This window comes from Copidosoma floridanum, unplaced genomic scaffold, assembly GCF_036245765.1.
Source record: "Copidosoma floridanum isolate Cflo_tuat_1 unplaced genomic scaffold, Cflo_Japanese_pri ptg000001l, whole genome shotgun sequence".
Lineage (NCBI taxonomy): Eukaryota > Metazoa > Arthropoda > Insecta > Hymenoptera > Encyrtidae > Copidosoma > Copidosoma floridanum.
Window position 1 is genome coordinate 3,462,639 of NW_028321878.1, and position 71,147 is coordinate 3,533,785.

The 71,147-nt window shown below is 44.8% G+C and overlaps 4 protein-coding genes across 4 annotated transcripts; 3 read left to right on the top strand and 1 right to left on the bottom strand.

The window, feature by feature from the left end:
• Positions 1-5,792: 5,792 nt before the first annotated feature.
• Positions 5,793-37,789, bottom strand: LOC106640385 (Chondroitin sulfate N-acetylgalactosaminyltransferase). Its single transcript, XM_089591244.1, has 8 exons — positions 37,743-37,789; positions 23,975-24,123; positions 15,626-15,751; positions 10,754-11,235; positions 10,241-10,686; positions 9,786-9,968; positions 9,256-9,403; positions 5,793-6,065 (listed from the first exon to the last, which is right to left on the bottom strand). The coding sequence occupies exons 1-8, from the start codon at positions 37,775-37,777 to the stop codon at positions 5,826-5,828; spliced, it is 1,809 nt and encodes a 602-aa protein (XP_089447370.1). The 5' UTR covers positions 37,778-37,789; the 3' UTR covers positions 5,793-5,825.
• LOC149375990 (ER lumen protein-retaining receptor 2-like) lies at positions 28,004-29,847 on the top strand. The gene is made up of 5 exons (XM_089592177.1): positions 28,004-28,146; positions 28,232-28,481; positions 28,644-28,768; positions 28,982-29,159; positions 29,414-29,847. Exons 3-5 carry the CDS (start codon positions 28,666-28,668, stop codon positions 29,772-29,774), a joined length of 642 nt encoding a protein of 213 aa, XP_089448303.1. The 5' UTR covers positions 28,004-28,146; positions 28,232-28,481; positions 28,644-28,665; the 3' UTR covers positions 29,775-29,847.
• On the top strand, positions 30,431-33,555 carry LOC149375991 (ER lumen protein-retaining receptor 1-B-like). The gene is made up of 4 exons (XM_089591970.1): positions 30,431-30,818; positions 31,785-31,965; positions 32,482-32,965; positions 33,311-33,555. Exons 1-4 carry the CDS (start codon positions 30,680-30,682, stop codon positions 33,335-33,337), a joined length of 831 nt encoding a protein of 276 aa, XP_089448096.1. The 5' UTR covers positions 30,431-30,679; the 3' UTR covers positions 33,338-33,555.
• A 26,534-nt stretch (positions 37,790-64,323) lies between the features above and the next one.
• LOC106640347 (ER lumen protein-retaining receptor 1-A) lies at positions 64,324-65,800 on the top strand. The gene is made up of 3 exons (XM_014354348.2): positions 64,324-64,658; positions 64,890-65,076; positions 65,261-65,800. The coding sequence occupies exons 1-3, from the start codon at positions 64,529-64,531 to the stop codon at positions 65,634-65,636; spliced, it is 693 nt and encodes a 230-aa protein (XP_014209834.2). The 5' UTR covers positions 64,324-64,528; the 3' UTR covers positions 65,637-65,800.
• The last annotated feature ends 5,347 nt before the right edge of the window (positions 65,801-71,147 follow it).

Sequence of the window (71,147 nt, forward strand, 5' to 3'; positions counted from 1 at the left end):
TCCAAAAGACCGAAAAAAAGCCCGAGACCAACGATCTTCACCGGTTCAACGTGGTTAAGAAGGAAGAAAAAAAAAAAAAAACTTTACAACGGAGCTGGCGTGGTCCATAAAGCCCCGGGGCGTAGCGCGTAATCTTACGCTTTACAGCGGCCCCGCCTTGCACCTTCGAGCTCCGAAAATACTAAATCAGGGAAACAGAGGTTGAGCTCCATTTATAGAGGCGACCGGAGGACTAAGATACCCCGAAACACGTGCAATCGCCTCATGAAACAGGAGTGATAATTTCCCTGATAAATGCATCGCTGTACGGTTCTGGCCGCCCAATGATGTTTTAATGATCGCCGTTCGTCCTTGCGAGATGAAAAAACTTTTTCACGGGTACAACGGTGCCACGAGCGAGTCTCTGTTTCAAAACGGAGTATACACCGAGACAATTTTCAATGAAAAATCGCGACAGCCGCCCCCTTCTTTTATAGAACTTTACTCGAGGGCAAAGGTCATGCGCGCGTTCTTGAGAACAGCCGTAAATTAGCAGCGGGATCTGCTGTTGTGAACCCTTGTACATATTTTCCCTTCGCACCCTGTACACCGTTTAAAAGAGAAGTACTTATTTCATATCAAAAGAGGACAAATTAACCGTCTACATGCTCGAGTTTCACACCTTTCCCGGTATCTATACGAGCACCTCCGATAAATCGTCAAAAGTACTACGCGTAAAGCTCCCCCCCCACCCCCTAGAGCTTTCGTTTAATTGCCCCTTCCAGCTAATTCTTCCTCGCAAAGTCGGCTAAATGGGGAGTACGGTTCTCTTTGCCAGAGGGAAAACAATTGCCGGTGCACTCACTTGTTGGCCCCATGTGTGTTATTAAATTACGCGAATCGAAACACAATTAAGCACCACCGTCGAGCTCGCGTTTTTTTTTTTTTTTTTTAGTACCTACACACCCATGCCCAGACTTTTAGCTTCCCGGGAGCCAACCAACCCCTCTGCCCGAGAGCTTTCTCTCCTTGCGCTTTTATGCCACTACGACGTACATTTTCAGGTACCATGTACGCGCAAATCCCCCCCTAGAGAGGAAGGGCCGTGAACTTTTTAGCTATTAGTCACGAATTTTCTTTTGCGAAACAACGAACGGGAGGGTGAAAAAAAAAGGCAAAGAAGGAAAAAGAAAAAAGGTGCATTGCCGATATTAATTTGTACTGGAGTGCGATATCGCTCGTGTGTGTTTTATTCGGTTGGACAAATATTCGTTGGAATGGAAATCGGGGATGGATGGAACACAACTAGCGAGCGAATGTTTTTTTACTCAGTGCAATGCGATATGAAACATCGGAAAATAAAAAATAAAGAAATGCACGATGTTTAATCAGAATTCCGGGGGTTCCCTGACCTTTCGACGTCCTCTCCGTGCCTCGTTCGCCGTGAAAGTTGTTGTGACATCGCGTCCGAAGCACCCCTTCCACCTCCCGAACCGTAAGCCAACGCCCTTATCTACGAAAAAACAGCTCTTAAGTAATTATCAGCCGGATTAACATCCCCTTTCCAAACTAAAAATGCAGAGCTGCAACTGTCTCGAGACCGGCTGCCTGCGCCTCGTAAGCTCCTGTAAATCCCTCCCGCCCTTCGCCTCCGCTTTCGGGAATCTCGGAATAATTAATGTAAATGCGGAACCCGGTGCCGCTCGCTGTCTCCCCTTGATCCCTAATCCGTCCCTCCCCCCCTCCGTCGTCGTGCGGCGCGATAAATTAGTCCCAATTTCCCATGGTTCTGGAAGCAGAGGGTATACGGGACCGAGAAGGAGTCGATCGATGGCATAAGCTGGGGTGCATCCACTCTGATTACACAGCCGGTGACTTGCAACTGAGTTTTTCCTGAATTGGGATATTGTGCAGCGTAGTAATATACATTGGCGTTTTCACGAGTTAGCTCCAACGTGTTGAATGTCAATGGTATATTTGAGTTGTGTGAAAAAAAAGGGCAAGGAGGAAATAGCCGTCTCGTCAATTGCGTCTCGTCAGATTGTAATTCATGCAAGCACGTACTCGAGGGAGAGCCTGTAGATGTGTATATACAGGCGGAAAGGGGGAAAGTAGCAGGTTTTTTTTTTTTTTCCTGCAGCACTCGTTTCTTTCTTCTCTCCGCTTGTTTCAGTTCTTATGTGTCACTGAGCCAAAAACCGCCCTTTCCCGCAAAGGTTCTCCAGTTACACTAAGCCCCCGAAAGTCGAGATGCCTCTTTCGCAAGAGTTTGTGTATATAATAGAATTATGTATTACATGTGCGTCCCATCACGTGATATATGTACTTTTCGATGAAGAGTTTTTTCGCGAAACAATATCCCGAGAAACTACAGTGACACCAAATTTTCAGTAGAAAAGTCAATGAATAGTCAGACGCGCCCTTTCGCCAACACGGTTAGCCTGTTCCCCCGGTTCAGATGATAAAGTACACACGGCGTAACAAGCGAACGAAGCCATAAGCACTCCATATCACACCGGGAAAAGTAATTAAAGTCCGAGACGTCCCTCCGTGTCGACGATTAATCTACAGCGGAGCTCGTCGCATCGAGGCATATATATATATACACATACGTATAGAGCCCGCACCTCTATTCACCCCCGTTTTCGCCAAAGTATTTGAAATGCGCCAAGTTTAACAAACTGCCGAACCTCCTTACGCATTAGCAGGGCCGTTTTCTTGCACCTCCCGAGAAAATGGACCGTCATTACTCGCCCACCCCCGTCGGACTGGCATGCCGAATGGCACTTTGCTGAGCTGCAGTTCCATAATTAACCTGATAACTCATGCGACTTGGCTTTCGGGAGATCCTTGGCCCTTCTCTATCATTCCCGTGGTCATTGGTTGGCGTTATCGTTACGTGCTCTGCTGTAAAAAAAAGACCAGAGGCCGAGCAATCAGAGCTCGGTCGAATCGAGACCCTTTTTAGTGGGATCGTTAAGTTTGCTAATTAAAATTGGCTCGTTTGTTCACTGCAATGACAGGTTTTTAAACCCTCCATGTTCGTTTGAGCACGTTCCAGGCACCGATGAGGACTGTAGGAGGGGAATAAAAGTATTTTATAGAAAAAGGGAAGAAAAACCATGAAGCGATTATGTCTCATTTTGGGGACAAACGAGATTTCCCATCAGGTAAACACTCGCGCGAGCTGTGTAAATCAAAAAGGGGGGAGGGAGTGGAGGAGAAAAGCGTAATGCAGGTATAGAGGAGTGCAGCGTGGTGATGAAAAATAATGAATGGAGATGGATGCAAGCACTTAATACCACCTGGTATGGCACTCGTGACATTCTTGTTCTTCTCTCTCTTCCGGTTTTCTTGTTGAAGAACAATCTGGTGATTGATGGGCGAGGCGTGAAACATTTGCTGAAAAGTATCGATTTTTTAATGGATATTCTCATTAGAGACTCGAGGATTAACGTGGCTCGGGTATTAAAGCGTGAATTTTAACGGGAAGATTTATGGGAAAAACACTGCGGGGGTGAAAAACAGAAAAAAAACAACCAAGCGCAATTTTACGTTATACTCGTGTATTTTTATTAAGCATAACTTGTTTACAGTTTTGTTTTCTTTTTTTTTTTTTTCTTCTTTTTTTTTCTTTATAATACAAACGCCGGTAGACTCATTGCTTTCGTCGGTTTTATTATTTCATTGGCACTTGACCCTACGCATACAAATTATAGTGAACACACGTAACAATCTCGTAAACTCTTTCATTTGATGTAGAAATAACAAAAACGTCTAATGTACAAACGCTGTTGCGGTGTCCGCCAGAAAATTGGACGAAAAGGGAACTCGAAAAACGCTTCTTGCATCACGTGTGGTAAAAAAACGATGTATTTTTCCGTGGACCCGCAGCATCCCGTGTTTAAGTACAAAAATGTTTAAAAACGTCTCGTTGCTGATTTATACGTTGGCTAAAACTAACAGCTCGCGCGCCCTGTTGATGTATAAAGAGGGAGATAGAGAAGCAAAAAGAGCACCGAAAAAATTGTTCGATACGAAATTTTCCTATAGAAAACGCGTACGCTGTACTTTACAGCAACATTTGCCCCCGGTGTAGTCGATTGTTTCTCATACCCTCGAACCTTGCACGCGCGTGTACGTAATGGACAGGTGGTTTTCTTTTATCCTCGAACTTGCAAGGGAACTTGTCGGGAGCAAAAATGCAATTTTCCACCCTCTCGGCGGGTTATATGGTGGTACAGGTATCGAGTCGCGAACGAGGGAAGCATTTTCATAACGCTCGGCTCTCCCTTTTCTACACCATACGCCCCGTCGAACGAGGTCGGGTGGTGGTGCTTTCACCATAATACAAGCCCTCTCAAAGATGGGGAGGGGCGCGAGATTCTGTTATTCGAGTTTTCTTCTCCTTTTTTCTCCTCGAGCTTTTTCTCTTTCGTTGAAATGCAAAGGGCATATTTTTCGATTTGGAAGTAACGCGGAATTTCAATGACAAAGGAATGTCAGTCGTGGCTTGCATGAAGCGTCAACATTTTTACGGGCTTGAAAATTGTTTCCTTTGGTGAAAATTGGTCGTAAAAACGGTACTTATCATTTACGAAAGTTTATTATCCATTTTTTTTTTTTGGTTATCGATTTTGTAAAAGTCTCACAAAGGTTAAAGCAGAACAATTAAATCCAACATCGTCAAAAAGGAACGGATACAAAGTGTTTTTTAATCCTCTTTATTGTACATGGTACAGTTTGCCTCTTAACTCGTGCCTTTTTTTTAATCGAGATTAAGTAATAACGTAGCCTCTGCCGAAGCTCGATCGAAAAGTTCTATAATATTTTTATTTTTTTTTATTTAGTTATTTGTGTATAATACCGATGTGTATGTAATCTTTGGTCTGTACATGATATCTTGATAATTGGACACACGATGGAATGATTACCTCGTAAATAGTGTACGCGAGGGCTTCTCCGTCTTTATCTTTTATTATTCTAATTGACCTAGATCGTTAGATCGATGCCATACACATTTTTCCACTTTTCTTAAGTTTTTTTTTTTTTTTTTTTTTTTTAACGTGCATAAATATTACGATGAATTTTAGCTAGGAATTTTCTATACAAATATAATACCCCTCGGTAGAGAGGAAAATGATCACAAATTCTTGCAGTATCGTCCAAAGTATAACACTTTGGATTTTTCGGTTTTATTTTCTCCTTCGCCCAACGACTTAATAATTTTCACTAAAAACGATAATAATCATCATCTACTCGATACTCAACAGCAACGTAAATAAATACATCTGATAACAAAAATCGTCCTCCTGATGCATTTCTTCCATCAGTATCAATAGCAACACTCAACAATCGAAATACAAATGAAAAAACAAAATTTACGCGCATCACGGTATGTGTATTTCGCACAAACACAACTGACGAGAAAAAAAAAAAAAAAAAAAAAAATTTGTGCGTTTGCCGAATATTCGTTGTCACGGCTATACATGTGGCTTACCAATTCTCTAAAAAAGAGCGGAAATTGGCAGCTCAACCGATTTATCGAACAACCAGCAGTCCACAGTCGCTCGGCAATAATTATATTAGGATCTATCTACCTTAAACACATTGTCACTTAAAGATGCACGCACCATTTTTTTTTGTCACAGGCTCCAAAAAAACGAAAAAAAAAAAAAAAAACAAAAACGCCGAGCCATAAACACCGCGTAGATAAGTACGTATAATATTATTTTCATACTAGTCGCGCAGGAGTGTACCCATACACCGCTGCGTGTTATATATATAATAGGTATGGTCGTGTATGTACATTATTCACATGTAGGCACGTGGACGAGATGCGCCGATCAGGTGCGCCCCTTGATGGTCCGAGCCACCGCGGGCTTGGTCGGTTTGGGGCGCTTGAGGGCGGGCCTCTTCTTCTTGCTCACCGCCGAGGAGCCCTTGGCACCCGCTTGGCTGGCTATGTCCTCGCGGAAGGCAAGGAAACCCAATTGGGCGTGCGACGCCTCGTTCAGCGCCCGCGACCTGATGCACGCTCTGTACTGATCGGCCGACAGCCGCTGGCCGGGACCACCCGAGCACACCTGCGAATCAGAATCGGGGGTGGTTTCGCCTGTGATTAAACAACTCGAAACCGGTGGGAAAAAAAAAAACAACAACAAAGAATAACATTTAATCTGGGGGCTTCTCCCTAGAGCATACGCACGTATTCCCACTCGACGCGGATCATTAAAATTATCGTGTGGTTCAAACGCGAGGGAAGAAAAAAAAACTTGTTGAATTATGAACGGGATGAGGAGCGCGGGGAGGGCAAATAGAGCGAAACGAAGGAGCGGAAGGGGGTGGGGGTAAAGGGATCGACCGACATGCGGAGCCGGATGAAGGGGTGGAGACGAGTCCGTGTTTACGGTGCGTGTCGGTAATATTTGCCCTAGCTCGCCCCCTCCTCCTTTCCGACTGTGCGTGCACGCTTTGAAAGTTCGAGCGAACGGAGCACACGAGCCTGGCAACGGCCGAACCTTTGCTGTACCCCGATTCCCCTCTCTCGAGGCTCATCCACGAGGATTAGTACATGTATTTGCGGGGTAGATTATTGCCCAGTGCCTTTCCCTTTTTTTTTTTGCTCTTCACTTGCGCTGTACATCTCGAAGCTCATAAGCCAGCCCCTGCCCCTGATATAACTTGGTTACTCGAGCAAACACACGAGAATGATTTTTCGCGTTCCTGCATTCAATATCCTCGGACCAGACGTACGTTTTAATTACCAGCTGTGCATACTTGACCAACAGGGAAGGCTTAGGTGAATGAGCTTTGCGTTTTTCAGGAAAAAGAACTCCCCTCGAGCACCGATAACTTTAGCCCTGCTTTCTCGAAACTTATGGCGTCTCCGGGCGCGGGCAAATTCCGGGTGGTTCGGAGTGCTTCGATTATTAACTGCTGCGTCTTGCATAGCGGTTACCAGCCGAGAAGAAGAGGATAAATTTCACGGAGTCTTCGAAGTACCGGCAAACTATGCAACTGTATACTCCAAAGGGCACCTATCGAGCCACCGTTTCCGGTACATTCTCGCGGGAGGGGGCCAGAGACGCTGCACGCACATTCTCGAGCAGAATTTTCGGACCAGAGGGTGATTATTTTCGAGCTCCGTACGCTCCCAGACCCCATACCGCATAGAACTACAAAAAACTCAATTACCGATCGATCGCCACAGGCACCCCTCCTTCCGATACACTGCAGCACAGTCTCTCGCTTCTTAACTCGATCGCCGGCCGTCTTACGAACTTTCGGCCAATCGCATTATACTTTGAAATACGTGACGGGGCTTCCGTAGCGTCGCGTTAGTTGGCTGACACTCCATCCACCCCTCCTCTCCCCAGTGAGCGCGCGATCGCGTCAAGTTTTCCGGAAGACCGATGCGCGTATAGCTTTTGATTTTTCTCGAGCTCGCGGTTGACAAGTTGCTCTCGCGCTGCTTCATAAGTACTCTTTGGTGCAGTTACACGTAATTTGAATGGTGGTTCATCCAAAATTAACACGAAACTGCTTCTTAATTGTTTTTATTTTTCCTCAAAGGACTCGATTCGTGAAAAGCACTTCCATCGTTGCTCCGCTACAGGGGAGGGGTATTTATTTTCAAGTGCCCAGCGTGATCCAACGTTTGAATTAAAGCCCATTAAAGGTGAAGCGAGGGGCAATGAAAAAGCACTTCCGTCATCGGGAATGTGTGTGTGTGTGTACCCGCAATGCGGGAGATTAGCCCTCGGTCCGTATATGGTATCCCTCGCGACGCCCGTCAGCTATACACGGGAGCTGTGGAGTTACATCCAATAACGAGCGAAAATCAAGTGCCAGTACTCGCGTCGCGAGATGGAGCGAGAGGGACAGATTTAGGTCGGGCAAAAATGTTCGTATGCGCGCATTACAGTGGTACCGTATAACCAACGCGTGCTCAGCCATTTTCCGAGTCATCGCATCGCGCGCGTGTCGACTCGAACGTCATTTCGCCCCTTCCCTCCCTTCTCCGTGTGTCGATATCGCGCAATTTCGTCGCGTTAATTAAAATCCTTGCCAGTGACGCGTGGCGTCTGCACGAAGCGTTTTTATGACGGGAAAAATTGCAAAGTATTGGAAAATTGCTTCCTGTGCTTCTCTCTTTTTTTTTTTTTTTTCATTTCATTCGACCAAATAAAAGCAGTGCGTTTTGAAGCTGCACTGTCTTTGGGATGGTTGATTGAAAATTTTGCGATCGAGCTGTAACTATTAATATCCGTTGGCGGTAAATCGACTGGAAATTTCTGATTTTTCGTATATACGGTTCGGGAATCTGGGAATAAAGTTCCACCTTGAGGGGGTTGCTATACGAAATTTTATTTGGTCGAGTAATTACTGATAATTACGCGAATTTATTGTAGCACGCGTAAAATGTAATTGTGATTCACGGTACGCGTGCTTTCATGTATAATTAGTCGTAAATTGTGTTTTTTTTTTTTTTTTTTTTTTTTTTTTTAGTCACGATTGGAATGTTTTTGTCATGTTTTCGGAAAATCCAGTGTGAGTGTATACGCGATAAATCAAAATTGAAATTTCCACGCTAATTTGTCATGAAAGTATTGCTTTTTTTCAAAATTTATCTCTTGAATCTTCTGTAGTACGAAATAAAATAATTCACCCGTGAAGGAAAATAAACCATTTACTTTTTACAAGTAACCAAAGTGTGCATCACGTAAAAGGTGCCCCTCAAAAATCACGCGTCAGACATACCCCTGTGTGCACGTGCGCTGCACGTAAGCAAAGCACAAAAGCCAGAAAAAGGGTTGACATCCGCGAATTCGGCAGTGCCTCATTAAACATGGAAATCCGAGCACATAAAAGAAGCGGAGCCGGAATCCAGGAGCGGGGGTAGGTGGTCTTCGTGCCCGGCGCAATATAACCCAGAAACGCGATGTCGCCGAGAACTCACGCGCGATAAAGTAGGCTTATACCTCGAAAATAAGGACACATGCACACAGGTCCCACTCCCCCGCGGCGTCTGACATCGTGCCAGGCGCTCCCTCGGACGGGGAAATAATAATAACACTAAACACGAAATTCAGCCGCGGAAACTCCCAACTTCCGTACTCGCGGAAGGCCAGGCTCGTCGGGACCCTAATGGTTATCGTTGTTTTATCGTACCCTCTATTTTCTAGTTTCTTTTCTTTTTTTTTTTTTTTTTTTTTTTTTTTTTGTTTCGCCTCCAAAGAGATCGGGCAACACCCAGGCTTTTCCAAAACGTACCTTGGGATGCCAGATGTGGAAAATACCCGGGTCGGTGGCGCGGATGACCTTGATGTTGCTCTTGACGTATTTGCGGTAGAGGGTGACGTCCTCGCCTCCCCAGCCGACAATGTTCTCGTCGAAGCCCCGCACCCGCAAGAAATCGGACCTAAACGCGTCGGACGAAACATATACTTACCTATGTAATCATATGTATCAACTACTCGAAGAAGAAAAAGCGCCGGGAATCTTATTTTCCAGCCTCACCCACGCTGTTCCTCCTTCGGGAAAATTTCTTAAATTAAACATCGAAAAAGTACAGGGCTGCCTCTCTCTCTCTCTCTCTCGTAAAACAGTGCAAATGACGCTTATCATTGACTCCGATTGTATAACGGAGAGAGAGAGAGGTGCGCAAGCACAGTCGTCGATCACTCAAAGTGGAGTCAAGTGTGCGTACAAGCAAACAGCACAGCGACTCGTCTGAGACGTCGTTGTCGGGCAAACAGCCATTAGTGGTTGTTTGTACGTCACGCCCGTTGAGTGAATCTCACCTGTACTGGCAAGTCATCCCGTAACCAAAATCCCGCCAGAAGCCGGTGTCCCTCGAGATGACGAGCTGATCCGTTTCCGCGGGCACTTCCCTTCCCTGCAGGGTGTAAACGACGTGCGGGTTGTACAGACTGAAGACGATCGGGTAGTACACTTTCCGCCCCGGAGCTGTGTTCCACCGACACCTGAGGACACACGCAAACATCTTGTCATACCGTCTTGTGAATTAACAAAAGGTGCTACTACCTAATAAAAAAAAAAAAAAAAAAAAAAAACGAATCGTGGCGGCAGAAAGTGTTATGCGTGCGAACGGTTGGTACATGTCAGGCTGTATCGTTGGAGATAACAAATAAAGTTCCGCCAATAGTTGATGTAATATCCTTGTTTGTAATGTATTCGCGCGAATGAAATAGATGTGTGCCGGGTGTATAGAGTATATAGGACAACTCGTATGTACCTGTCGAGGAACCTCGCGCTGAAGACAATGTCGACGTCGCACATGAACAGCAGCACGTCCTTCTCGCCCGCGTTCCAGGCCCTCTCGGCGCCGACCCTCAGCCCCTTGCCCCTCGAGAAGGTCTCGTTGAGGGCGAGCAGCCTGAGATTCTGATTGGTGCCACCGCTACCCCGGGTCATGAGCACCCTCGACATGATGGCCCTCGCCTCGCTGAGGCCCTCCGTGCCAAAGTACACGACCGTCAAGTGGACCCTCCTATCGTTCCTCAGCGCTATCTTGACGAACTTGTCCATGAACGACTGGAAGGTGCCCGTCCTCCCCGACAGGGGCAGTATCACGTGCACGAGCTCCTTCTCGCGGTTGGGCTGCTGCTGCTGGCGCTCCGTTCCCACGTACTGAAGGGGCGCGTACGGCCGCATCAGCGTTATCTTTGTGTAGCTGCTCTGCTGCGAATACCCAGGAAACAGGCTGTTGTAGCTCTCGCGTTGCAACGGGTATACATGCATCTCTCACCTGGGGACCCATGCCGCTGCCGTACTGGCCCGTTTGGACGGCGCTGCTCTTGTTGAGGTTCTTCGTCCTGAAGTACATCTCGTACTGGGTGCCGGTGGTCGGCTCCACCCTGTACAGACCCTCGAGAAAGTCGTCCTCCGTGTACCTCGAGGACGAAGGCGACAAGGTGTTTGAGGTAGGGGCGAGTCCCGTGGCGTTTCTGTTGAGCGTCTCGATGGCCTTGAGCACGGCCTCGTTAAAGTCCTTGCGCTTGAAGCCGATCGGCTTCTCGACGACCCGCTTGCCCAAGCCCAGCTCGACGGGGTACAGACGCGCGAGGGTAAAGTGACTGAACGGTATGAGCTCGTACTCGTTGTTCAGGGGCAGGCCCTGGCTTATCTCGGCTTGGTCGACCTTGCGCCGGGCGGCCAGGCAATCACCGATGTCGCTGCTGTTTATCACAGGTGACGAGTCCTGGAGCCCATGCCCCGGTGGTGGACCGCCTGAAACCATTTTGCCCTCGTTTTATTAATGAGAACAAGATAATTTCATCAGATGTACTCGTTTTTACAGACCAGCTAACTGTTTTCTCCATCCCCCACCCCCTGAATCCCACACCCGCATTGGTATCCCCAAGAAAAACAAACTGAAAGGAAAAACGTCACGCGGAGGGTAAGGGGTTACAACATATGGATAAACAGAGCCCCAACTTCCTTATGGTGGCCTTTCCATTTACGATGGTAGTCTTGTGCGTCGAATTGACCCGAGAGGGAGCTAGAGCAACTGCACGCTAACGCTTGTTAAGAAAAAACAAAGTCGCGATAGATATGCCCAATAAAAAAAAAGGCTCCCCTCGTTCCTTCCTTTGCCCTCGGATGCTCTCTGTAAAAGCTCCGGCGTAAGTGAGGAGTTACCCATCGAGCCTCATCATGGCCCGTCCTTTTACCATCTGTCCTGTCGAGATAACTTAGTCTCGCACCTATACAACGGGACAGCACACACGTCCACGAGGTGGGTATACGAGCACACACACGCGAGAAGGCATCGAAAGCCCCTTGGGAGGTACAGCGCTGCCCTGGAATTTTCACGAGCGATAAGAACTTCCTGTTACGGGCAGCCCGAAAAGGTGGGGGAGAGGGTGGTGGTACCATGACAAGCAACGTTCCTAAATAAATTTCAACCGGCACAGCTTTCTCCATACATAGCGACTCCTGCACGACTATATAATATATTACTACAGTGACTTTATCCTCCGGCACGAAAAAGTTTATTTTTCATTTCATCGATCGGCTATACGTACGAGAATGTATACATGGAGATATGGATAGCTTTATGCAGAAGTCAGAATCAGCATGACAAAATTGTTACATACAGAGTGCGAAGGGAAGCCTAGCCTCCATAAAACACGAGGGATACTAATCCTCCCCGCCCAAATTTGATGCAGCGAGTGAGTCTTTTTTCAAGATTCGTGAAATAAACCCTTACGATTATTTAGCTCGAGTCTCGTGGCGCTTTTTGCGATCCTCTTTTTTTTAAAAATATTTCATGACGAGGTAATCGAGTTCGTTAATGCACTTTCCGAAAGCTCTCGAGGTGGGGCACTTGAAAAATGTTTCCGCGAAAATATTTCTTTCAACGACGCAGCATAAGTAGCTTTTTAGTTTGCCGGTGCTCGTTAAGTCGTCAACCTTATTTATTTTTGTAAAAAAATTTTTTTCTGCGCATTACCGAGCGACCGCTTCGTCAAGTGGTGCGCTCTTCGCGACGATGAGCTGTAAAACCGAGTCCTGCGACGTACAGAAAGAGTCTCCGTCTCATCCAGTTATAAAGTATGCAACTTTGGGACTCCAACGCGCGACGAGATAGTAGAGCCTTTTCTTGGATCTATATATAAGAGAGAAGATTAACGGGCGGAGCTTTGCGTGCCGCACCTCATTGGTTTCGCTCCTCTCAATTGCCGTTTGCGCACGAGAAAAAAAAAAAAAAAAACAAAGTAACAAAGTAGCAAGTATAATCGTCGTGCGATTTCATTGCGATTCTCGCGATAAAAGGTACAATTAACCATGAATATATTCCATGAAAGTCGGAGTGAGCCGACGACAAGATTCATCATCATTTGCCTGCAGGGAGGGAAAGTTGAACATTTTCGAAGCTCTTAATTATAATAATCACAAACTGCTCGTAAAAGAAGCTTCGCTTCGAATACCATCACGGGCACGCGTGGCCCGAGGGTGGGTAAAATAATAAAAGCGCCAATCTAGCCGGGATATCCTGGAGACTGGCCGGAACATACACCCACACGCAAATGACCCTACAGCAACAAGGCCCGCGAAACGTCGAGCTGCTCAATCGTCCGGCAGCCTCTCCGGTGTTATGAATATTCATAGCGGCCCGAGGGGGTGTAATAATAATAAGCCGAGCACGCGCTCCCGGGATACAGTGGTGGTAGAGTGTACCATCCATCGTTGGCTCCTTCGGGGCACTGTTGTGCTTGGGAGCTGAACACACGTCCCGCCGATGACTCCTCGTGCACGTGTATATACACACATACCTGCCCTCCACCCTCTCGATCGATGGCTCGCACGTGCTGCGGAAGGGCGGCTGTTTGTTTTTCCTCCTTTTTCCGAGAGCATGGCCGGAGTTTTGGTCTTGTTTGACCCCCTGGTCTGCGTGGCCGGGCAATACGTCATTATTCAACTATGGCCTACACCGAGCGAGCAAAATATGACGGAGCTGTCGATAGAATTTGGACCACCACGTAGTTTATTCGCTCAACGGGGACTATTATTGCGTTTGTCCGCGAGCGCTAATGCGAAAGAACGGCATCCACTTTGCGAGTGAGCCCGTGGATGAAAAAACAAAAAAAATAGTTCCGGTGCCTCGCTCGTGAAAACAAGAAATGGCCCTAATCCCTCCAGTGACCGGTTTTCAAAGTCTATTAAGGAAACAAAAAAGCAAGCGCCACGAGGGAGAAGCAAACTTTTTGTTCATCCCCCTCCACGCCCCTTTCGCTCCGCGGCGACCCGACCTATATTATAATTGGCACTCGTTAGACGCCGGTGCTCGAAGTAACGTGCCAGCGGATGCATTGCTGTTGTGTTGTTGGAGATGCCCCTTGGAGTCCGGTTACCGGATCGTTAGCGCTTGGTTTTTTTAATTTTGTTTCTCAGTGTCTACTCCGTGTGGTGAGGTACATGGTACCTCTGTCTGACGCAGCCGTCACTCGTGATGATACAGGGACTGTTTTCGTCTGTATTATGGTTTACGACTTTCGACTCGCTCTCCAGCTGTACGCATATACGTCTCGCGAAATCTTGTTTTCTGGCTTCTCGGCCTAAACCCGATTCCTCCCTGAGCTCCAAATCCGTCGCGCACCGCACGGGAATATAGCCTCCGAGCGCATCGGCCCGGCTGCGTGAGCTCCTTACGGGAGATTGGCGTGCGCGGGAGGGGATGTCAATGGTACTTTTGTGGTCGTCGACTTTTCGATTCGCGTAAAAGTCCACCCTTTCGGAGGCCAGTTAGTAAGGATGGGGAAAGTGTGTGGTTGAAAAAATTAAAAAACTGGATCGGGCTTTCATCGGAAACTTTTAATTAAAAGTCGATGGTTACATCGAAGCTTCGTGGCTGATCGATCCGAGGTGAATTTGCGCAAACATTTGTACGGGTGTGCAACGCCTAGTTTATTAATTTTTTATTTCGTGCGCGAAAATTATACATGAATTTGAGAAATTCATTTGGAAGGTATAATGTTGTAGTGAAATATTCGAGTTTTTTCAACACTATACGAAATACTGCTGGTTTCGTGAATCAAAAACCACGTGAAATTACAAATTATTAATTATACAAGATGTTAAAGTATCGTATTGCCAGTCGCTATGTAACGATACAACTTTATTTTAGATTTTTAATAGCTTTTAATTTTTTAATTTCTGATGGCTCGTTGTGAAAAGAAGTACACTCAACCACTTTGATTGCAAGAAAAGATAAAAAGAGAAGCCGCAATCGCTTTATCAGAAATCCGCACAAATGACCATAGAAGTAAATAAAAAAAAAAAACCTGGTGAAATTTCCAATGGGCGCTACTTATAATGGTGCATCGCAAACGAGACAAATAAGAAAAAAACAACCGAGTACGGCTCGCGAGTGATGTATGTATATGTATACTCCCTCCCGGAAATGGTATAATCCATTTAGAGCGAGTATCGGGCCGAGAAGGGGGGGGGGCACAACTTCTTCACGAGCAAAAGAGAGCAAAAAACGAGCTAAAATCCCCAAAAAAGGAAGACCCGGCGAGTTTAGCTCCGAGAGTCTTTCTTTCGCTCGTGCAGCTAGATAAAGGCGGAGGGGGTGAAGGGTAGAAAGCTAAGGAAGACCGATAGCCCTGATGAGGCGCGGGCGCGCGAGGGACTCCGTAATTGCGCTCACCCCGGAGTTCCCATCTTCCATCCCAACGTATTTTCTTTTTTTTTTTTTTTTTTTTTTTTCTTGCTAGCACGCCACTCTTCGGCTGTCTGCAGGCTAAAAACGCGAGGGCAAAACAGGAGCAGACGGAGAAGAAGAAGAAAAAAGGGAAGCCTCCGAAATACCGGCAGCGGTACGTGGTTTCGCCATTACAAGTGCCCGCGCGTCGAGTAAAAAGCCCGGCCAAGTTACCGGAACAAAGAGAGAGAGAGAGAGAGGTCAGTTTTTGCCCCCTTTTTTTTCGTACCAGACCCGAGTGGGTTTTAAAATTAGCTTTTCGGGTCCACTCCAAAGGAGTTGGCAGAGGGAATACTTTTTCGTCACAAGTTACGGGACAAAAGTTAGCGCGCGATTCTCCGAGGGACCGATTTTTTCCATTTTCTCGGTGAAAGAGCCAATTGGTTTTTTCTCCGATGGGGCATTACTGACCCGTCAACTGCAGGATCTGTAGCTTGAGCGTGCGTATCTCCGCCGTGAGCCTCTCGACCTCCAGCCTCGTCTCCTCCTCGCGCTGGTTCGCCTCCAGCAAGCTGTTGCTCGCCAATGTTGCTGGACCTGCAAACACACCAACCAACAATACATACAATTTACATGCTTTCTTTCCCCTCACGAGGATATCGTTTCATCTAAAAATAACACTGCCCACGCACTCTCGTTTCTACTTTTAACATGAACGGATGGGACAGTTTTTTTTTTCCCCACCCACGAGCATTAGTTCCCTGGATCTTCATCAAGTTACTCCCTATTCCTCAACTTCACGAGCGTCGTTACTCTTCTTTATCGAATGACTAAGTTACACTCCGCTGCCAGCTCCTCCTCCATTTTTTCCCGCTTACATGTGGAAAAAAAACACGCTCTTTATACCCTCTCAAAAGCCGTATTTTTACAAGTTCTGCCGCTTTGGCTGAAAAAAAAAAAACATACACACAACGCTCTAGACTCGAGGCACTCGATGTACGCGAATTCGCTCGGGAACTCAAATGTTACGTTACACACACACACATGGTGCGTCTCCAAAAGTGAATTCACTTTGCGACATTTGCTGGGAGGGATGTGCCTACATTTTCGACGCATCACCTATATATGCTCTCGAGGCGTGCGTATGTACTTCCATTCGTTCTAGTTTCCAATATTCTCCCCCACAACGTTATCCTTTTTTCCTTCTTTTTTTTTTTCCCCTCCTCCGAAGTGAAAAATAAAATTCCCCTGAAATACGCGAGCGATCGAGCGATTTTCATTACCCCTCGTTCTACAACTCCAATGATCGCAGCACGCAGCAGCGCCCGTATAAAAATTCAGCACTTAATCGTACCAGTCGCTGGGGCGGAGGGGAAGGGGAGGGCTTTACGAGCTTGTAAAGAATCGAGCCGTTAAGCACAATAAATTGCGCCGGCGCGCGAGTTATTCCGAAGGGGTGCGCTGGGTGTAAGTGAAATAAATGTCCCTCCGGCTCCCCCCCGACTACCGGAGAAAGCTCCAGGGGAATCTGGTTTTGCGGCTCCCCCACGCGAAAACAAATTGCTGCTTCCTTTTTTTTTTTTTTTTAATTTCTTTTACTTCCAGATCATCGCAAACGCACGGCCACGACGAATGTTAATTTCACCCGCAACGGTTACCTCGCGGAATTTAATAAGGGTCGAATCGCGCGACAGCGCTCCCGGGGCAAGCTCGTGCGCCCGATTCGATCAAACTTAAAATTAGCCAAACTCGGGGGTGCAACAGTCGAAAGTGCAATTACGCGTACGAGAGGGGGAGAAAAAGCCACAGGCGCGAGTCGTCCCGGGAAGCAGGAGACAGCCACTGTACATGCAGTAGGCGAGCACACGACACAGGGTGGCTTGTCTCCGGCAAGTTGCGTAAAAAGCTCTCCTTCTGCACCACACCGGCTACAACTACTGCTCTCTCTCTCTCTCTCTGTCGAGTAGGTATTCCTGCGGTGGGGCTGCAAGTGTATATATATATATCTCTCTCTCTCTTTTGCGTTATATTACCTGCATTGTGGCGCACGCGAGCAACGGTAGAAACTCGCATCAAGAAGTAGGACGGGAGGAGGTGGGGTTGATATTTACGGGCCGAGAAGCGCTGGAAGTTGTCTGCGGGGCGCTCGAAATGGAATATAAGCGACGCGCTGCCTGCCAGCGCAATTGTATACATACACCCCACGTTGGCGTACACCTCCGGCTTATGCTCCTCGCTCCGGATGATTTACGCGCGAGGCTGGAAGAAGCTTTCCGCGAGTCTTGCGTACACACGACATGTAAGAAGCTCCGGGACGCGTGTCGTACACGTGGTTTGTTCAGCCGCTCGAGAGAGGCGTTTCGGTGCAACTCGAGTCTCGATGCGGGTGAGAGAAACGAGCAAATGATCCAACAAAACGCATATCCTCGATATAACGGGGGTAAGTGTACCCCTCGGTGGAACGAAAGGCGAAGTAGAAGCGGGGGTGAGAAAAAACAATTTAGCGACGCGATCAAAGCGAGAGAGAGTAGGTGTCGGGGCGTGTCGAGGGGCTTCTTTTTTTTTGGTCTTCGGTGGAGAGTCACAAAGGTTTAATTCCACGTCGAGGAAAAAGTGCTCGTTGCGAAACGTGACGCGAGAGAAGAGGAGGAACCAGAGCTCTCTTTTTTTTTTTCATCCCTCCGCGCCTCGGTAGATGTACAGTCGTGTATCCAGCAGAGGGGAACGAAGGAAAAATAAAAAGCGACGATTCGCCGTTTAAGCTCAGTGGCGCGTCTTACGGCGGAGACACGTCTCTCGTACGCGCGCACGTCGAGAATAAGGGCGGAATTATGCAAAAGGGCTGGAGGAGAAGAAAACTCGCGCTGGATCACCGCAGCTAGCTGAGCCGAGACGCTTCCACCCCGGTGGGCTCGAAAGAATTTCGGCGCTTTTTCTCAATTGTTTTTTTGCCTCTTCCGGAGGAATGGACGCATGTTATTTGCGATATTTTGTTTGACACGGGTGTAGTTCGCGCAGATAGGAGTAAGGTGGAGCGATTTATGCGCAAACAAGTGGATAGCTCGACGTATGGTCAAACACGGGCCGTCCAATAATTTAGCCGCTTGGCTGATGTACACGGGCTGGGAGCCACCCCTTTAAAAGCAATCAGCGAGCACCTCGCCCGCTCCCAGGTGTGCGATGCACCGGGCCATCATAAGCTCACCATATTCGGGTGTATTTCATCCCATCGTCGACGTTGGCTCGGCTGGCCCATCGACGTACGACCGTCGGAGATCTACGGGGGCGCACACGCACACACTCGATACCTGACGTGTAAGCTCGTGTAAGCGAAAGCTCGCGGCTGCAGTGATGATAGAATACGCCCGAAATTTGCTCAGCTCTCGATTCCTCCGATGTGCGAGGGGGTGTGTTCCAACCGGAGGGGGTGGCGGGCTAATGGATGTGCTGCCAGTTCGCGTGGAGCAAAGGGCCAGTGTGCAGCACCGATACACGCACACGAGCGTGGTGCAGCCACTCTGCTGATCCTCGGTAGCTCGAGAGGGCCACTGTTTGCGAAGCCAGGGCGCGTTTGCCTTTGGATGGCTCGATGCTTTCGGGAAATGAATCATCGTCGAGCCAAAGTCTCGAGTGCGCCCCCTTGGCGAGGCGACTTTTTCGAGCCTAGGGTGTGCGCGGTGTTTACTTTTAGCCAGTGTCACAAGACTCCGTTTCGTGACTCATGAAAAAAAAAAAAAAAAACATCAACGTAAGAGGGCAAGCGAGGGAGCTTCCGTCAGTTTAACCTACGACTTTTAGCCGTGAGCTCTATTAAACATACTTGCTCCGCTCGAAATCCTATTGCATGTACGGTGAAAATGATGTTTTTGGCAAATCGACGGTCCCCGGTATACGACATCATCACCCGCGTCGACGAATCGTATCATCAAGATTACACCCTCTCGAGCTCTCGCCTCTCCATAACATTCCATCACCGCGCGACTCCATCAAGGCGAGCGCTGATCGATGACTGCGCAGACTGTGCTTCCTTCGCAACTCTGCACTCTCTCTCTCTCTCTCTCGCGAGTTTGTCGCTTCCTGCTCGGTCGATCGCCCCCGAAACTCCCACGTGTCTGCCCAACTATTCAAGAACACCCCAGCGGAAACTCCGCGTTCAAGTTATACTCCCGGAACCGGACTTTCGGCGCTACAGGGCGGAAGACGCGTATCTCTCTCCCTCCTGCCCACTGCACCCCATCTCTCGACTTTGCCCACGTGCACTTACGTACATCCCACCTGTGATACACCCTGTACAAGGGGTGGTATCTCGGTGAGTCTCCAAGTATACCAAGTTGAGAGGCACTTGGGGGCGTCTAGCGCGCGTGTTCCGTCAAAGTGCGCAGTGTAATCGCGCTGGAGTGAATTTACAAGAACCACCAACGGACCGCGTGCAACTGTATTTATATTCTCGAGACAATTCGACTGATACTCGACCGATACGAGGGTTATTTGAGCGATGCGACGATCCGAGCCCAAAAATCCAAGACGCGATGTAGAGAGCGTCAGGGGGCATTAACGGCACGTATAGGCAATCAATTTCATAGAGGGTTGAGTGCACTATAATCGCCCGAAAGGCTCTTAGCGTCGAGGGAGGGAAGGAAGAGCCGCCCGGCTGACTCTGACCGGTACACCCTTAGTGCCCACACCGTAATATTCCCCTTTTATAACCTGTATCGAACGATAAAACACCGATGTACATACACACGGTAGCCCGCCGTTTATCAAAGTCCCTTCTTTGCCCGCGGAGGCTCGATCTTTCCCCTTGGCTCGCTCTTTACATCATTTCTCGCCGAAAAATGCAGCCGAGGGACTCGCGCAAGTAGTACGGAAAAGTTTTCGCGCGCCAAAAGTCCTTGCCTCGTCCCATTCCCCCGACCCCAAGAGTCGTCGTTGTCGTTGCTGGCGCGAAGTATACAGTGAAATGGAAGAGATACGGGCCGACGCGCGTGGAAGAAGATACCGCTTGTCTGGATGATTCACGCCTCGGCGCGATTCGAGGAGTTAGCGGAAGGCAAATGAATCGGTGTTTGGTAAAAAAAAAAAGCAGTGGAATAGCACAAACACTGCGTGTGTACAGACCAAGGGAGGATATTAATGAACTTTCGCGTTTTTCAGCTCGTTTGCTTACGCCGAGTGCATTCGAGATAAATGTACACGCGCTTTTTTTTCTTTCAAACGTAACCCCCTTACCCTACAGAGCTTCGTCCGGGGAAACGAGGCTATCCGTTCATCCTGCTCGTTTAATTTTTCTGGAATTAATTCTTTTTCTCCTCTTCACTTCGAATTCCTCGAGCAGCAGTGCGTTAATTAACCCTCATCGCACGCATGGCTTCATCGAGTCGAGGATGATTAAAACCTCCTTCGAACTCTACTTTCAATAACCCATTCCCGGCTAATTTAAAAGGGGGGAAAAAAAAGCCCTCGATAATTTCCAACTGCGTCAATCGGAGTGGAATCACGGGCGCACACGCTCTGTTTGCCCCCCAACCAATTGAGTTTGGATTCGTACGTGTACCTACCCTCTTGTCTCGCCCAGCCAGTCAGTTAATTTCTATATTTACCGGCCTCGTATCATACCTGCAGCCTATATATATGTACGTACACAGGGAGGATTGTCAAGAGCGGGGCGGCGGGGCACTGCGGTGGCACTCGAAAAACAGCTGAGCTCGTGTCTGGCAGGACTGCTTGGCTCCCTCGGTATGTATGTACTACAGAGGCACACACACCCATAACGAATAATACACACACGCGCGCGTATACCTAATATTCATGTGTTGCTCTCTCGAGTGCACTTTGTCTCACATATGTGTGTACGCGCTACTCCCACCAGAAAAGTGGAAATATCGACGGTGCTACACACTTGCTTTTCTTTGCTGTCTTTGTTTGTAAAGCTCGTTCGTTTGCTCGTGTACCCTTCCCCCGTGACTGTCCGTCTACCCGTTGGAATCGGCGTTTGTTCTTTTACTATTGAGCGCGCGTTGGTCCCGGGGTGCGCATAGTACCTAACTACAGAAAGCCTCTCGTTAAAGCTACCGACATCCAATCATCGACGGGTAGTAAAAGTTGGCAAGTGAATTTTTGCCGTTTAGTGTCACAAAAGGATCAACCGGTGAATTTACCAAAGCTTCAGACTGTCCCAGTTTCGTTTGTCCTAATGCAATAGACTTTGACTGCATTGTTGATGACGCGAGTGGGCACATACATCAGATAAGTAAAAAAAAGTGCCCTCGACCAATAGGCGACGCCACTCCCTTATTGTCAAAGTGAGTCACGCGCAACAAAAGTAAAAACAGCACGGCATATCCCGTGGAATCCGATGGTCGAACGCCACAAAGCGGCAGCTCTACCAACGTGATTGGATTTAATCCAAACAATTCCCGAATCCCTCCACGCGCAAGCTCGGGCCGTGCGCTCATTGTCAGCATCGCAACGCGAACCTACGGAGGGTCGGGCAGTCCATGAACGCCCGACAATCGAGTATACACCGCGAGCGTTTACGCGGGATCTGTCGGAGAGATTACAAACTCCCCTGCACTATAATGCTGTTTTAGTAATACGTTGGGCTCTCCTGCACAATGGAGATTATAAGTCAGCGGAATTTAACGAGACAACCGCATCAGCCCCTGCGCGATTATTAATTAATTACGGACGAGCATGCTTTTGTTGTCTCATCGAACGAGGGTGACGTACACACGGTGTGCGCACAATCACCCACCGTCACGGCCCGCTTTCCGCGACGATGGGACGTGCCGCACACACACACACAGCCCGGGACGTTAACGGGGCGATTAGGACGAGCTTTGGCCGCGTTCCGGATGTGTCTATTGAATTCGAGGGCTTTTGGACCCTATAGGCCCCGTCGTTTCCGTGTACACGTATACATGTACGAATGTATATATATATATACCTGCGTCCCCAAGCCGATGCAAAAGTTGTAACGTAAACATCGAGCACGTTCGGGTGGGGGTGTACCGGGAGGGGTGCGTTGTTTTCGATACGCGAGCGTAAATCAAGCTTTATTCGGGATCCCGACGCTACTACGGATGGGAAGGGGTGTAATTTCGCGACGTTAATCGAGGAATATGGCCCGCCGAATACCCAAACGTCGCGCGCACACCCCCGCAATTTGATTTACCACAACCGGTGATGTATATATATATATATATCTTCGCTCGGGCTGCACAAACACCCTCGAGGGTTATTATCATTCGATAATTATGTTTTACTGTCACCGCTTTTAACTCGGCTGACCCCCGGAGTGGGTGCCATCGACAAATGATTTTCAAAGCTGCCGCTTGGAAATTTGTTTGCTTGTACCTTGATTCGAGTGACTATTTTTCGTAACATGTGTAGTGTTTTTACGCCATCGGGGAGATATCTCTCTCTCTGGTGGCGTGTGTTACGCGCATCACGCAACCCCACCAAGCATCGAGACACTTAATGGAGAGAAACAAAGACGGCCGTGGGCACGCGAATTCACTATTTATTATCAACGCGCGCGCTCAGGTAAAGGTTGTGCACACGTCGTTTGCATTAGCGTCTAAACGCGAAGCGCTTGCCGTTGGCGTGTATTACCGTGCACGTCAGTCCCGAGCGCGTCTTGTATATAGGGGGGAGGAGGAATTTCGTCAAGGGCGTGCTTGATTCCGTGGCACTTGAAATTATGCTGTCGGGTGGATTGAGCAGCGCACGTTGCGAGTTAATATGGTGGATGAAAAATATTGAAAGGCCCAGGGTGCAATAGCTGCGAAGGTGATCGAGACGTATGATTTATTTAGTATATATTGTTTGATCGTCGAAAGATTCGCGAGACGGAATCGGCTGTGAGACAGTAGGGGATGGTTTGGTAGGTCACCCACGAGACTTGAAATGAAAATCGAGCGAAACCCACATTTAGCGCGAGAATCTCATTTCGTGCCGGAAACAGAGAGGAAAAAGAATTACAGCAGTCGCGCGAGAGAAAATAACGTTCATCACCATCACGGGACGGAAATAAAAAGAACAGTGTAGGGTACACGGTTCGCGGGGGGGCAATAACGAAACCCTCGTGGAAAATAAGGGAGCGGAGCCGTGGAAGTGAGTGCGTGCCGCAGTGCGTTTTTCGGAGGGGTTCCCCCGAACTCGGACCGGTGGGGTATTAATTAAAGCGCCGGGGAAGTTTAAATAATATGCTCCTAATCCGCGGGGTGATTTATCTCGGTGCCAGCTGCGCGCGGAGGGAGCCAGATGAACGGACACTGCGTGGGAGGGGTGCGATCGGAGGGTCTTCCCCCCCCCTTTTTTTTTTAATTTCCACTTGGCATCTCTTTTCTCGTTACTAGTGCGATTTATTTAAAAGGCCAGGGTGCAATTAAAAGCTTGTTTTTCTCCCTCGTTTAATTAAAAGCTAACGGAGCGAGTAGCAACGGCTTATGTTGTTCAAACGAATTAGGACTCGAATGATTTTTATGCAATTCAAAGCCAGAGTACCTACTTTGCTGCTGTTGAAACCGTGTGTCGTTCGTTCTTCCTTAACTGCTTCAATCAAGCAATTTAAAAAAGACATTTATCCAACAGCGGGTATATTATTATTTACCATACGTAAAGACTAAGGGGGTCCGTTATTTTTTAGTAAGCAGAATGTGAACCCCATCACCCCATTTGAAGTGAAAAATGCTCCATCAAAAATAGATTTCTCCGGCTCTGCCTGACCATACACTGACTCGTACTACTTACGGGCTCGCAATCGTGCTATATCGATAAAATATTTAAAAAAAATAGATTCATGCCAATAGGACTTACCGGAAGAATCGACGAGGTCGGCATCGAGGTTGTTGAATCCGCAGCGGCTGAGGAAGAGCAGCGAGAGCAGCGATAGGGAGCAAACGAGGACGAGGAGCCGCGACAGCAGCCGAACTCCCAGCAGGCGCAACATTATATCCCTGCGTCGCCTGCAATCAGTCCAAGAGCGCACAGCCCCTCCGTTAGTGTTGCTCGTCTCTCCCGACCCCCCTTCACCCCTGCCCCAGCTATGTTTAACACGATTCAATTTGCATTCGAGAGGCTGGTGCCGCCGCGCTCCCGCGTGACCTATAAACTCTCCGTGCACTCCGCTCGATTACTCCGGCTTTGAGATGTACCTGCAGATGAAGGTGTGTATCGATGAAGGGAAGGGTGAACCATCGGTGTGTATATGTGTGGGGACAATATTTGGGTTGGGATGTGCATGACCCAGTTATTATACTTTGGTTTGTTTTTAAAAAGCCTTTTAAGTCAACGCGAGACTGGAAAAACGAGTTGGTCGATTTAGTCAGCTCGAGATTAATTTTTTACCAAGAAATGAAACGAGTGAATGGGTAGATTTGAGAGACATAAATTAAACTGGCTACTTCCACGATGTAGAGAGATCTAAGGCAGTTTTTCGCCTAAAGTGGCTCGTAAGCGCAAGAAATAAATTTCATTTGATCTTGGCATAATAAACTGTCATGGCTTGCTTTTTCAGAAAAGACGGGGGGAAGGTAAATTAAAGTCTCCGACGAGAAATGGAGCAAATGAAAGATAGAACCGAGAAAATGAAGAGCAGGTACGAGATAAAGAGGCAACATTTGAGCCCCAGCGTCAAACGAGCGAATTAGCTTTAAAGCTCCCGCGAGGAGACAAAAGTCAAAGATCCTGGCTCCCTTTTCCCCTAATTACGAATGCAAAATTGAAAAGGAGAATCTGAAAGATACCGGACGACTGCGACGACAACTCCAAGGCGACGAATTTCTCCAAGACGGAAACTGTAGGTACACTCAAGTAGGGTCGACTACTGTTATACACTGCTGCTGCTGTCTCATTTTTTCTTTCTTTTATCTTTGTTCTTCCTCGTTTGCCTTTATCTCCATTATCTTGTGCAGTTCTTCGTCCAGAAATTATGGAACGTCGCGGACCGCCCAACTTTGAGAATAATGGAATACCCCGAGCTCGATGCGAAAAGTACACGAGGACTTTTCACTGCGAATTTTCCGCGTTACTCCCTTGTTACTGTAAATCTCGTGTCTGATTTTATTTACTGCACGAATAAATGCACGTAAAATTTTTTGCTCCTTCTCTATCGTCATAATTTAGCTTCTCACAAATACTCAGTTAAGTATACTTTATCGTTAAAGAAATGGAATATTGTAAAACTAGGTACCCAAAAAAAAAAAAACTTGTTCTAATTTGGAAGAAAAATCTACTCAAGAGCAACACAATGAAAGTCCCGAAAAAAAAAGCATCATCTCGGTAAAATGGTTGTCGAATACGGTGAGGCAGCGCGTCCCGCAAGCTCTGCTTTAAAAGCTCCATTCAATTTGCACGCGACTATACCTCGTCAGCCCGCGAGACTTTCCTTACACAGCCGTTCTATAGGAAATCCTTTATTAATTATTACCCGCCAGCGCCGCTAGTGCCGTCAGGCTTTTTTTCCCGTAAATTTCTCACTACCGCCCCCGTATTATTATCATCTTATTATCCCACTTATTTCCTCATTATGTTCTGTTTTGCTCCCAATTTTTTCTTTGCGGTTATAAATACGGTATTAAGGTACACCCCACGCTGAGAATCCACGCGTAGCAGTTTCCTATTAAATTAATAATTCCCCGAATACACGGTAGAGAACCAGGAGGGATATTTAGGGTGATTGAGTATATACGTTTGGAAATTTTTAACGAAAACGTTCTCTCGCAAAATCATACAAAACGCAAGCGTTTCTCATTAACACGCTCCATTTGTTCAGCTACTAGTGGTTATGTAATCAACTTCGGCAACACGTTAGTTTTGATAACCAAACGCAACTGATGCAATTTACAACCATCATCGAATTCATCGTTTTAGTTGAATTATTACAATTTCGTTACATGTGAAATAAAAGTAAAAATTTAAAGCAAATTTAATTTAACAGTTTCCAAAGCTATTAGTAAGTATTTAATAATTTTCTTACTCTACTGTACATGTTTAACGTGCAACTCTTCAGAGTCGAAATGAGAAAAAAAGAGAAAAGGACCCAGAAGTTAACGTTTCCGAACCAAATCCCGATATCTCTAAAAAAGCATCAATCAAATTGAAAGGATATTCAAACTCCATATCCCTACCATGTATATGTACAAAACACAGTGAAAAAAGGGGTAAGAAGGAAAAATAAAAGGCCGTCTCGTGTGATCGTGGATGAAAGCCCCGGGGAAATCTCGCCTACTCTTTGATACAGCTCCTCCCGTGAAATTGATATAACTCTCTGCTCGGCAGCTCAAACATCCGGCCCTTTGATTTACTCTAGACACACATATGCATTATCACCTAATCCCTGCCATAAATCAGTCGGTGCGTGTATATACGTTCTAGAAAAATCGTAATTTTTGTGCACGAGGACCATCGTACGGAAAAGTGGCCACGACACCACCGAACTTTTCAAATCGAAACAAAACGATCAAAGTGACAAACGATACCCGAACGAAAAAAACCATCCTATACCGACAAAGAGTCCACCTGCTCGGCTAACTTTTCACCGACCAGCTCACGTGCGCGAGCAAATGCAAATCCTCGAGCTTGCGAAAAAACGAAGACAAACACCAACGGCGAGTGTACAGATTGCAGCTAGCAAGTTATTCCGTTAAAACTTGAACGGTTGCGAGCATGATAAAAAAGCTCTCCCGAGGATACGGAAACAAAAAAAAAAAAGCACAAAGTATACGCGTGTATGCGCACGAGACTCCCGGAGCATTGATTTAAAACGAGCGCTGGCTCCAAAGTTTTTCCAGTTAACGTGTGCCCCGGGAAATTTCGAGGGCCATCGGAGACTCGATTTCGTACCACGTATTTTTTTTTTCCTTTTTCTTTTACTTTGCGCTCTTATCGGCCCATCCACGTAGTTTTAATGACCTTTTCGACTTATCGCGCGTGCACATCATTCATTTCAAGTTATACGGCAACGAGGGCTATCGAGTTTCGTTTTTCAGAAAGTTTCGTGATTCAGCTCGCACATCGGAGCAATAAGCTGATTCACACGCAGTTACAATCAACTGTAAATAATAGCAGTATAGGCAAGCGATACTGAGGTGTGACTATTGAAGAACGATTCTACCTGGAATTGTTGTCCGTACAATATTTCACGCTCGGTAACTTCTAGTTACGTCATATAACACACTGATACATAGATGAACAATGTAATATAAGTGGTTTGTTGTTAGGGTTTGCAAAAGTTTGGCTGCTCCAAAAATGTCCTAGTAATTGATATGTTTATGTAGACATCAGTATAATTATTGCGACAACGATCAAGATATGTTCGAGTTAACTTTTTTGTTGAATGAAAAGGACAACTTTAATGGCTGCTTATTAGAAAACAACCATTATGGTTATGATGTTTTTCTGACTTATCTGTGTAACCACCTAAATAATTTTTTTGCTAATATTGTGTCGACCCTATTACATTGCCTCGTGTGTATATTACATAATTACTTTGTTGTTAAATTAATTCGCGATATAGTAAGTGTTTTGCACATATCAACAAATATCAACAAATCATGTTGCATTTAAATTAGGGCATTAAAGTCCTTGAGCAGAGAGCTCAGTCTTTCAATAAAAGTTGGCTATGCAGTGCGTGAAATACAACGTGTGACTCTTCCAAATTTTTAGTCCTCTACAAACTCAGAGGTGTAGAAATTTGATAAAGTATAAAGTCACTCGGCCTATAAATAGAGTTGTAATGACTTGAGCATTAAATGGTCATTAGAAAAAAAGTTTTCAAAAACAAATATACCGTCTGATAATACTTATTTACTATTAGTTTTTAAAGGTTAGGTTCAGATAAGAGTTGCCAGTTTTTATCTTGTGGGTTTGTATATATATTTCCGTTTGGACATAATGAATTTCACTGGAGATGTGTGGAGCCTTCTAAAGTATGATAGTAAAAAGAAAGCAGACAGTTAGCTTATACTTGAAAAGACAAAGAGAATAATGTTATTAATATTCTTATAACTGCATTTCAATGCAATGAATGTCGATCAAACAGTATTATTAATTCGAACGCTTTAATTGTTGCAGCAACTCAACATAGGCCACTAACGAAAACTGGAAGACTCCATACTATTTTAATAAGATTCTATGCTGCTAGTAGTATTGTTACAGATTCAGCAAACTTGATGTAATAAAAGATGAGTGTAACTTTCTCCGTAATAGGTTTTTAGAACAATCAAAATGTATTCAGAGACAGTCAATGTTTGTCTTGACTATGCTATGACTTATTCGAGTTGTTAATTAAGCTTATGTAACTGAGGAAGGAGCATTTGTGTCGGTATGTTTCGTTGTTTGTTGTTGTGCTAGTTGTAGTTTCGTTACCTGCATTGTACAATATACATAAGCTTACTTAAACTTTTCTTATTTTTAGCTTTGCTTCATTTTTTTTGCATTAACTTGGCTAAAATAAAAAGTTCATGATTTTTTCAACATTTGACAGAGACAAGTTTACGATTTTCAAGATGGAAGATTATCTGATAGTACTGTATTACTCAGGATTTTTGCCCTTATTCGGTGCAAATGCCTTGCTACTTATAAAAATTATCAGCAGCCAAAATTGTACAGGTGAGTTTTTGTAAACTAGAGTTTATAAACTAACGTTAATTTGTTAAATAGTACGTTTTTTTAGCTAGTGTGATATTTAGGTTTTTTTTTTAGCTTATAAAATGAGTACTTTTTTCGAACACACAGTTAATATATTTTTGAATTTTAACCTTACTCTATCATATAAATTTACATAAAAAGGTGTCGAAATGAACAAATTAAATATTTTTTCAGGCATCAGTGGCAAAACACAATTCCTCCACACGATTGTTTTCGCAATAAGATGTTTTAGCTTTCTGTACTATGCTTTTTTCTCAATTTTTTATTTTGCCGTAATGTTGATAACATGCAGTATTACATTATTAATATACATAAAGTACAAATCATCTCAATGCAAATATGATAAATTTAAGTGAGTAATCAATAATCTTATGAAATACTTATTACTTTAATTTTCCTTAATTTTTTTTCAATCTATATCAATTGATGCATTTTTCAAAAAGTCTGATTTACGTTATAAACCTATTTAATTCAATGATTGATTTCTTCAAAGTCTTGTTATAGTTTCAAAAGTTCTAATACCTGATGTAAAAATCGAGTTATATTCATATACCATAGATTTTTAAACAATTTAATTAATCTAATTGTTTATTGTTTATTCCTTAGCAAACTAACTCTACTCGTTCTGGCAAGCTTTATACTGGGTCTACAAAGTACTAAAGGTATTGAAATAATTTGCACTCTCAGCATCTACCTGGAGGCAGTGGCCATCATTCCTCAACTCTACTTCTGCTCAAAAGCCCAAAAAATTGAAAGCTCCGTTGTCTACTACATCTTGTTGTTGGGACTCTATAAATTTTTACACGTAACATTCGAGACGTATCGCTACATCGAGGGTAGATATCATGGCGACGTAACCTCGTTGGTGGCTGGTTTAATTCAACTATTGCTCTATTTCGAACTCTTCTTTTTCAAGGAGAGTGATGATAAAGGGGCAGTGAGTAGAGATGTGGAAACTGGAAATTAGCAGCTAAAATAGCCTTGAATGACGAATGTCTTTTTCTATTTTAACTTAAATCTATCGGTTTTACATGTAATAAATTATGTAATAAAAATCAATTGATCATATTCGTATTTATTATTCTTTTCGTAATTTACTTTGAAGTAGCGTCTTTAGGACAAGTAATTGAACAGTATAAAATTGACGAGATTATGTACTGGTTATCAATAATTTTCTAAAGTTCATTAACTATTTAGAATAATCACTTTTCACAATATACAAGACATCCTGAACGTAATGTGCACGACTTTACTATACGTAAATATATTGAAAATAATCAAAGCTAGTACGAGCTACCAAGGTAAAAAAGTTTTGGTTAATCAACATTAAGACGTTTGAGCCACACGTGGTGTGTAAAGCAGGGGTAAATTCAGACCAGATTTGGCTGCCACAGATTACCCCAACCGGTAGTAGTTAGCTCAGAATTATATTATGTTGAATGACACTAGACCTGAATTTACGACACCCACTCACACACCAGATACGGACCCTTTCGGGACCGGATTCGGCCTGAATTTTCACCAAACGAAAAATTTCTAATTAAACTTTTGTAAGAGATATGTCGACACTGATGCATAGGCAAGAGCAGCGCCACTCACGGCCCACTCACAGTGCAGACTACAACCAAACACTGGTGCAATCAGTGCGGTATCAAAAATCAGTCCCACTCGTGGCGTAGTATATAACCTACATTTATAGATCATACGGCTTACGTTGTAGAGGAGTACATCAGCTCTCGCTCCTTGTAGCTCTTGCCAACAGTAGTTTTTTTCCCCTGATGAAAGTTTTAGTTCCAGCTCGTGTAGCTGACATCAAATATTCTTGAGTTTTTTTTTTTTATTTTATCTGACAGTGACGTGTTCACGATTCCTATGGCTATCGAAACAGACAAGGTTGAACATATCTTATTCAGACATGTACTGATGGGGATGGAATTTTTGCGCTTGTTCGCCTTAATGTGTGCAAACATGCAGCTTTTTGTGAGAATTTTTTGTAAACGCAGTTGTGTTGGTAAGTTATACACGAGAAACAAAGATTACGAATACATTTTTAATAACTCATTCATACAAAACGTAGACGTGCTATGCCACAACAGCGTTTTTACAAAACGCTTTCGAATCGGACTGACCAGAAATACGAGTCGTTAAAAGAATGCCAGTCGATGTGTTGCATACTCGTTGTAACGCATTTTATACGTTAAATGATTCGAATGGTTTTTTTTGCTATTTTAACAACTTCACGCTACAAATCGATTGTGTATCCCTGGTAGAAACGTTACTACATAAACTGGCTGGAAACTCGTCAACATGTTATAAGCCCATTGAGGCATGTACGTTGACGAGTTTCTAGCCAGTTTATGTAGTAATTTTCTACCAGAGATGCATTCGATATTTTGTTCCTTGATTATTCCATTAAGCATGTCACAACAGCTGTAAACAATCAATTAATATAAATAACGAAAAATAGCTTGATTAAATGGTTCTTATACTCAAAACTACTTAAATCTCTATTACAAACTGCGATTGGGGGTAAAAACACCATTTTAAAATACATAGCAACAGTTGTTGGATGAGCTGGCAGCTGAAAATTCAGTCTCGTACTCATAAATAATCGATACACACAATGAAAACAATTGAATAATCGTTGAATAAAATATCGATTGCGTACAAAATCGATTTGTATCGTGGAGTTGTTAAAATACAAATACAAGGATTCAAATCATTTAACGTATAAAATATGTTATAACGAATGTGCATCGCATCAACTGGCATTTTTTAACGACTCGTATTTCTGGTCAGTCTGATTAGAAAGCGTTTTGTAAATAAATTATTAAATTATTAAACAAATTTTACGACAATCATCAGTCGAGTTATTGTCGTCAATTTTATAATTTCATATAAATAATGTGTAAACTGAAACTAAAATTACAGTCAATGGGTGTGTAACTCAGTAAAAATATATATAATTATGTTCCAGGTATTAGCAGAAAAACACAAATTCTCTATGCAACAGCTTTTACATTGAGAATATGTTACCAGTTTTTTTTATATTCTTTTGTTCTAACACCTGAGATTATTACATCGCTAAATTTATATGCAATTATTATGTTAATAGTCATCTACAATAAGTTTTATCAGGCCCAGTATGATACGTTTAGGTAAGCAATTTATAAGTTTTATTTATCATTAATAATTTATAAGAAAATTTTTTTAAATAATTTCGGCTGTGTTAGATATTCTAAAAATATAACCCGTTGAAACTGACTACAATTAATTTTTTATATTCATTTAAACCAATTAAAAATTAAAAATTGTAAAGTGAAACAACTTGAAGTTCAAAATTGGTGCGCACGTAAATCATGTATTGATAAAATTTAATAGCATAAAAATATGTGATCAATTCGCTTTGAACATTGAAAGCTCTTTTTCTCCAAACTTATGACGATCAAAGGGAAATGTATATACATTGCGTTGATCCTTTGTATGACTATTAAATGACTTTTTTTTCACCCTTAAATTCAATTGGAAATAAGAAGCACATAATTTAAAAGTACTCATCTTCAGTATCGTTTAAAATTAAACTTGATGTAGCGATTATTACTTTGCTTCAATGCATGATGTGCAGTTATTTGTTTGGCACTTGCAGTTAATAAAAATTTTCTGTGATTTTTTAGTCAAGTCTACACACTGGTACTCTCAAGTTTAGTGCTGGGTCTGCAAAGTGACAAGGTCCTCTGGGCATCCAGTATGTATCTCGAAGCAGTCGCTATTGTTCCTCAGCTATACTTCTGCATCAAGGCCAGAAAAATCGAGACTCACATGTTTCATTACATCCTTTTGATGACACTTTACAAATGTTTAGACGTAGTAAGTGAGTTATACCGCTATAACTCCTATAGATATTATAACTTGAACACAATTCAAGTGGCTACTGGTTCGATTCAACTATTGCTCTACTTCCAATTTTTCTGCACGTATGAAAGTGATGATAAAAAGAAAGCGAGTAGCGATACTACCGATGTAGAAACTGGAGTCGAGCAGCTAGAAATCCATGATGTACATCCCAAGGAGTTCGAAGCTGCAAAGAGTGCCACTACTGCTGTAACTATAAGTGGCGGTGTTTTATTCCCTTCCACACCCAAACTAAATCCATACAACGTAAGTGTATTTGATATTTTAATTATTTTATCCGATGATTGCTTATTTAATTATTTTTCATTTCATTTGACAATTGGGGCTTTCAATCCTTCTTACATGAGAACGTATATGTATGTTTGAGACTATGACCTTCTGTCACTGAATTTCAAGTTCATCTCCCTATCATTCGGCTTAATGATTTATAGGTGGTGGTAGAAGCGTATACGTTTGTTTTATTTTTTACTAACCTAAAGTCATACGAATAGTTAATTCGTCCTATTAAAGCCAAATTTAATAATTTAAATGAAACATTGATATACCAATGCGTTGAAAATTTTAAAACAATGTATTAATAATAATTTTCAGGAGAGTCCAGTTCCAAGATCTGCATAATAAGAAGAAATGATGCATAAGAATTATATACAATACCATTAATGGTACCATTGCAAGTTCAATATTAATGAGGATGTCACACAACTTTCTATAATTTCGTGAAAGAAAGAGATTTCGAGAAAATATTACACAAAGTAAAAGTATTAAGTTAAATTGAGTTGATTATAATCTTAGACAAGGAGAAATTTCAAATACTTGCCATATAAATTTTATGTATTGATTTTACAACATTCAACATCAAATAAAATATTTTCATTATTGAATTATTCTACATTGTTTATAGTAATTAGACAGAAATTAATGTGACCTTCGATCGTATAAAAATATTATCTAATATAATGAAATTGAAAGAACTTGTCCATAACAAATTTCATACACAACCGTGCAGTACCTAAAACGCTAGGTATTTCCTTACAGGGCTACACTATAAACAAACCCTTTGTAAAAAAGCTTCTAATTTGTATGTACTATAAAGTAAACTGCGTAAAAACAAGGTCAACCGTGTTACCAATTTGTTAAAAAAAATGAGGGTTCAGCCGTTTGTTAGCAGTGAAAATTCGGCCTCTCAAAACAATAACACAGATAGTTCAAAATGAAAGGACCGTCTACAGTATAAGCACGGAAAATAGGTCGCGCCATGCAGCGAAAGGATCGTAGAATGGTATATGCATAGCCACACGAGCGGAAAAAATAGCTGAGGCGAAATACAGATGGGAACATAAACAAAAGACCACTTGTACCAGTGCCGCGACGTAAAGAATCGCTGGCCGTATTTTAAAACGACCGCGTATGTTCATCGGTAGGTGTATACAGGTAATATGTGTGTGCGTAAGAAACGATACGAGACTTTTGTTTTCACGTGCCGGGAAACAAACGTTCGGTTGCATTCCCAGCCGTACTCTCAATTTTTTGTCTCTCCTTGTTTGTTTCCGACCGCCACTGCTGTCTCTCGTTTTACAAATAAGTACTCCTTGGTTTTTTCTTCTTTTTTTTTTTCTTTTTTTTTTTAGTTTATTTATGGATTCACTTTTTATACCTTTCGCTTTCACACATAATATATTATGTAATATATATTTTTCCGCTAACATTGGTGCCGCTTCTGTTGCAGGAAATTCGTTTTCTACTTAAAAATTATTTCCGATGAAAAAAGAATATTTATTTTTAAGCTATTACCACTTTTTATGGGTTCTACTGAATCTACAAAATATTTTTATTTCAAACTCCTACTTCTATATCTTCAATACATGTGTTCTCGTCTAGTTGGAAAAAAAAAGTTTCCAGTGTTCAATTTACATAACATTCGGGATGAATTTGTTTTGATAGAAATTCGATTTTTCAATCCATATATCAAATTGGGTCGAATCAATTCCATACATACACTTGAAACTTCCTTCTTCAGTAGTTTTAAAATAAACCAGCATCAAGTCGTTAAGAAATAAGTAACTGAGTTATCCAAACCATGTTTTGCTTCAAACTTAGTAAGTGCTCACCTGTCCAATACACGTCAATTTATTACGTCTACATTTTCTCTTTTCCAATAATTATTTTATTCTCCTCTCCGTGAATACATACACACACGTCAGCCAATGACATCGACAAAAATAACATTGTTATGTTGTTTTATCACGTTCACGTGTTTTTAAAAACTATTTTTCTATACTTTTCGGCTATGGCAAATTTATTGATTAACATTCATTTTCGGACGCAGTATTATTGTTTCTCTCTCATTGCTTGCAAATCAATTCAGTGAAAACAAGTATAATTAACCCAAGCTATTTTCAACTGCATAAAAAAGTCAATTTAGAAGTACACGAGCTCAATAAAAAAAAAAAAAAAAAAAAAAAAAAAAAATCTCTGTCATACACCACAGCGCTCACGTCCCGCAGACAATTTCCCGTCATTTCTCAAACAAAAACAAACAAAAAAATCACGTCACATCCGACGAAAACTCGGAGCCTCGTAAATCCGATACGAGCCCGTCACTTCCACAATTAAACTCTTAACGAGCGCGCATAAATCTCAGCCGCGCTCCATTCGTGCCCCCGCGAAATCTCATTTTAAATTCCTCGCTCGACCCCTTGCCGCTGTTTTTATATTCACGTAAAATCGCGACCGCGTCTCCCGCAAAGTCCATCAGCCATCAATTACGCTGCTCACTCGGTTGCAAAAAAAAAAAAAAAAAAAAAAAATTCTATTCCCTTCATCCCCATCTCGAACAAACGATCGATTTCCGGTTTCGGATGGCGTACAGCTCTAGCGTATGGGGTCATCGTATTTTAGTTTTGTTCTCTGAAAAAAAAAAACAAAAAAAAAAAACATCGATTCCACTCTCGAGCTGCCAGCTAAGTTTTACTCGATTGAAAGGGAGAGACGGGAGAATTCCGGGCGGAGACGTGATCGGAATTTTTGCAAGGCCAGCCTCGTACACGAGAGCTCTAACTTCTGTTTCTTATATATGGACGTGTACTACCCGTACGCGCGGAAAGGACCGAAGCAGCTGATGGAAACTAACAACGGTGTCACCGTCGTATACGTCTTTTTGGCCGTAAAGCCGCACTTTCGAAATATCAATCCGCACCAAGAATTTCATCAAAAGTAAAAAAAAAAAAAGATTTTTGTTTAACCTTCTCCCGTACATTTGAAACACCCGCACCAAAGAGTGATACACACTTCGTGTACACCTGCAACCCTGAAATTTTCCTAGAGAATAATCCCACCACCCTATCCAATGCATGTCCGCGTTAATACGCCCTCGACTATCATGTATATGTATGTATGTATTTCTGCTGGTGGCCCCGATAAACGAGTAGTTTCGCACCAGCGATATCTTTGGCCGCAGTCCGCAGTTGATTTTCCCAAGGATGCTCTGTTTGCTCGCGGGTCAATAAAACTCCGGACAGCGCTGGTGCTTTTTTTTTTTTTTTTTTTTTCAAACGCGTTGGTGGCGATGCTCTGTTTGCTTTCGAGAGCTGGGCGCTCCGGGAGCGGAAAAAATTGATTGAATTTAAATGCGCGCTCCGGAGCAGGGGGAAAAATGGAGAATGGGCTGAAGCAATTTTTTTCTTTCTTTTTTTTCGAAGGATGGTCGATTTTTATCCTCCCTGTGATTCAAATGCGTTCAGAATAATATGGTAATTGTGATTTCAACGATGAGGCGCCTGTGCATCAACAACGAGCCAAGTTGGGCTTCCGTTTTGTGGTTTGCGCGCGAGTGTAATGAAAAAAAAAAAAAAAAAAAAAAAGGAAAGTAAGTGAAAAAGTGTCGCTTCATGTGGCTGTACTCAGCCAAAGTCACCGTAGGGACAAAAATCCACCGACACTCGCACGCGCGCTACAAAATGTATGGGCACAGCGTGGGTAGGTGGTATACGTAGCTGCGGAATTCAAGCTCCATACAAATCTGCGACTGTGGTCGTGTGTGTGTGTATATATGTTTAATGCGCGCGCGAACGTGCCGCAGTGCGGCCGCGGTATAAGCCTCCGTATCTCGGGCGGTGCTCGAGATTGCGGTCGCCGCGACTCGGCCAACCCCCCCTCCGCGAATCCACTTCTGTGTTAGGGGCGATCGCTAAAAAGCTCAGCTGGAATTTTCGAGTGACGGTTCGCGGCCGCTGCAGCGGGGATTAGGGACCGTATAAGGGATTGCGGATCCAGGGTGCGGTTATTGAATATTTCAGTGGATCGTGGGGTTTGTTTATTGTTGTTTCGTGTGGCTTTTGTTGGATTCAAAGATTATATTTTAGCTGTAAATATACGCAAACTATACGGAATGCCAATGAGAACAATTTTCCTTTTTTATTATTACACGTGCGAAAGTTCGGTAGGGGTGGCAAAGAGGTTTTAATACATTTTCCATACTCATTATATACTTACTTCGTCAAATGAAAAAGTTGATCGAGAAATTAATTGGAAAGCTTTTTGCTTCTACGGGTGCTTAATGCGTTTTCGATCAAGTGCGCAAAAATTTTAACGAATATTCATTGGGAACAAAAGGAAAAAAGTTTTTATTTTTAAGCTTCCTATGATATAGTTTTCGTACTTTTGATCTCGTTGTGAGCTTTTTGTTGAATCGAGAGCTTTTTAACGAGATCTTATTGAAATTAGAGAAAGTCGTTGACATTTCTTTATACTCCTGCTGCGTCGATACTTTACCAATTAGTACAGAAATACACTAATAGTCCCTATTTAATGTTTTTCTTGAAAAATTGAGAGAGTATGTAATCATAAACAGTTTGTTTTACGGTAAAATGGTTCGCTGATTATTCAAACAAAAGATGTGTGGTGAACTGAATTTTCAAACGGACTTGTAATTAATATTTTCAATTAAAGTATAAAAAAAAATTACAAAGAAGAAAAGCATTAAATGTTATGAAAAGTTAATTGTAACAGTCGAAACGTAACTTACGTGTATGTTAGTTTGGCGATGGAAAATGTTGGCATGAGGTTCTCGGGAAACCTGAAAGGATACAATTGTAAAATATGAGTAATCGTTTATTTGCCAAATAAATGGTTCAAACGAGATAAACATTGAATATGTATGAGCAAAGGTTATTTCAACGAGTGTATTTCAATTCGTGTTTCGTACACTGGTGGTGATATTTACATTTGCATAAGCAAACAACGGTGCCTTTAAAATGTAATGATAAACGATTAATTTAAAATCACATTTTTAATCCAATAATACGATGTTATTCGAGTCACACAAACCACACTGTTCTTGCTTTGCTCATCAATACCATACATGTATATAATGTATATACTCCCAACTCATCGACTCTTTTGAATTTCTAGCATAAATCGCCGAGTCAAGAGAGCCCCAAACCTTATCGATATAATTATTTCCTCACAAACTCGAGCCATAGCCGACCTCGCACCTCTCGCATCTCGCATAGCAGATACCCAACAGTGCCTTATTATCCTCCAGCTTCCCTCTCGTGGGGGTGATTTCGCTAAGCCAATCCAATCCTGTCACGCTTATGAATAATGTCCCGCTCCTTCGGATGACTTGCTGCAAGCGCGTTTAACCTATTGTACATACACATCGTGCAGCCTCTCAACAACAACAACAACAACGATGACGTCCCCCTCCCCACCCCCTAACTATATACACGAAGAGCGCCCGTACGTGCGCGGGTCGGGGCGTCGGGGCGTTGCTAACCGCTGTAATTAAGTCCCTCGGTGCTACGAATAAATTACGGGGACACGGAAAAAGCTCGTCCACCCCCCTCCCTACATAGACATGTATATATATACATGCTTCGTTCGACGGACGTAATTGCCTCTTTTCCCTCGCTCGGTCCAATGAGCCGGGATTCTTCTTTTCTCTACTAATAAACAGCAAAGCCTCCCTACCTCCCTCCCCTGGTATTTTCATCACTTGTTTATTTTGTTCGGAGCTAATTCAATTTACCTGTAACTATATACTTTGCCGTACAGGACACCCGCTCGGCAAAAACGTTTGCCAGTTGGATTGATATTAAAATTTATCCTCAAAGTGACGTTGTCCTTTTTTTTTCAATTTGCAAAAAAAAAAAAAAAAAAAAAAAAGCGAGCACGCGTATGTGAATATAGGTCGAGGCGCAGATACGAGTAGCTTGCAGAGTCGAGTTATCTCGAGGCTCCATTAAATAAATGATGCGCAACGCGGTAGGCTATAGGTACAGGTGCACGGAAAGATATAGACAGATGGATGGATGGAGAGTTATGTATCGAAGGTAAAGGGGCAAACTTTGCACTTGTGTATGATGCAGGGGTGGAGAGGCTGTGGCGAGGAGGCAAACTTGAAAAGTAATTCACGCCTGAGGTGGTCGGAGGCCGGCATCTTGGTATCTTTTATACCTGTGTACGTGTTTGCTCGTTGCCTGAATATTCATCGAGTCGTGCCTATATTTTCGCTCGATACGGAACTGCTTGCAGCTGCTGACGGTAGATTGGGTCGCGCCAATAGGGAAGAATGGCAAGCCAGATAAGCGACCGAAATACACAACTCGGCGGCGTACATAATATATCCCCCCTTTTCTTCCACTCCCTTTATTCGCGTCGAGAAGATGCCTTTCAGAGATCGAGGAGCCAACCCTCCCCCCCTCCCCCTTTTTTCCGAGTATCCGCGCGATTCGCCGTGATTGGGCGCCGCGAGCGATTTTTCCTCCGCTTTCGGGTCCATTGATTTCCTCGGAAGCGGAATTCATTCTCGACGATAGAGTCGCGAAACTAGGCGCTCCCCCTCTCCCGACTCTTGTTTTATTTTCATACCCAACGGCGACTCGATGGAGTTTTCGTGTTTTCGCGGGAATTCATAATCCACCGCGTGCTGTGTCGTACAAAGTGCACTCGGAGTATATATACATTTTTTTTTTTTTTTTTTCACTTCATCTGCCCACGTGCATTTCGACGGGATACAGAGCGTTGGGGAGCTAAAATTTGACGAATAAATTCCCCACCCCCTCCCCGGAGTATTTCAGACAAACTTGTGCTATAATGGGGGTTAAGTTAGACGTCGAGATATCCACTGTATGTACTTTTTTTTTACCATGAGACTCGTATTGTATGCAAATCGTAGGACGATTGTGCCCTCAAATGTGGAAAACGTCACAGAACTTAATTGAGATTTTTAAAAGTATTTTTTTTTTGCTCTTTATGATTATATCATTAACCGTACGATATTATGGTAGTTTAACTTACCGAAAAAGTATTCTTAACAATCGCGATAGCATGTACGGATCTCCCCCTCGAAGCGAGTTATTCGCGATGGGAGTAAACAAATATAATATAATACACACCCCTTTTCGAGCAGCAATAGCAGATGCAAGGGCAACTTTGCCGAGCAAAAATTATATATATATACCTACTGCAAACTCAACTAGTGGGCAACTCGTCCGTGAAACCTTTGCATACGCACGTCCACCGATGCCCGTACACGTATACAGATACACGGCGGACTCGAACTAAAGATACATCTCTGGAGTTTGAAAAGTGCCCCGAGGCAGGATAGATCACGTATTTTCGTCTACTCGATCGACTTGTATGGCATATGTATACCGTATACGCGAATACGTACGACTCTTCTGTGCCAAGTCCTCCATAGGAGCTCGTTCATACATGTATTGTATACCTATGGATGGATATGTGCGGCGACACGATGTACGAGCCAGCCCTGGGGCCACTTCTTCCACCACCTGCAACTCGGCTCTCTCTCTCTATCTTTCGCTCCACCGAAAATTTACGGCATCGAAACATACGGGCTGGCACGTGTTTTTCAACTCCCGCACCACCATAACCCGCTCCGAATGTACACCTATCGGTAAATTCTAAAACACCCTCGCTCCGCGTCGTGCGCGCAAAAGTTTTTCTGGAAATTTCAACGTTCCGAGGCGACGGAATTCTCGCTTTGGCTATTCACCGTGTCTCAATGCAACAACTTTCAAAAAGTACCTGTAAATCGTAGCGGTACATTGGATAACCATTACGTTGGACAACAAGCCATCATCAACCGTTTGATCGGCCAAAACATCCTATCACTTCATCCGAGACCAAAAATGTTTTTGCAGATGACAATATATACACTCACTCTTTAGATCTCAGGATGAAAGTTGATGGTAGTAATAATACTTTCAAAGATTCACGGTATATAATGTCGTCAACCATTGTATACAGACGTGTTCGCTCAGTCGCGTGTGCGTACACACGTACGCAATGGCCCTTTTTTACCCCGTTGCTAACTTTTCTCGGCGCGAGCGTAAATTCAATGCAGCCTCGGTCGCAGCTGGAGCTTTTACAATTGAAAAGCACTCGGCAACTTCCACGTTTTTTAATATTCGAAGCTTTCGCGTAAATTTATATACCAGTCTCCTCCCCTCCGGATCAACCGGTCGATCCGTCAATCCGAACGTCAGGGCACGTCGAGTTGACGTCGAGACACGCGTCTCCTTCAAATTAGCCAACGACGCGCGTATGTAAGTTCTGAAAATAGACACGAAGGATACGAAGGATGAACACTCGTGACCTCTGTTCATCCCCTACAGGGTGGCTCACAGCTTGTAATCACAGACAACACTCTCGATCCGACGTGGTTTTTCCACGGCTCGCTTTATTTTTTTTCTTCATTTTTTGTTTCTTACATCGTGCACGAGACGTGTACACCAATTCCTTCCTGCGACGCGACAATAATCCTTCGGCTGACTAATTGCCAAATTGTCTTCGGGGCATTGACGGAGTCGCAAGTGAAGCGACTGTACACTAGGCCAAAGAGCTGTATTAGAAGTCACCGCATAATAGTCACCCCCCCACCCCTTGGCGTACTTGGTAATCACGGATGACCCGCTTTGCTGCAAACACTCGGGGGCGCGTGTATTGACACACCGCAGCTAGGAAAGGATAGGGACGACGTCACACAGAGAGGTCGTTTGTTGTTATCGCGATATCTGGTGGCAGCGGTAATCCGAGATTTTTCGAGGAAAATTGAATAACTCGCGGCCGTAACGTTGGGGTGTCACTCGGGATCCCCGACGGCTGTAAAACCGCGGCGGAACGAGCATCGGTGAGCGCGCGCGTAAGGGAGAGAAAGATAACTCCCCGAGCGAAAATTCGAGCAAAATAAATCTTGTTCGTCCGACTCACCGAGACCCTCGAAGGCTCCCCGCTTTATTGTGCTCGTGTACATCCGGGTGCATCCCGTTTTTTTTTTTTTTTTTTTTTTTTTTTTTCTTTACCCGCGTAACCTCTATTCCCCGCTCACGCTGACTACCGGTGTACGACGGCATAAATGCATAGCTGCCCACAACCGCTCCCCGGGAAATACAAGGTAAAAAGATCGCTCTAGTAACCAGAGAAAAGGTGGATAGACGAAGAGGGGAGCCTTCGCGGTGTATTAATGTTTCAGCGCGGCTTGCCAAGATCCTTTGAAAAAACTTATCCCGCCTACCACGCGCTACGCGGGTTACAAGTTAGCTCTACCGTTATATGTATGTATATGATGTGCATGTTTATGAACTTGTCTGGGATATAGACGGGGGTGATGGCTGTCGAGTAGCGGAGCTATGCTCGCTTGGTTCCTGCGGGGGTGAAATATTTAGTAGTTCCACGTTTTTCTGCTTCGAAGCAAAGTTTTCTAAAGCACGTGATTTGTTTTTTGAATTTTTCGTTAACTTCTTTATTTTCGTGATACCATGATAAGACGTGAACTAATAATAATAGCATCCCCCTGTCCGTGTTGCTGATCGCCCATCCGTCTGGACGTACATTTTGTTATTGGACACTTGTACATCCATACTCGTTTTGACTACTCGCTCGATCGGTGGGTTGTGGAGTCATCGATACCAACGATCAACTTTGGAATGTCATCGAATTTCAAGTAAGCTTTCCACTACTGATTTTCTCAACTTGTGCACACATTAGATGATGCAGGTCGTCGAAATAGCGCAAGGAAAAATACGACCAGGTGTAAAACGACCTCTTAAAATCGTCCGAGTCACACCGACCTCAAGTAAGTAGAGCGCGCTCAAATTTCCGAGCAAGAACTCGACAAGTTTCATCCCCTGCGATCTCGAAATGGGTAAAGGGGGTGAGAGAGATAGAGAGAACAATCGCCTAAGCGACGGGCCATCTTCGCCTCCTCAGCGTCTCAAAGGTAGGCTCTCTTCGCGTCGCGATGTGGGTCCCGCATGTACACGGACAAAGGGGAGATCCTGGATTTTGGATGTAGTCCAAGGCCGCGGGTCTCCGTCGTCGGGGAAGAAAGGCAAGGATTGATTCCGCTTGATCCGTTCGTGTAGTGTGTGTGTGTGTGTGCGAGACGTGTTCTTTTCTTTCGCTTCGTATATGTACGTGTTCGGGCTCGCGGCAGTGGCGCGAAATCGGGGCCGTCGAATCAATCCGAGCGATTTCACGCGTTTTATTTCCGAAAAGACGAGTCACGCCGGCGCTGCTCCTCCGACGTCTTTATACTGTACTCCTTCGTTTTTGCTTTTTCATTCGAGTCGCTCGGAGCACCCCAGGGAAATGGGGGGAAAGCACGGCGTAATTTTCTTTTATTAGATGTGTATTCGTCTTTGCTTTTTCGGGTGATCGGTTTTCCGGGCGAGCGTACTGTTTCGAGGATTTTTGCGAACGGGTTTACGTCAAAATGTCGGCGGTGTAGTGTGTTTTTACGAGAGGAATAAATCGAAAAAGGTTTTGATTCTTTTTGCCGGAAAAAAGTGGATTCCCGGGCTTTGTTACCTCTACATATGTATATACCCTTGTTTCATGGGAAACGTAAATCCTGAATGGTGTTTTTAACAATTTGGTTTGGAAAAAAAAAAACATCGATTTTACGCTACTTCATTGTAAATTTTATTTTCATATGCAACGAAAGGGGTATAGTTTCAGCGTTGATTGAATTCAATAATAATGACTATCGATTTTCATACTTATTTTATTGCGCGAAAACAACGATCTCTGTGTTGCGAATAACCGTATATTGAATGACGTGTCGAGTTAAACGAGCGTTGAATATTGTATAGAAATATTAATTAGTACAAAATTTACAAACAAATTTGAGTAATTTGACGCAACGAAGCATCAAATTTCCCATTTCGCGCTCGAGCTCGTGCGTTTATTGGTGGCTGCGGGCTGTATTAAAAATAATTACAATACCCTAAAAGCAATCAATCGTTTGGTTGAAAGGTTTTGAGGTCGTGTAGGTTTATCAAGTATATTTTTTGCACGATAATTAATTCTTTCTTTTTTTTCAATTGTACTGGTGAACGCGAATTTTGACCTCTCATTATAATCAATCTATAACCCTAACAAAAAAAAAACAAAAAAAACAAAAACAGTTTTTAACTATGTTTTATTATTTTTTACACCAATTTCACAAAAAACCCCTTGTTAATTATACGATAACCGTGTTAAATTCCACTTTTCCTAATATCTGGACTATCCAGGTACCAAATGAGCTTCGAACTTTGCAAGAAAGTTATTTTCTTAAATTCGGAGCAGCAAAGCGCGTTTGATTGCATTTCTCGGTACGGCAAAACCAAAGTAAATATCGAATTGAATGTCCGTGATGATATGCAAATCCTATACAGTAAAGCGAAAGCAAAAGTTTAATAATTACATGAATTTCAAAACTATACGAAAACGTTTTACAACGAAGGAATTTATCCTTAAAATTGAGAAACTTGAGTAGAATAATAATTATATTATAGTTACCAGGGTCTCAAGCGCTCGAAAAGTTTAATCCTCGACAACGCGGTAATATTACAATTCTACAATAAACAACGCGATCGACGCACAGGTGAGGCGCGTATATTAAATATTCTTCGAAAAAAAAAAGGATTACGCGTACCCAAACTCTAGTTCCCGAAAAGAACTGTAGCTACAACGTGCCCTCCCTCCACGCCCCATGATTTATCCTCGGCCATTATTTCCGGACCCTGGCGTCCCTTTTTATTAGCTCCGGAAGTTTGATTTTCCGCGCACGTGCCCCCCCCCCCAAAAAGAAAAACTTGCCCCTCACCCCCCCCCTGGAGAACGAAAGGAGCCTCAGCGCCCCTCGGAACACGCGAACTCGAGGAATTTCCGGGCCCGTGCACCTCTCGCGACTTCCGATCGAAATTTCTTTTCTCACTCGCCCTGCGTCACCGCACACACTCCTCGGGTCAGCTCTGCGTGATTTTTTTTTTTTTTTTCCTCCTTCCCCCCCAAACTTTTGACTCTCCGAGGAAGGAACCAAGTTTCAGGTGATGGCGGGGGATCAGTCCCTCGAAGAGTGAAAGTAACTCGAGGCAAGGTACGTATATACCTCATTTTCCATTTTTCCCCCTCATTCGCTTGTGTCGGCTCTTTTTAGTTTTAGGACCGACTTGGCCGGCGAACGAAAAATACAAAGAACGGTCATTTTTCTCAGCCCCGCTCTCGACTTATCATCTCTGGTTGACAGAGAGCGCGGGAAAAACCTTGGGTTGAGGGGGGGGGGGGAGCAAAAAAATGAAGGGATGGAGCGCGACCATAACGCGCGGCATAATTCGGCGATACGTCAAAGTAGGAGAGGAGAGAAGCCGAGCTCCTCTGCATGCAAAGTCAGTTGTACGGGAAAGCTGCGCACTCCGTGCGTGTAATACTGGGGAAGTTGTCTTTGTGAAAAATAGAAATCTCACGAGAGAGGGGGCACACGCGGAAATGGCAAACAGCACGAGGATTACGCCGAGAGGGGCTTTTTATTCGGCATAAAAGGAAGAGAAAAGGCACGAGTGTATACACATCGTGTGCAGGTAGAGATGAAGGTGCAAAAAGCTGTTCCGTGGAGTATTGCGATCGATCGGCTGCGAGTAAAGGGTAAAAGATAGCGGAAGAGGAGAGGAGGGGGACAAAAATGCGCATGAATAACGCGCTTGTACACGCATCGATCTCTTTACATTTGAATTCTCGCTCTCGTCGAGGGCCCTCCGAGTTACCCACAAGTGCACAAATACACATCACCCGTGTGGAGAAAAGAGCCGTTTCTTTTTTTTTCCTCAAGAGCGGCTGGTTGACAGTCTAAATGCCCCCTCGCTCGTGTATTTTAACGAGCGCGTCAACGCCTTGTTGGATGGCAATTTTTTTTCTTTTTTTTTTTTCCCTCCCCCCCTTAAAGGTCGTTATTTTGGAGACGCTTTCCTCTCGAGAAATCGCGTTGACGATTGATGACGACGACTCGGGCAGAGGAAATTCAGGTAGCCCCGAGAGGAGAGGTGCATTTAAAAGCCCAAGGAGAGCACCGATGATTTATACACCGAGCGTCGCTCACAAAAGCCGAAACTCGCGCGTCTCGATAAATGAGCACTTTGACGTCGTGAATGGGTACAGGTATAGCATATACACACGAGCAGGCACTCCATCATCATTTCCGAGGCGGAAGGTATACGTGAAGCGCCACGGGCGACGCATCCAGCCATCAGCAATTCCCGGGACGCGTTTTCAAATTTTCTCGCTCGCAAGGAGTCGAGGGGGTGGGCGCGTTTTCGTCCTCCGGGAAAAAGGTCCGACAGACGTGGGAAGAAGCGCCCAAGGGTTTCTACAACTGATAGCAACACCGAGGTACAACGTATACGTTTAACATGCACATTGTTCAGGACCTCGGGAGAAGTAGATATTTTTGTCGCTGTGACATCCGAGGCGTGTCCGGTCTATAGGCGAGATTTCTCCCTGGGATCACGGGAGACGTCCCTCGGAGACGCGGTTCAAGTTTAGGAGCCGGCCCCGAGTGTATTTTAGAGACGAGCTGATTTCTCGGGCTATTGATTTCCGGGCGACGGAGCTGCCGGACCCCCGTTTACCGCTTCGGGGGCGAGTTACGTGATAGCCCATACTCGGGGGACTCGCGATGTTTATATATATACGCGGATCTAGTCTATTAGCAATGGGGAAAAATAACGGTAACCAGGTGGCCATGAGCTATATGTTCCGCCGAATGGAAAATCCATGTGTACGTAGTATCTCTTGCTTCAACCTCGGCTGGTATTTTCATTTTTCGCTCATCCGCAGTGTAACGAAACGTTCGATCAATGAAAGCCCGTTAAAGGCACACTGCAATCCGGCCGGGAAATTGAGCGCGAAACGAGCCACTGGAGGTTCCGGGATCAGCCGATGAGTCGCGTAAAAATACCCACCAGCCAAATTGCAGCCGATATCGATTTGTCAGGATATCGTTGCAGATTTTTTTTAACCGATAGCACACAAGTGCGGCCCGTTAAATTAAGACGCCGTCCCGCGCCACTTTGGTCGTACACACGAGTATGAAAGAGGGAGGCTGTAGAGTTTGAACGTCACGCGACGTCATCGTGCATATAGCTCTGGCGCGTGCACGCAAAACCGAAAGAGCGGGGGGGATGGGCATCAAGCGAAATTTCAGCGAAAATTAAATTCCACGCTCGAGCGGAGAGGAGCTCTTGATGCACTTAAGGGCCGCGCGAGGTACAAACAACTAATATGAGAGCTCCTTCTTGCCTTGGCTCGTCTGACTCTCGTGTTTGCCCCTTTTTCCTTGCACAATGGATATACACACACGCAGTAACGAACTCAAGCTCGCCCGGTTCGTTACACTCCGGGATAAATAACCCTCGCATTTCCCGGGGTATACAGAGCGACGGCACACACACACACATCCCCTTACCTTTTACAACCCAAACGGACTCTATTCTCTTTTGACGCGGAGGGAAAGTACTCGCGTTTCACCACGACTCCCTGACAACCTACCGTCTGGCGTATCGCAGAGTTAATAACTCAGCTGCCTGTCAACTAAACCTCGCTCTCTAATATACAGGAGCCACAACAAAGGATCCCCGGGAAGACAGGGAAGAAAGATTCCTGTCCCTGCCTACCGTCGCGCGTCTAATATTCCCTTCGACCGACTCCCCGCTCTCTCGAAATTGTCTTTTCCTTTAAACGAGAAGCGAAGGGTATCGCATGAACCAGCTGCTGATGAAATAACAACCAATTAGGCACCCAACATCTCCCCCCCCCCCTCTTGGTACGAGAACTCGACGATAATTTCAATTGGGTATGGTTTTAACGAGCGTTCGTTCGCTAAACCAAAGCGGCCCACCTTACCCCGTCCTCGACGTGGCAAGGCTTCCTCGTAACGTATTCCCGCCACGTCGTATCGCTCGCGTAAACACGCCTCCTCCTCTCCTTTTTTTTTTCAAAAGCTACCGGGAGAGATTACCGCGAGATGTATCCTCGTAAATCACAGCCACCTATAATGCTGGTCTTTTTTCCCCCAGCTTCGCGGCAGTTTGCGCGATTTTCCCATGAAAAAAAAAATAAATAAAAAAAAATACATGCAATCGTATCCCCGTTTCTGTGCGGAGGAGCTCGTTTTTTACCTCACGCTCGAGGGAGTCGATTGATTCCGGACTCGGTGGGAACTAGGAAGAAAGCACGAAGCGGCTATACGTTGGTGGAGACGGAGAGATATCAGAGCAGCGTTGCATCCTGTCGCTGTACGTGCTCCGAGTACACTGACATTTTCATCGCGCCCTCGCGGAGCAATATTTTTTTTCCAAAGGAGGACACGCGGAGTAATCGGAAAAATGAGTTTACGAAAGATCAAGGGAAGACAGAGAGAGAAAGCTTTTGGTGTTTTCAATTTGTTTATCCCGCTGAAACGATGCGCTCTGGCGTGATATTATTTTGGAGAACGGGATGATTTTCCGCTGCGCGCATCACGTGCACTTGATACACTCGAAATGGACTAGACGGCGAAAGAGAGTCGAGAAGCGAAAAAATAAAGAAAAGTGGTGTATAACATCTCGTAAGTGCAGTCTGGCGCGGGTATAGCTGTATGGATTACGAGCGCCGGCCGGGCGTCGTGCACCGTATCGCCCGATCGAGCAGCTCGGATTATTGCCCGCGCGAGCGAGTCCTTTCTCTCTTGCGACAGCCAGGCACTCTCTCTCTCTCTCTTTTTCTTTTGTCTCTGTGTTTTTCTCGCTCTCGCCTCGACTTTATTCCCTCGTGTATATATACGTATATACGTACAACAGGGCTGCTGCCAGTAAAAATGAAACGAGAACGTACACTCTGTCGGGTTACTCTGTATTTATATCTTTTCTGTCTTGCTGCGTACGGGCTGGAAGATGGAGCTCTTTAAAAGCCGATGGACCGTTTTCCATTACGCAATTACGCCGAGCTCGGGCTGGATTTTTCCTTTTAACATTCATGAGTCGACTGCGAGGACTATTAACTCTTGCACCTCCCCTATATAATATATAATACCGGTCTTGCGAAGATTTTAGTTCTTCCGTGGTTTATGGAGGGTATATAAAGACGCTTTGTTTGCAGCTCTGCCGGCTGTTTTCGTTTATTTAAAGTCGAACACAAACCTTCCTTCCATTCATTTCCAGTCTTGGGCACAATTACTTATGGACTTTTAAACTATTACAGATAATATTTGAAATAAAATGTTTCAATACGTATTTTAAAACACTTTGGCCCTTTTTTGTCACTTACAGTTTCATTTTTTTACTGGGCAAAATTTCGTCAAACTCTAGGTTAAAAATAGTATTAAAATAAATCACTGTAAGTACAAACGATGTATCACACTTTTCTCGAAAATTGTGTAACGAAACAATTTTTTTAATTTACCGCACCGTCCAAGCCTGTCGGTTTCAAGTGAAACACATCGACGTTTGGTCAGACGAGCCATACTACTTTGCACCAAAAAAAAAAAAAAAAAAAAAAAAAAAAAAGGGGGTCTGTGCGGGGAAAAAAAACACTCGCGCATGTGTACGATATTACGACGAGGAGGAAAAGGATTTCCCGGTATGACGTGTGTACGACATTACCTGGGAAGGAACTTACGTGCACGCCGCAGCGCGTACAAGCGAGGGAGGGGGGCAATTCAAGCGGAGCTTTTCTATGGAGTCTCGCGCGCAGAGCGACAGCGGTATGGGACTAATGGAAACGTCAGAGTCCCCCGACACTCCGTGCCTAGCCTTCTTTCATCTTTCCGACACGTCACGTTTCGGCTCGATCGTCTGTACCACGCTACTGCTGCCTTAATAAACGCGAAATACCGAAAAGCGCCGAGTCCTTTGACAGTAGTGCACAGCTCGGCGAATAAAAACGGGAAAGTCTGTCGTAATTTTCGTTGTGCCCAAGCTCGGACAACTACTATTGCCGAAATTCCTCGAAAAAGTTCGACTTGCGATGGGAGATTTTTGTAATTGGCTCGGATAATTTATCAACCCTGAGGCAGATTATGCTTCAATTAAATTTATTTAGCAAAAACAAGTCAAGCATTGGGTGAATGTTTCGAGAAACAACTCTTGTTTCAACTTGCATTCTTTCACCGAAAAACGTTCTCAATCATTGAAAAACCGTATAAAACGAATCTTCGCATGCTTACGCTTCCGTGAAACGAACGTGCACCTGTAGAGCTCGGAGACTCGAAGGTACGTACACCTGGATGCCAACAAAAAGTAACCCATTGAAAATTGTGTATAAGCTCTCAACGAACGCGAACAAACACGCGAGTCCCGTTAGAACGGCTTAAACAGGAATTTCGCGAAAAGCCAGGAAATTCCATTCACCCGAAGCGCATCCTGTCCGAAGAATGAGCTTCAGCAGCCGAAAACTTGGCGCTACATCTAAACTTTGGCTACAGCGAGCGGGAAGTCGGTCGCGTGATCGCGCGCAGCAGCGAAAAGTTAGAGCTCGAAGCGCAGTCGTTAGTTATTCGCGGTCACTGCTTGTTACACTCTCCGTGTCCTCCCCTCGGGCGCAAACACATACATACACGCGCGAGGAAGACGATAGCCGGTTCAGACTACAAATAAATTTTTTTTTTTTATTCAACCCGTACGAGATTTTTTTTTTTTTCATCCGGCACTGACACTACCACCGTCGTTGAAATATATTACGGTGACTCTACTCGGAAGGTGCGTTCGCAAAATTGAACGGAAGCACCGAAGGGAAAGAAAAATTGGGATTTAATTTCACCGTAACTACCTATCGGAGAGCCAGGCAATTACAGCACCTGCAACAACCCGACGAAACCACGTACACACACCACGTGGAGTATGGGGCAGAGAAGAAGCCGCAGGCGAGGCTCCTTCCTCCCCCTCCTTGCAGCGACGGGAATTATTATTGCATGAATTTTTAATAAACCGTCCGCTCTTTAATATCGAAGCTCTCTCGCGCAGCCACTCGTTCATTATGCGACGCGCGCTACTTTTCCACACAGCGACCGCAAAAACGCATCAGCGGAGCTTCTAAGAAACCTGCACCGTCTCTCCCACCTTACCCCTTTTTCGGTCCTCGGTGCTTCCTGAAATATTATGCGGCGCTAGATGGCGAATTTTAATGCCGACCAGGGGGGGGGGTGAGGAAAACTTTCACGGAGGAGCGACAAAAAAGCTCATCAAGCCACCGGGGCGTCGCCCGTTCGATGTCGAAAGCCAAAGCGGCCCGAGCTTTGCCCGGGTATGTGTTATATATGTATATATTTTTTTTTTCTCGTTTTTATCTTTTGGAAAACCCGACGAAGTAACTTTCCGCGATTCTTAACAAGTTTTTGCTTACCGAACAAAGTGATTTCAAGTACGGAAGGAGCAGTCGCTCGATTTACTCATTAATTTATCTACATCCTTCGCACTCGGTTCGCCAAAAAATAAAAGTTTCTCGCGAGAAAAAAAAGGGGGGCACTAAAGGCGACCGAAATCACAGAGTTTGCGATGCTCTTTAATTATATTATTCAAATGAGATGAAACTCGAGTACCCACCTCCTATCGTAGCGGATGGCCGATGCGGTTTTTGGATCCCATGGTACGTCGAAGCCACGCTTCCAACCCTGAAACGAGAAAAAAAAGCTTTTAAAAAAATATCAATCGACATTTTTTTTCTCGAACATTACTCTTAAAAAGGTCGCACTGTTTGGAATAGGTATTCTTTTTTTCCAAAAGGGGTGGGTGCAGTTCTCCGATGAGCCCTCAACTCGCTCGTTAGCGCGTCCTCCCCCCGTGCTAAGAGCCATTTAATATTACGTAACAACGGAACTTTGTGAATCCGCGGGAGTGCCCTGATGAACTGCAAGCCTCGACGGACGACGAGTGGATGGAAGGAGCCGCCAAGGGGACTGGGGTGGGGGGGGGGAGTAAATATGCTGATTTCCCTAACGACGCAAACGAGAAAACGTCGTTTGCTCGTTAAGGCTTTGCCCCCGTCCTCGTGTATAAACGATGCCACGGCGAAAGGTCGGATGATCCCTACGTGCTTGATGGTGTACACGCTGCGCAGGAGGCCTTCAAGGAGAGCTCAAGCACCGGACGCGCTCACTCGGGGTGCGACCACCTATGGGAATATCGTTGCATGAATTTATTTTTCCAACTGACCCTTTTCGAACAACGTCTCCTCAACGAAGCTCATTATCCTCAAAATTCGACAAATTTACCTCGAAACTCCATTAGTAGCTGCTGTCCAGTTTATTAGATTGCACGTACGAAGGAAGAGAAGTACAGCTATCAAGCATTGGTTTTCATATCTCAGACGCCCGGCTGGTTTAATATCGCGCTCAGGTGACGGCCCTTTACTTCCACCCGATGTCATTTTGAAAGGCGAACTTGTATTACACCCAAAAAGAAAAAATTACGCGAGTACAAAGGACTCACGCACACGCAGCCGAGGATCCGCAATGCCTCCGTAAAAAATTTCCCCGCACATCCGGGGAATTCATCTCCTTTGAAAAATCGCCGCTCCGCCGATCCTCGAAAAAAAAAAAAAAAACCTCGCAAGATTTTGCTCTCGCGTTTTTTGCACCACCGGGTACGTGCCGCTCGTCCCGCAGGGCGCAACGATTTTACGAGCAAAGAGAAAAGAGGAGCTCGAAGGCAGGCGCGGGAGCGTGTAATTTGTTTCTGCATTTTCCATGCAAATTAACGTAATTCTCCTTCGCCAACCACTGTATATATACAATAAAAGGTGGCCCCGTGTATACACACCCTTCCAACACAGGCAGTTTGTAGACGTAGGTACACGGCGTTGTAGTGCAAGTTCTTTTGTTTTCGTCTGGCGCGCACGTGGCACTTTCCGGCGAGTTTATCGCGCTGGGAGCTCTGATTAAAATACCATCATCGTAATTGTTGTTTTTTCTTTTCCATGGGACGCCGCGGTCGCTTAATTATGTGCGCGGAGCGACTCCCTGTCTCCGAGCTCGTTTGCCTTCGCAACCGTTTGTTTTCCATTAACCTCTCTCTCTCTCTCTCCCTCGAATTGAATCTCGCTGTGGTACGTATTGCTATCGCGATTACATTTTTTTTTTTTTTCCCTCTCTATTCCATGGAAGTATGTTTTTTTACTTTGGGTTTACAGGGAAAGGCAGTAGAGTTACGTAAAAGAGAGCCGCGTCATGATTACGTAAAATAACGCAGAACCGGTGAAAGTCGCGTTTGTGCGTCACTCGTTTCAATATTTTTCTCACTAGCACGTCTTCCCTTTTTTTTTTTTTTACAATTTTCATGTAGGTGCATTCATATATAATGTTCGAAATGAGCACTCAAACTTGGCGGAGATACGACGGGCAAAACGAAAAATGAACAAAGATCCTTCCCGCCCAATAGTTTCTCAATACGCCCACGGAGAGGCGCGGCTCATTGAAGAGGCCGACAACGCGCGACCACGAAGCAATAAGATAAGGTATACACGAAAAGTAATTAAACACCGCGCGCACTTGCAGTAGTAATTAATCGAAACGCAGCGGAGTAGCCCACGAGCCACTACAACTGCCCCGACCCGTGTATTAAACCTCGACGGCGGTTGAACCTCCTCCGCAGTACAATGTGCGTTTGACGAAACTTCCGGACCACGCGGGCTATTTACATTAATTCGCGCGACCAAGCGCGTACAACCTTGAAACTCCTGGGTGGGCTCTGGAGTTTAATTGGAACGACCCGCGACATAGCGGGGCAGGGGGAGCACCTGTTTTGCATCGGCTAATTACAAAGTGCGGACTCGGGGCGCAATTGGATCATTTGTTTTTTCTTTCCTTTCTTCCCCCCTCAATCTCGGAGCTCGATGCATCACGAGAAAGTATGCAAACCACGGAGGCTCTCGAGTTTCGTTGAAGAGTCCACGCGCAGAGTCAATCGGAGGAACGAGCCAAAAGAATCGCTCGCGGTGGTGCAACAACCAAAGTATACGGAGACAAAAGACCAAGATAGAAGAAGAAGAAGAAGAAAAAGTGTAAATTTGCCGGGTAAACGGCTCCGCAGGTATATACGGTCGAGGCGGGCGGAAGTTTAAACTGAACAATAGCCCGAAGTGGGTGCACGTATATATATATACCCGAGTAAGAGCTCCAGGAGAAGTAAATGGGGGAAAAAGATAAATATAAAAATCGGTGGGGGGTATTAGCCCACAATGGAACGAAAGTACCTTTACACACACAGAGAGAGAGAGAGAGAGAGAGTCCCTTAAAGCTTGAGCGTATAGGAGATTTTCTCTTTTTGTGCTCTCCCATCGCCGGACCATCTCTCGTGACGACTCGTAATATTTCACTCACCGGAGAGGAAGCTCTTTGGCCCTAATGCGCGCGAGAGTGCCCGGGGCTGGCTTTTCACCAGCACACGCGAGCGATATCCGGTGATTTTTATCCCTCCCGTGTAAACAGGCTGATCAAGACTCGACCTAACGTCCCGGAAATTAGCGCTACTCGAGTATGGCTACGTTGATGGTCTCTTTGGTTCGTCTTTTGGGGAGGGGAAAAAAAATGCCAAGAGTCAAAAGTCCGTGCGTCGTCTCGAGCGGTGCAATTAAGGAGTCAGTCGGGCGTGCACGCCGTCAGCCGGAGGAGCAAAGAGGACCACTTGATTTAAACCCTCGTATGATATATACATATATATATGTTTGTGCTCGTGGCAACCCCTATCAAGATTCCGCTGACTCGAAGAAGTAGAAGGTGGAGAGGGCACGTGTATGTATATAGTACAGGAGGAGACTAGCCGATCTTTGTTTACTCGTTAGAGGTTCGGGTTATCGGTGACTGCGTGGCCCGGTGCTTCGAGAACTCGGGCGGCCCCGTTTGAATACTAATGACCGGGTGCCGTTTTTAAGCTCAGCTGTTTGGGCGTATCGGGAGAGCAAGTGCTTGTACACGATGCTGGGTTCAAGTTTCCGGGCAATACTAGTTGCCAAAGAGTTTTAACTGATACTGCTCGCGTTGCGTGCCGCTGGATTATAGCTCTCGCGTTTGTGGGGCTGACGTGTTATGCGCTCAGAGGTTGTAGGGGCGTCAATTTCAGGTTTTGAGTGTTTAAAGAGCACAGGGTTTGCCGAGTGTTGTTAAAGGTGCGGAAGAAAAAAATATTAGAAAATTGTTTCCCTTACACTCGAGGTACGTAATATATTGCTGTTTTTTTTTTTTTTTTTAACGTAGGTGCAATACATTTCTACGATACCTCGAGTCTTGAAACTCCAGATAGCGGCTGTTAGGCACGTACGAGATGTCAGTTATACTCTGACAACTGAACTTTATGCCAGTTCTGTCTATTGGAATTAATTATTTTTATATTGCAATACTTGTAATATTATTATTATACAGTCTTTGTAACAAACATATGATATAAATATTGCCATGGCCACCAAAGGAATTGAAAAAAAAAAAAAAAAAATTACCTTCACGTGTGGATACAAATGCAATTTGTCATAAAACATTTTGTAGGCATAATACATCTAAAGACTTTCAATGCAGCACTTGAGTGAACCGCGCATGGATTATTGTCACGTAAAGACACTGTAACTCACGGGCCATTAAATAACATCAATATGCACGCGTGAGCTTTTAAGCACTGGACATGTAAAGCAGCGCGTTAGCCTGGCCAGGAGAGGAAAATAAAAGTAATCCACGCTAGGGGAGGGGAAGGAAAAAGCTTTTCTCTCCCGCGTGAAATCCAATCGGCGATGCGTTACGCAACTCAAACGCGTGCGAGAGAGGAAAAATAAAAGGAGCAGAGGGAAATAAAAAGATTGGGAAAACCGGAAAAACCGGACGGGGGCGCGAAACGGAGGAACGTAGAAGGAGGGGGAGGGAAAAAAAAGAGAAAAAGAGAGCGTATATTCCCTCGTTTTATGCGAAAGCGCGATCCACCTTACGTATGTATATATGTGTATGGGTACGCGTAATCCCGTTCTCCCTTTTGCGAGCCCCGCTCCCATCCATAAGTGCAGATTCATGTTTACACCCGTGGGTGTCTCGATTCCGTGGCGGCCTCCTTACTCCCATCTCTCCTCGGATTTATACGCACCACGCGCTCTCGCGTCCAACGCGGAAAACGATCTCGCACGCTCTGGTGTATACCTACGATTTCCCGATTCTTTTATTTCACTTCGCTCAACATCAAATCGGAATTCCATCGTCGTCGCAAAGTACGCCGGTTTGATGTATCCGGAGCCGTGACAACGAGGGGCTCGACGCTTCTCATTTCCTTGAAAATTTCCAAAATCCATCAGACCTGCCTAAATCATCACCTAGAAAACGACATGTCCCCTAAAGACAAGGTAGTACAAAGAACAGCGCGTGGCCCGTAACTCTCGAAAAGTAAAAGCACGCGGGTGTTTTTACCTCAGGGATCAGCCAGAGTTGGGAGTTGATAAACAATAAGCTAGCGCGTACTCTGTTGAAAAAAAAAAAAAAATATATTCTTATAGCCGCTTCTCGTGTTGGGGGCGAGGAGAAGCGGTGGTTTATCTACGCGGTCCAAAAAAAATCCGTGGAGGAGGAGAAAAAAGAAGATAGAAAGAAGGACGGTGGGCGTGCAACGAAATCCCCTTTCCGTGTAATCTTCATTTCCTCGGCGGATCTTTTAAACAACTGCGCGGGAACGACTTACGTAACATATACACACACACGTACAGCCACAATGGCCTGGCGGACGGACGGAAAAAACTTCAGAAAAGTCGTTTCCGCACTTCATAAACTCGCTCTCGCGACGGAAGCTGAAGACGCGAGGAGGAAAAAAGAAAACATCCCCCTCCCCCCCAATACCTTTACCTTGGGTCTTAACAATACTTCGGAAACGTCGTCGCTTGAAAAAAAAAAAAAAAAAAAAAAAAAGCACGGACTCGCTTAATACGTCTTCCTCAGCACAGAAGTGTTCTCCAAGTGCACGAGGGGAAGCCAACTTGTGTAAACGCGTCCATCTCTATCTTCCGCTTCCGCGCAAAGCGTCCGAGTAATTTCCATCTGAGTCCGAGTTGGCGAGTGCAGTGAAAACGAACGGCAATTCAAAGACAAAAGAAGCTCGTGCGGTGGAGAAAAGCGGGGACCTTTTTTTTTATTGTACCGCGTAGGAAGCCAAAAGCTAAAAAATGCTCGTCAAAGGACGGGATGCCCCGGTATTTCGTTTATTTGCTCAAAAGTTTTTGCGTAAGAGAGCCTGTTCGCATATTTACGCTGACAAACATGTTTTTCCAGAGAGTTATTTGGTCGAAACGGGTTGACAACGGAGAATATTCCAAGTTTAAGTAGTACAGTCCACGTATGGTCAGACGAGCCTCAGTTCTCCTCGTCAATTAAAGATCCACAATTCGTTGAATTTGGCAACGTAGGCAAGGTATGTTTGCACTAATAAACATGTTTTTCCAGAGAGTTATTTGGTCGAAACGGGTTGACAACGGAGAACATTCCAAGTTTAAGTAGTACAGTCCACGTATGGTCAGACGAGCCTCGGTTCTCCTCGTCAATTAAAGATCCACAATTCGTTGAATTTGGCAACGTAGGCAAGGTATGTTTGCACTAAAAAACATGTTTTTCCAGAGAGTTATTTGGTCGAAACGGGTTGACAACGGAGAATATTCCAAGTTTAAGTAGTACAGTCCATGTATGGTCAGACGAGCCTCGGTTCTCCTCGTCAATTAAAGATCCACAATTCGTTGAATTTGGCAACGTAGGCAAGGTATGTTTGCACTAATAAACATGTTTTTCCAGAGAGTTATTTGGTCGAAACGGGTTGACAACGGAGAACATTCCAAGTTTAAGTAGTACAGTCCACGTATGGTCAGACGCGCCTCGGTTCTCCTCGTCAATTAAGATCCACAATTCGTAGAATTTGGCAACGTAGGCAAGATATGTTTGCACTAATAAACATGTTTTTCCAGAGAGTTATTTGGTCGAAACGGGTTGACAACGGAGAACATTCCAAGTTTAAGTAGTACAGTCCACGTATGGTCAGACGCGCCTCGGTCTCCTCGTCAATTAAGATCCACAATTCGTAGAATTTGGCAAAGTAGGCAAGATATGTTTGCACTAATAAACATGTTTTTCCAGAGAGTTATTTGGTCGAAACGGGTTGACAACGGAGAACATTCCAAGTTTAAGTAGTACAGTCCACGTATTGTCAGACGAGCCTCGGTTCTCCTCGTCAATTAAGATCCACAATTCGTTGAATTTGGCAACGTAGGTGAGTGCTCTTGTGTCCTTGCACCAGTTACCTCTTCCCCTCGTCAGTGAGCGACTCCATGCACCGAATCAAATCCAGTTTGCCCTCAAAGAGCGCATCCGAGTAAAACTCGAGGAAAAAAAAGGGTGGACTAGAGAGCAAGAGCACAAAGGGAACCGCAAGCAAAGGAGGAAGGACGTATGTATACCTACGGCCAACAACGCCATGAAAAATGCGGTGCAAACACGAGTAGCACTCGGGCGGAGGGGTCGAGAATAAAGAAGGTACGGAAAAAGGGGGGAGGGGGGTGGGCCACGTGGGTGTACTCGCTCGTGAAAGCTGGAGGGCGCGTGTTTATCTTCCACAAGGGAGCCGGAAGCGTGAAATGAAGAAAAAAAAGTTGCGGGGAGCCGAGGGGGAGGAGGTGGAGGAATGAAATGAATATGCATTCTCCGAGTCGGAAGGGGGAGAGGGCTCCGCTCTCTGATGAAGAAATTAAGCGGCTGCGCTAGAGAGCGACTCGAATCTCGTTCCCCTGGCTTTGGTGCGAGGTATAATACGAGGCGGGAGAGGAGGGCTGGGAATTTTTTTCTCCCCACGCAGGTTTTCTGGGCGTGAGCTGCTAAGTGCTGAAACGTATTGTGGCTCGTCGCACCGAGCATCCCCTGTTTACCGAGCTGTTCTCGGCACTTTGATTTTTTCCTTTCGCGATACTTGGACCGTCATCGAGGAAGCTCCATTGTATTCCGTAAGCGCAAGAGTATAGAGACTCATTCTGACGTAATTTTCCACGTCGAGAACGTCTGTGGAGGGCGGAAATTCTCTCGAGAGTGCGGAGGAGAAAAAAAAGTCCCGGCGAACGGATTCTCCACTCTGGCTCCATTCTCTGTCCGGTCCGTTTCCGAGACGATGACTCGGATTCTTCTGTCCACCGGACAAGCGGAGAGTGGACTTACTGCCCCCTACCCTCTTGCTCTTCTCTTTCTAGATGGATAATTAAAATTTACACAATACTCGAGAACATTCTCTGGAGAGCTCGCAATTTTCTGGAATTCGTAGCTTAGTAAATTAATGACGAAACGAGAATGTTCACAGTTATCTCCCTTTCTTTGAGATTTACGAGTGTTAAGTGTACATAAATCATCGAGGGCTTGGAAAGAGCCGAAAAAAATTATTATAGAGGAGACAAATTGCTTTACTCTAGTCAACATTACAAAAAAAACATGAAAAAGAAAAAACCGCTGGCCAATTTATTGGCACAAAGATTCCTCATTTATGTAATAAATCTCGATCAGTTAGTCAAATTGTCAAAGTAACGATAGTGTGTCTATTGAAAAAAAAAAACCAAAGGCTTATCCAATTCCATAAAATAGTAGTTTTCGTAAACAGGAAATCCTAAATACCCGCTGATTATAATAGTTCCTCTACAAGGAAGGGAAAATTCCTTCCACTCATTACACCAGCTGGGAATAGAGCGATGGTAATATTCCTTGACCCCTTGGCAACCTAATCCGCGTAAAAAGACGTTGCCACCAGCCGGGGACTCGATATTCGACACAAAACCCGAAACGCGCTCGAGCCGAGCTCGACGATGCCTCATCTCTCGAAAGGGGGAAATTCCCTTTGAGCGTAAACGTAATAAGCACGAGGCAAGGATCGGCAAAAACCCTTCGGTCCTTTGACCGGCTGCTGTCTCCCGACTCGAGATGCCACGGAGCACTGGCCTGATTTCGGACCCAAGCCCGGGTGCACTCGAGCGCAAAAGAGGACCGCAACTGCACGGAGCACGGACCACCAAGCTCCTATATTGATACCACCCCCAACCCCCTTGTCTCGGGTAGCAGTTTGTTTCTCGACCCGTGGTCCGGTGCATTTTGCTTTGTCGAGTATAAGGAGACAACCTCGTAGAGGTAAAAAAAAGGGGGTTTCTCGTTTGTGCGCTGAGAAAACCCCGGGAAACCGAGACACGAAAGAGGCGTCGCCACGAGTGGGAATTTCGCATTCAGACCCCCAAGGGTTTCGGCGAAGCGCTCGACACCCGCGAAGCTTTTGATCTCGGACGACCGTTCGTAAAAGCCGCGCGAGTGGGATTTTCCGTGAAAAAAAGGGAGCACCTCAGCTCTGACGTTAAGTTGGTGCTCCGCGGCCCGGCCTCGCGAGGATCATCCTCCGGAGAGCGTCGGAGGGCGTTACGGTTATTATCCAGCTTTCCAAGGTTCCGCGTACGAGGAGGTGAGGGAGGAGCGTTTTTAGGTGATGCGTGGCTCCTGCAAAGCTGATATTGGCGCGTGTACCGTACCCCAGTCGGGGCGGATATCAGCCCCCACTAGAGATTGCCGACGACGTCCACAAGTAAAAAAAAAAAGAGAAATCAAGTGCTGCCAGCCGCAGACCGGGGGGGAGGGGGTAGGAAGCAAAGATTCCGATCTCTGCTGAATCATTGTGGCGCGCTGGCGAAAAATGAGCTCTGCCGCTGCGTCGCGCGATGCCTATCTGTCTATCCGCTGGTTGCGCGACTGCGGCTGAGTATGCGCCCCCTTTTTTTTTTCTTCCGATAGCATTTGTGTCTTTGGAAGCTCCTCTGATGCGTTTTTAATGTTGCGACGGAAAAAAAGCTCCGGTGCAACCCTGATTTTACTTCCCCGTACGGTCGTCGTGGATGTCAACGTCGGCGCGATTTCGTTATACACATCGTACCCGCGAGCTCGTCGAGTTTGAGGGGAATTTAATCAATCCAAAGTTGGCGCGCATAATGGATTTTCAATGCACCCCCGTAGTACACGCACCGTCGAGCCAAGTTAATTTCGATGTTTACCGGAATTTGCATTAATCTTCATCTCTCGGGGAAGGGGGGGGGGGTGATGTTGGTGGGAGCACAGTGTCAAAACTTGGGTCACGCTCGGGATGTTACGACGGGTAACCACTGCCGAGACTCTCGTTGGTTTTACTGGAAAATGAACAAACGCGTAAGTGTCGGGAGAAACAAAAAAACACCTGCACGACGGAACATTTAGTTCCTTAAAAGCTCCACAAAAAAAAAAGGAGGGAGGGAGTTAATTGATGGTGACCATGAGCGATGAAGCTTCCGGCTGTACTGCAGGAGACAGAGGAGTAAAATAGATGAGCTTTCCATTCGCGGCGAGGAGCGAGTTGTGCACGACGCGCTCGAAGGAAGGGGGGAGAAAGACGGAGAGCCGGAAATCAAACAAACGCTCGGTGGAGGGGAGCCGGCAAGAACCGAAAAGCGACGGCTGCGGTATGTTGGGGCGCATCAGAGTCTTAACGGCCCCAACCGACTGGGAGATAAATTAAAAAGGGCTGGAGGTTTTAGCGAAGGAAGTGGAAGAATCGACGCTTCCCCCCACCAAAAAACAACAACGGCGGAGACGTCTATTTTGTTTCCGAGCCTTTTTTACCCTCGCAATCAATCTCGGCACTGATTGGTCTCTAATGGACCAAAGATTATTCGACTCTGAAACCACGGTAAAAATAAATTTATTGGAAAACACAACGACGTTGGCACCGAGTTTACGGCCCATAAGGGGATACGGGAGAGGAGGAAAAAAAAAAAGTCCAAAAAAAGTTCAAGCACACCCGGTTAATCTCGTTACAGTTACACGGGTGGCGTAATGAATTTAGAGTTGATAAAGTTCCCGGAGAACAGCAGCGGCGGAGCATTGGCGCTTATATTCCTTGAGGGAAATTATTCCCTCCTCTCCCCGCGCACTCGAACTCGCGAGCAAGTATCACGTGCCCGGACACCCTGTGCAGGTACTTTTTTTTATCCTTGCTCCTGCGCGTACACCAATTGCGCTCGAGGCGCAGTTATATATGCGGCTTAATTCTGTCTGTTTTATGAATGAAAAACTCGGGGAAAACTTGGGAAGCTGAGCAAGAGCCGATGTTTGACCGTCGCGTGGAAAATCCACTGTTCCCGTGGGTGTGTCGAGCTGCGCCTACACCAGGACAAACTTGGAGCTGCCGCTGGTGCTCCGGGAAAGTTCGTTTTTCATTATTTCTATTATCCTGATTGCCTTTGAGTCGCTCAACCCCCTCTTTCGCCCCGGAGTTGTTTCGCAAATATTTCCCGGGGAATTGAAAATTCCCACCGCCGGGAGTCTTCTCCGCCAGAGTCGTAACTTTTGATTCGCTCGCGGTTGAAAAGTTGCAGCTTTGATTTGGTACAGTTACGCGGTGGCTCGATGAAAATTTTCAGATGTACACTGCTCCACTTTGTTATTGACGTACTCGTCGAACTTTTATTTTTTCTCTCCTCGAACTGGTTTGGCTGGTGTGTTTGTTTGCATTGATCGAGGAAATTGCGAAGAGCTGAAAAATCAGTGATTCGCAACGATGGATTGCGTTTCAAAGTTTATCCAAAGCAAAAGGGAAAAATTCTCTCTTATAATAAACTCTGATGCTTCAGGGATGGGTATATACGTTAGATTCCACGAAAAATCTCCACTTGGGAGTACTACTTCGTTATCTAAGAGACAATGGACAACCTCACGTGAATACGGGCACTTTTGGTTGGCTTTAAAAAACTTTTGATAAAATTTTTCTTCAATTTCACGTGACTCCTAGCTGGCTTTTTTTCCAGGCTCCTCGTATACATATCCATCTAATTACCTCTGTTTCCCAACTAATATTTTTTTGCTTTCCAAACAAAAACAAAAAAAAAAGTGCAAGAAAGGCTCAAACGTTGTATAAGTTGGCCCCTCTCGAGATGAGCACTCAAGAGCCGAGGTAGACGCGAATCTTTCATTTCCCTCTGTATAGCTGCCACTGCTGCTGTTGGCGTACAGTTCACGATGAAAACTCGGATGAGAAAAAAAGTTTTGTTTTTTTTTTCCCTCCCCCAACAAGTCTCAAGCTCGGCTCATCGAAAATTTTAATTTTCCGTTAGCTCTCCGCGTCTGTTTCTGACTCCGTAAGTTATGCTCCGCGCAAAAGTTGATCGGCCGTGAAAAAAGTGTAAGCTCGAATTTTTCGCGACCCTGCAGACTGACACTGCGACGAGTTTTAAAACAGAGCCACGCCTTTGTTTGGTAGAGCAGCTTTAATGTTTGTGAAAGAAAATCAATTAAATCAAAATGTATTTCTTTGCCATTTCTGCGGAAATGAATATTCATGTTATTGTTCCGAGACAGGTCGGGTGCACGTTAATTTTTTGGGTCACCGATTTATTGATTCAAGCTTGAAAACTGTTGGCCTCGACAAACCGAACCGCAATAAATGCCCTTCTCGCTTTCGAAAGATGTATTTTTAGACTCGATAAATAACTTGAAATATAATTTACGCATAAAAGACGCACGAAGACAATGTGACCCGATGGCCTGATTATCCAAGGGAGGGTCCCGTACATGTGCGTGTCATAAACTCTTGTCTGAGCAAAACGCTTAAGCCAACCAAGCGAGGATTACTGGGGTAGCTGAATGTTGCTTACTCTGCTCGACCGCACCAAATCCCAAATCCAGCCGGAAACTCTTGGGCAGGAGACAAATTTTCAGCGCCAACCGAAAGCTGTTTGTAAATAATAATTACATCTCCTTGCTTCAGCGATGAACTTAACTACTCTGTAATATATTAGCTGTTTGTTATCAAATACTGTATTTGGACAAATTTACTAAATCGAGCGTTTTTTTATCATTATTTTCCTTGTGCCTATAATTTTTATATTTACTCAAGTGTCGCACAAAACTTTGTGTTCTCCAGTTCTTTGTTGTCAAATTACAGAAGCGATAAAAATTTAGTCGAAAAGTTTTTTCTTATCTTCAGCCTGTCATTAGAGTATCCGTGAATTTCGAAACAAGAGTGACAAAATATCTACTTGGTCGATTCCTCCCACCACCTCTCTCTCGCTTTCTCGAGTCCTAAAAATCCACTCGGTCCCGGCAAATACGTTCCGTGTAAACTCGGCCTTATGCGCTTCGGGCATTTTTCTACAGGAGACTCACAAGTGTTCCTTAATTACGTGGTGCCTAATGACGTCACCTGCTACGTGCATTTATACGTGTGTAAGTATATATAGAGAAAGAGAGGGCTGATGACTTTGCTCTTTATCGCACTCGCAGTGAAGTGACACGACGTCATATTATTCCGTGCTACTGTTTCATGCCGGCCCCACTCTGCATTTGCTGTAACTCACTGTTGACACTCCATCCGATATAACTGATTTTAAAAAAGTCATTGTTTATCTTTAGCTGTGCTTTTTATCTATTTTTCTTTTTTTTTTTTTTTCTCGGAGTGTTAAAATAACCTACACAAGTATCACAAATCGAGTGTTACCAAGACCACCAAAATGGTCGAAGTTTCAAGGGGCCGTTACAACAGCACCTTGCTGATAGGGCTGTACTACATGAGCTTTTTAACCCAACTGGGCGCCAATGTGATGTTGCTCGTGACAAATATTCGGAATCGAAATTGGATCGGTGAGTTGTGCACGTATGCATTCATGGATACTAGTTTGTTGTCGCAGGTTAACGTTGGATCGTATTTTTTTTTTTTACTCGTACTTGTAAAACATGGAAAGAAGAAAAATTTTATTTAGAGATGGCAACTCGAGTTGAAGGGAAGTAATTTTTTTTGTTACTAAGAGTTGCCATCTCTGCACCTGATCACGTTTCATTGTATCTTTTAATCCGTCATTTAATCTTTTTTAGGTATTAGTGGTGAAACGCAAATTCTCTACGCCATTGCTTTTATGCTGCAATGTCTAAGCCTCGAGGGCCAATACGATCATTATTTTCGAAAATATTCAAATTTTATCACAATGGTAATGACATGCAGTAACGCATTGTTATCATACGTCAAGTGTAACCCATCCCAAAGCAAAAACAATAAACAAAAGTAAGTAAAGTATCTTACTAATTTTTATCATAAACAACTTATCGTCTAATTTATACAGGCAAAAAGTCAAAGATAATTTTTTTAATATCTGATATAAAAATACAAGCATTCGATGAAACTACCAAAAGCAGCCATTTCTCTTATAAACCTAATTTATCAATATCACTTTTTTTTTATTCCGTAGTCAACTCACACTATTATTAATATTAAGTGTGGCGATGGGCATGCACAGCATTTGGGGTAGGAGCGACGTGTATTGGATATTCAGCATCTACCTCGAGGCGGTAGCGATCATCCCCCAACTCTACATCTGTTTGAAAGCCAAAAAAATCGAGAACCCGGTTTTCTATTACGTCGTATTGCTGGCACTTTACAAAACGTTGTACGTTACATTCGAGATGTCCTTCCTCTACAACTATGGATTTGTGCTCGACGTGATCTCCGTAGCAGCTGGTATAAATCAGCTATTTTTCTATTCCGCATTCTTCTGTTTGAAAAAGTGCGAAAACAACGAGCGAATATACAGGGATTGGGAGATCTTAAAAGAAGAACAGCCGTAACTGTATACTATGTGCATCCCAGCCATCAACCCCGTATGTCTTTTGATAACGTAAATACACTTAATGATTTTATCCGATGTAGATAATATGTATAATCACTTTTTTCATTTATTTTAAGTCATTAGTTAAATTAATAGGTGATGTGCAAGAACCAATGTTCATTAGCTAAGCTGTGTAAGAATCAATGTAGATTATTCCACAATGCGTGAAAAATAAATTACATTTTATAACTTGAATAAATTTTTTCATTCAGTTATACGGCTTTTACTGTTGTCTCGTTATAATTCCAAGTTTATACAAATGGCCAATCCTTTGAGCTATTTTTGCCTCGTATATATCATATATAAAGGACCGATAAGAAATAAAAGTATCAAAAATAGTTCAATAATTTTTCGCAGTGAAACGAAAAAAAAAAAAAAAAACATGATCAGACGAGTTCGCATTCGTCATATCCACCGGCATAAATCACGACCCATGCGGCTTCTTTATCTCGTCGAGTATAGGTACGTGCGGATGGAGGTACGTTTAGCAAAAAGTCGATCACGTATCCGGAAATCGACTGCGAATGACCTGCAGCCGATCCATCGAGAGAAAGAGAAATGCACCCTCGGCCGTACGAACCCCGCGGACATATATATATATATATACATCTCAGTCGAATCTTCCGCCGAAATGAATCGACCACGCGCGTTCTCGAGCAGGACCCTTTTCTTACACCACCACCCTACACTCGAGGCCAATGTCTACCCCATACCGTCGAGTGTTACAAATCAACCGAAATACGAACAAACGGTGGGTGACAAAACAATCAAACCAATAACCTTTCATTTGGAGAAAGTTATTCTGGAAAACAAATAACAATCGACCTTAGATATTTGTCATTGTGCACACGACCACGGAGCACTTTGTTGTATACATACCAAATACACACAAGCACGTGTATTATATCAATGCAGTGGTTGCATAATGCAGTCGATTTCAATGCCATATACTCGATTCGTCGATTCGCACTTGTGTGTCGTTGACTATATAATATGAACGTACGTATACTACACTTCACCGGATGCAGGAAATCCTCGGGCATTAAAACGATTTTGGACTCTCCATCTGGCGGGTGGGTGGGCGCGCATGCGGCTAAAGCTGGACGAATAGGATATGGCTCGAGGAAGGAGCTTTTTAAATCGTCGGAAGTACGAGCTTCCGCTCCCGCGGATAGTGCCCCGAGAGATCGTTCATTGCGTGCTCCTCTGCTGCAGCTGCAGACTTTTCGTTGTTATATTGTTATTATTATTATTATTATTATTATTATTATTATTATTATTATTATTTCCATTGATTAACGCTATTGCGATATTTCGTTATCTCTCGCTGTCAATACGGGCGATGTTTCACCGTTGGAAAACCCAACGAGCGCACATACAGTATATGCATTCAATGTTGTCGAACGACAAAGTTTCCAATTATTCGCGCCCACCTATGTATGTCTATACGCGTAGGGGAGGAGGATGGGGCGCGTGTGCAAATAAAAAAAGAATATAGACAGGTGATGCGATAAGAGAGAGTAAGGAAAAGTGTAGCAGGAGAGCGAGGGACAGGGGAATCGCAGCCAGGGGGACGGAAAGACAAATGAAACTCTTTGCATCGTTGAACCTGATGCTTAACACGCTCGGGCTGAACTCGAGCTACGTGTGCGCTTGTTTGCGCGTTGGAAGGGGTGGATAACGCGAAGCTCAAATAAGCTAATTTGTGAATAAATAAAAAATAGTGGGACAAAGAGGAGCGAGAGTTTGTTGCGTCGTCAAACAAGTCGAGGAAACTGCCTATGCATACGCATGGAAAAACATATTTGCCATCGTACATACAACAGTATGTCTACCATCCCCTCGAGTAAAACATGGAGCACTGATAACTTTAGTTTTTTTGCTGCGTGTTATTCGTGCGATTTCTCATAAATTATAATATCGGAGTTCCAATCGCCGTTACTACTTGTTCGGTGAAAAAATACGTGTACGTCTCGCCAACAACAGTCGTTAAAACTTTCGGCCAACCCGCACCCACGTGCACACTCGCGGGACTCGCGTGCCGCAGTATAAAAGACGTTTTCCAGGTAAGTCACGTGCCGGTAATACAAATTCACAGTATCCAGCTTATCGTGTTTAGCGTGTTATATTTACCTCCCCGTCCCCAGATCGGCGCTGACGTGCCAAGACTCGTGACGGTTTTCGAAAGCTCCCCGAGTCCCCGACGCCAGCGCGTTTGTGCAACAATTTACGATCGCCTCGATGTTATAATTAACCCCACGCCCGACCATCGAGGAGCAGAGCTGCTCTATCGGGGCTTCTCGGGGATGGATTTTGCCGGTGAATTTTACACGAACCAAGGGGCTAAAAGTATATACCAACGGAAGCTCATTTGAGCTGCTTGCGCGGTGGTGGACTCTTTAAACAGTTTTCGTACGCACGCGATTTTCCACGCTCACTGTGCTTACTTTTGAAACGACAAGTAGGTACCCGGTCGAAGGCACTCCAGGCGCTCGGATGGCAAAATTAAACGGCCGGCCGCGTGCCGCTTCGCTCGTAAACCCCAAACAAATTAATCGCTGGATTGCCTCCCTTGGCCCTCCTTAAACAGTTATTTTCGCGCTCGCGTCTTTGAGCTCATTCGAGTTTCAAACGAAGACGTTGCATTGTAGGGACCCACAATAACTTAATGTTTAAAAAATTCAAGTTGCCCACCCCGCAAAGATATAGAAAGAACAAGCACTCGCCATACGCGTAGAGACATCGGCCGTTAGTCCCGATCTAATGCGTTATTCACGAGCTCCCCGCACACGCGCACACCAACATGTACCTCAATGCAATAGTCCAATTCTCGCTGCGTGCAAGATGCACCGGTACACGCTCTGATGTACAGTATGGTTCCAGCAGAGACGCACTGGCAATTAGATCCCACTCGTATAGCGCCAGCCCCGGCCCCGTTCCCTCGTCATCTCGTATCTCACGAATCGTAAGCGCGTATACATACAGTGGGTGTGGGAGATCCTCGTGAATTTGCGTGCACTACCTCTCCGTGTACATGATTTGGCTGTGTGTGCCTGTATATATACGCGCAAGCTTTCACATACACCTGTACGCGATGATGACAGTTAGATATCTTACGCGAGCTTACTTTATTTTCCATCTTCCATTTTCGAGTCTCGTAAATATATATATATATATTCTTTTTTTACCATCAGCAGAGCTTGCATTAAGGTTTACCCACGTCTCGTGTGGTGATTAACGACCACGACACTTTTGCGACCATCACGGCGGCTTTCACGCGTGAAAACATCCGAGCTTTTCCTGGCATGCAGTTTGGTGCTCAATAATTCGTGCGTCACAAATAAGTCTTTCGAATTGTAAACGCAACTGGGGCTCCTAATTTAAGTACTCCTCCAGTTATGCCCTCCTCGTTCACGACAGTCCCGGAGGAATGAGCTACACCGACACACAAGAGAGAGAGAGAGAGAGACACGTAACCCCGTAAATTAAAGGTGAGCAGTGAAACGCGTCAGTTTAATAGTAAAATGATGATAATAATAAACCGTGTGGTTGTCAAATAAGACCGCACGCGCGTATACGTACGGAGCTCCGGATCTCATTTATTCGATTAGAAAGCCAGCGGGGAAAGCGTACGCGGGTGTATATACACCGCGAGTATATCATCCAGCTTGGTGTACTACGCCAGAGATGTGTAGACGTACACGCGAGCCTCACTTTTCTCTTTTACTCAACACCACCTCCGAGCTCGTTATCAACTTGGGTGTGTTTTTTCAAAGGATGGAAACATATGTATGCATATAACCCTTGCAAGCTCTTTTTTCTTTTTTCCTATTTTCAGTCGCTATGCGCGGATCACGAGGGCGCACAATCGTGTCGCCGATAAATCACGGCAGGAAAATCCAACGCGTCCGCGATACCGAGCATACGCTCGTGTGCAACCGTGGATTGACGCTCTCGGCTTTTTTCGATTTCATTTTGCCTTTCTATTCGTAACGAATACACTCGCTACAAACGAAGGGAAAGTTGGGCGATAAACGAAAAACTTGTGTGTTTAATGACGAGTGAGGAGCACGTGCGTCGAAATAAAAATGATCAGCCAGACGTATCCGTATACAGTAACGATTATTCGGTGAAACATTCATATTCCATGCCTCATCGGAGAGATGATCCGGTCCTAATAAACTACCAATCAATTCCACCCTCGCAGCCACTACCTGCGACTCGATGAGCCAATAGCACACGAGACACCTTTCATGGCTCATGAACGTCGAAAGCTCTTTCATTGTTTCGCACGACAATGGAGAGCTTGCAGGAGAGAAGCGGATAAACAAGAAACGAAAGCTTTTTTTTTCAGGAGCTAAAGATGGCAAGGGAGAAGTTGACGCCTCGAGTTTATCGATGGCACCGATATCGGAAAATTTCACACCCCCCCTCCAAAGCGCGCACAGCTCTAATGTCCTTCTTTCTGGGCGATAAACTCTCAGGGCGAAGGGCTCTGGCTTGCGTATACAACCACGTACAAAGTGTAAAACTCTTTTCATATCCATCACACGCGAGCCTGAAAATCCTATTATTCCGCGGAAGGTCCTTTTATTTTTTATCGCCACGTATAAGGAGCTTTCGCGTACATCTGAGGGATATCATATCCGTGGGGGATGGAAAAAAGAGGATCAGCCACGTTTGCGCGCTCTTTTGATGAAAATTTAATCTGCATTTCCAATGCACGTGTCCCCCATTCTGTTCCCAAAGCCAACCAAGGAGCTTTCTTGCGGTGCTCCGCGCAAAGACCCAAAGGGGCACTTTGGCCTTTCTTCCGCGGCCACTTATTTCGCTCTTTATAAGCGTCTAACCGACGTGGAGCTTGCGGGTGGACAAAAGAGCTTGCGAGTAGATACTTCCGAAGATGTGGGCTCACCTCGTTATGGCCGCGTGGGCCAAAAGAACCCTACCGCCGTACTTTTGTAGAGCTTGCAGCCGTAGGGTACGCTTATTGGGAATCATCTGACATTTCTGTGCGTGCGAGTGGAAAGGAGCTTCTTGGTTGTATTATGTATGGAAAAATAAATATATTTCATCGCCAAAGTCTTCTCAAGTCACGCAGGAACGAATAACAAAAGGATCTAAGTAGGCCCCGAGAACTCCGAGAGCCGCGCTAAGTTACGTAATCTCCCCGGGTCCGAATAAGCAATGTATTCTCGTGAAAATCGTGTGAAGTAGCGTACAGTGGGAAAACGCCCTCCCGCGCGTACATCCACGCGCGAGTCTGATGGTGTCTCGCCGAGGAGGATGTATTGAGACAAAAGGAGGTGTAGGAGAGCTTGCAGATGACAACGATGAGGAGACACCTTGTTCGCTTCGATGTTAATGCGCGTGTCTCGTAACAACGGGAGTATACCTATACCTGCCACCTCGTTTGGCGCTTGAATTTCAATGGTAAGTATTATTCAATTTACTGTTACACCCTTGCGAC

Coding starts and splice junctions, on each gene's coding strand:
- LOC106640385 (XM_089591244.1), bottom strand. CDS start 37,777: ATGCCAACATTTTCCATCGCCAAACTAACATACAC. Junction 10,687..10,753: donor GCAGCGGCATGGGTCCCCAG/GTGAGAGATGCA, acceptor GGGTATTCGCAG/CAGAGCAGCTACACAAAGAT. Junction 9,404..9,785: donor GGGATGACTTGCCAGTACAG/GTGAGATTCACT, acceptor CGACGCGTTTAG/GTCCGATTTCTTGCGGGTGC.
- LOC149375990 (XM_089592177.1), top strand. CDS start 28,666: ATGGAAGATTATCTGATAGTACTGTATTACTCAGGATTTTTGCCCTTA. Junction 28,769..28,981: donor CAGCAGCCAAAATTGTACAG/GTGAGTTTTTGT, acceptor ATATTTTTTCAG/GCATCAGTGGCAAAACACAA. Junction 29,160..29,413: donor TGCAAATATGATAAATTTAA/GTGAGTAATCAA, acceptor TTTATTCCTTAG/CAAACTAACTCTACTCGTTC.
- LOC106640347 (XM_014354348.2), top strand. CDS start 64,529: ATGGTCGAAGTTTCAAGGGGCCGTTACAACAGCACCTTGCTGATAGGG. Junction 64,659..64,889: donor TCGGAATCGAAATTGGATCG/GTGAGTTGTGCA, acceptor AATCTTTTTTAG/GTATTAGTGGTGAAACGCAA. Junction 65,077..65,260: donor AGCAAAAACAATAAACAAAA/GTAAGTAAAGTA, acceptor TTTATTCCGTAG/TCAACTCACACTATTATTAA.
- LOC149375991 (XM_089591970.1), top strand. CDS start 30,680: ATGGCTATCGAAACAGACAAGGTTGAACATATCTTATTCAGACATGTA. Junction 30,819..31,784: donor TTGTAAACGCAGTTGTGTTG/GTAAGTTATACA, acceptor ATTATGTTCCAG/GTATTAGCAGAAAAACACAA. Junction 31,966..32,481: donor GCCCAGTATGATACGTTTAG/GTAAGCAATTTA, acceptor GTGATTTTTTAG/TCAAGTCTACACACTGGTAC.